General features: G+C 31.8%; 4 protein-coding genes across 5 annotated transcripts in view; 3 read left to right on the top strand and 1 right to left on the bottom strand.

The window, feature by feature from the left end:
* The first annotated feature begins 7,165 nt into the window (after positions 1-7,165).
* LOC11413972 (uncharacterized) lies at positions 7,166-9,572 on the top strand. The gene is made up of 2 exons (XM_003613593.4): positions 7,166-7,857; positions 9,327-9,572. Exon 1 carries the CDS (start codon positions 7,240-7,242, stop codon positions 7,837-7,839), a length of 600 nt encoding a protein of 199 aa, XP_003613641.1. The 5' UTR covers positions 7,166-7,239; the 3' UTR covers positions 7,840-7,857; positions 9,327-9,572.
* A 34,572-nt stretch (positions 9,573-44,144) lies between these two features.
* LOC11427731 (transcription factor MYB88) lies at positions 44,145-50,242 on the top strand. Of its 2 annotated transcripts, none has more exons than XM_024785146.2 (12): positions 44,145-45,000; positions 45,144-45,190; positions 45,483-45,539; positions 45,679-45,751; positions 46,327-46,382; positions 46,481-46,645; positions 46,726-46,892; positions 47,516-47,661; positions 47,773-47,909; positions 47,994-48,196; positions 48,389-48,537; positions 49,492-50,242. In XM_024785146.2, exons 1-12 carry the CDS (start codon positions 44,905-44,907, stop codon positions 49,597-49,599), a joined length of 1,404 nt encoding a protein of 467 aa, XP_024640914.1. In that variant the 5' UTR covers positions 44,145-44,904; the 3' UTR covers positions 49,600-50,242. The 2 variants fall into 2 exon arrangements, with proteins under 2 accessions (XP_024640914.1, XP_003613635.1); XM_003613587.4 differs by having other exon boundaries at positions 44,147-45,000; positions 48,392-48,537.
* A 1,685-nt stretch (positions 50,243-51,927) lies between these two features.
* Positions 51,928-56,839, bottom strand: LOC11417542 (UDP-galactose/UDP-glucose transporter 3). Its single transcript, XM_003613585.4, has 7 exons — positions 56,623-56,839; positions 56,432-56,529; positions 55,750-55,880; positions 54,434-54,464; positions 53,725-53,828; positions 53,423-53,544; positions 51,928-52,670 (listed from the first exon to the last, which is right to left on the bottom strand). The coding sequence occupies exons 1-7, from the start codon at positions 56,724-56,726 to the stop codon at positions 52,262-52,264; spliced, it is 999 nt and encodes a 332-aa protein (XP_003613633.1). The 5' UTR covers positions 56,727-56,839; the 3' UTR covers positions 51,928-52,261.
* Positions 56,840-69,542: 12,703 nt separating this feature from the next.
* Positions 69,543-72,089, top strand: part of LOC11418719 (probable serine/threonine-protein kinase PBL3) — a 3,553-nt gene continuing 1,006 nt past the window's right edge. The window contains exons 1-5 of the mRNA XM_003613582.4: positions 69,543-69,808; positions 70,865-71,184; positions 71,530-71,665; positions 71,796-71,932; positions 72,023-72,089. The exon at positions 72,023-72,089 is cut by the window's right edge and continues 57 nt beyond it. Of these exons, the coding sequence (XP_003613630.1) occupies positions 69,745-69,808; positions 70,865-71,184; positions 71,530-71,665; positions 71,796-71,932; positions 72,023-72,089 (724 nt within the window). The 5' untranslated portion in view covers positions 69,543-69,744. The remainder of the gene's footprint in view (positions 69,809-70,864; positions 71,185-71,529; positions 71,666-71,795; positions 71,933-72,022) is intronic.

The following is a 72,089-nucleotide window of genomic DNA, read 5'->3' as shown; positions in this document are numbered from 1 at the left end:
ATATTAGTGTAAATGCCAAATCCATCTATCCTTAGAAGCCACCTGAAAAGCAAGGGAATTAAGTTGTTCCACACATTCCCCCACCATCTCCGCCTCCCACGAAAATAACCGCCTCCGCCACTTCTAAGCCTCACCATTCACTTCCCACCACAAAGAAAACATCTCCGCTACCATCACCAACTTAAAAGCTTTATTATAAAAATTATTTCAGTTTTCTTTTTTAAGTAGTAAGAGACATATTTGGATTTTTTTTTTTAAACGTACATATTAACCCTTTTATTTTAGTGATGTTGAAATTAACTAATTATAATTTATCTTGTACATCCAATCCTTACGATGATTACTCTTTTAAATTAATTATGTTGTTAAAAGGTGATGTAACTTCGTCATTTGTAGTTGTAGATTTGTTATCGAATTAAAAACTGCATATTAATGGTATGTTTTGAATGAATGTCGAGATAATGATTGAGAACGACGAAGGGTGGCCACTTTTAGTGATGATATGATGATTTTGAAATTTGAATCGAACTTATGTTTAAAGATTTTAGGGTATTTTGTTAATTACCATGATATTGGTGCGAAGTTTCCACCGTCATTTATCAATGATTAAACTTCGTTAGAGAATATGTGGGACACATAAGGCCAGCTCTCTCCTCCAGGCTGAATTTTCTCCTTATGTAGGCGGTGGTGAAGCTAACGATATTTCCATGAGTTGGCCATGTATAACGAAATTTTTTTAAACATCTAACCTGATAGGCAAAAAAAATATTCACAATAACTATTACTTATATAAAATGTTCTTCATAAAATATACACTTGAACCAACAAGAACGAATTATACTAAAAATGCGGCAATAAAATATTGTACTAAAAAATCCACAGTAGAACAGTGGATTGTACCAAAAAAGCTACAACAAAAGAAATAAAAACTAATAGTGGCTATTTATGAAAATTGAACTCGACGGCCCTTCAAAGACTCAAATTCATCCATAATTGCATCTGACCTAAACATTTGCATTGTCCTTTTCGATGTTAATAACCAAGCTATTTGAAAGAAAATCATCACTCATTTTGTTTCTTTATTTTGTCTTGAGATTTTTCATTGATGAGAAAGCTCTCTTTGTTGTCGTTGTGGATACTGGGAGTGTTAAAACATGACGAATCAATCTATTAATTAAATGATAATGCTTTGACTTCCCTGATTCTACTAATTTTTTTCACAACTCAGAGAGTGTTGTTATATTTTGAAAAGACTAAGGTATATCAACAATGTAATGACTTAATTGCAACCTTAAATGAATTCTTTATTGCTCAGGGAAATCATAAGAATAAAAAGTCTCTGGTAACCTACAAATATAATTAACGTTAGCAAATACAAATTTAAGTTTTTTGTAGTCAATGAAGTCAAGACAATAAAAACAACATGCTAACTTGCAAATACTATCAATGTTGAATTCCTTGTGATTGTTGCTAGGATCCAAAATGTACTGAAACGTAAAAGTTCCACAGTTTGTACCCACTTGATCTGCCCCTTTACCTATTTAAAGTTCATCATTAGCAATCATATTTGTGGTGTTAATTTCTTGAGCGGCTTGCAATTGATCATGCCTTTTAGAAGAAGCCCTAACAATATTTATAACAAGTGTGAGTTGCGTAAAAAATTCATGAATGTGAACTACTTCTCTTAATGTCGCAACAAATGCCAAATGCAATATGTGAGCATGACAATGCACATAATAAGCACAAGGACAATCTCTACGCATCAAAGCTTGGAAGCCATTCAATTCACCATGCATATTACTAGCACCATCATATCCTTGACCTCAGGTATTTTCAACTTTAAGGTTCAAAAATGAAAGAACAAATGTTGATTGTCGGATTAGGTAAGTGTACCAAATCTTTTATCAAGTAATAAAGTGATAAGTAGAGCATCGTATCCACATGGATTGTCGTTTCGTCTAAGCAATTCGCGTTAATTATTTTAAAACAAAATAATAAATAAAAGAGTTGAGGGTTAGAGATTGCAATTTTTATCTAGTTGCAACAGAGCAAGTTACCTGCTTTGGTTGCAAAAATGTAAGCATCAGCTAGGATTCGAATCCTCTATATTCATTTGTTGGAATTAATTAACAGTCATGTCGCGTTCAGTTATTCTAAGTAGACTATCTAATTAAGTGATCAGTCCGTCGAACTTTCTAACCTAATCAGTTCGTCAAGTTGCATATGTTGATCCCATGGTGATCCCTACGTCCAGGGCCTTACTCTCTCAATTAATTTCGGTCTATCCCTCAAATGTTGAGTTGCACCTATTGGTCACACTGTGATCCTTACGTGTGGGGTCTTACTCCCTTAAAGGTAACTGAAACATAAACTTATGGTGGAGTTCCTAAATTTCCAAAAGTATGATGGTCAGTGTTCCTAAAGGGTTTTCCCATCTATGAATCTTAGCAGTACATAACACACTCTCCCTCTTGATAGTTCTACAAACAGGCAGCCCTATCAGCGTCTACCTTACCAAGGTTTGAGGAGAATGGAATTACTGGCCTGATTTAAGTCATGAAGTCGCCTATTTCCTTAATTAATAACTAGTTACATCCTAGGTTCAACAGATTTTACTCAAAATTAGTAATGTCACCTCCTAAGTACTTACTACTATGGTCAACTCGCTTTCGGTATCTTTCGTCTAGTTACTAAGTAATTACTTCCTAGATAGATAGATAGATATAAATATCAAGACATAAATATCAATATTAGGCCATGTCACTACCTAAGTGCCTAAACTAGGGTGGCGCTCCAGAGGAGACAAGTCTTACGCACAACAGTAAAATTAAATAGCAAACAGAAAATAACTGAATAAATGACATTGAATTAAATAATTATCTAACAAAATAAATAGAGGTTCATCTTTGAACCCTAGCTAAAAAGATTTAGTTACAGATGGTAACTAAAGACAAATTATAACTAAAGATAAATTACAAAAAGAAATAAACATACCCTAGAAAAACAAGGAAGATAGAGAGAGAGAGAGAGAGAGAGAGAGAGAGAGAGAGAGAGAGAGAGAGAGAGAGAGAGAGAGAGAGAGAGAGAGAGAGAGAGAGAGAGAGAGAGAGAGAGAGAGAGAGAGAGAGAGAGAGAGAGAGAGAGAGAGAGAGAGAGAGAGAGAGAGAGAGAGAGAGAGAGAGAGAGAGAGAGAGAGAGAGAGAGAGAGAGAGAGAGAGAGAGAGAGAGAGAGAAACTCCTCCTGAAAAGCTCCTAGTATTCATTGTAACAACCCGTTTTTCTCTACAATTATTTTAATTATTTATTATGTGTGTTTATATGCGCTTGTATGTGATTAATTGTCTCTGTGTGTATTTTATTCAGGATTAGTGGATTTTTGCTCATTATGGGTATTTTAGTCATTTTTAGACTCAAGGGTATTTTGGTCATTTGGTGAGCAAGAGTAAATTAGTCATTTTATTCATAGGGTTATGTTAGTGTTTTAAGTGGGTGTGATTATTTTTACCCAGTTACTAGTGAGTTGGGATAATTAATTAGAGACGATAATTATTCGTTATTTGACGGGTTAATTGAGTAAGAACTTTGATGAATTAGTTGGTAACAATATTGCGTCCATTAAGAAAATTAGAGACCTAGCCCAATTATGTGGTGACTATATAAACACAACACTTGTGAGAAAATGAGGTCTTTACATTCATTCACTCATTTCACAAATATTTTGAGAGAGAGGTATAGAGAGAAAGTAGATCAAGAGGAGAGAAGAGGAGCTAGACAAAGAGAGTTTGGGGTTTGAAGAGCTAGGAGCTAAAGTGAAGCTTAAGCTAGAAGAATCAAGGGCTAGAGGTAAGGGGATGGTTTCTTTTCCTCAATTAAGTGCTTTTGTCTCAATTGTGACTTTTGTGAATTTTGAATGATGACTTTCATGCTCCTAATTCAAGTGAATTTATGTGTACGATAAACTTCATGTAATTGTTGTGTTAAGATCTTAAACTTCATATTAGTTGTTTTTGATAAGTTGTTTAGAAGATTTTTGATTAATAGTGTAAATCATGAATTGGTGAGTGATTGTTGTTGAAACATGTTTGAATTCACTTCATAAATGTTGGTTTATGTTTGTATGTTGATGGGGTTTAAATTGGTGTAGTTGTTTATGAAGTTTGAATGAAAATTGTGGATTTTGGTGGAAAATGAACTAAGTGATGAATTTGAGGTGAATTGGTGTTATGACTTCAAGTTTGTAGTTGATTTGAATGTCTTTTTATGTTTACAAACTAATGTACAAGTTTGGGGTCGAATTTGAGGTCAAGAGGATCAAAATTAGGTTTTTGGTGTGAAAATTGGAGGGTTTCCTGAGAGGAAAACCCAAGAACAGGGTGACCTGTACTGGTGTAACTCGCTAGGCGAGTTGCACAGAACAGACACCCATGTTTTGGGTGTTCCCGGCATTCAGGGATTGATCCGGGTCGTTCCAAACTGATTCTTTTAATGTATTTAACTGTATTTAAGCCTTCTACATCTTTGGAAACATCAAATGAATTGGATTGAGATTGGTTTTGTGAATCGAATCAACACTTCTTTAAAAATGTTCAAGACCATGACAATTGGATATCAGTTGCAAATTTGTGGCATATTAAACAACAATTGGGGGAAGTAATATGGAATTGAATTGCATTTTTCTTATGAATGTAATGGAAGAGAGTGAAGAAGACTTTTTAATAATGGTCTTGCCTTGTGTCTCGATTTTATATTTTGCTAGTTCTTAAAATTTACTATTGATACAATACAACATAATATCCTTAAATAATCTCCTAAAATCATAAATATGTAAAAAATTATAAGGTAAAATTAAGCGAGTATCAATTGATTTATTTATGGGAAATGCTAAAGAGTGCACTTAAGGCATTGGTTAAGAAGATACAAATAGAAATATTGCATTGAAAAACGGTGAAAAATGATGAATTTGACTTTTTAAAATTTAAAATATTGCTGAATTCCTTGCAAACCTACTACTTTTGGTTCCCTTAACAAGTGCGCTTAGGGCACTTGTTAGCATATATATATATATATATATATAACGAAGTCGAGTTAAACATAGTTCAAGTTCAACTCGTTTATATAACGAAGTTAATTTTTTGAGCTTAAGTTCGGCTCATTTGGTTTGTGAACCAAGTTCAACAAATTAAATATCGAATCTAGTCTCAAACTATTTTCGAGTTACTTCGGTTCATTGTCAGCTGTAATTGAGATCAAACCTGTGTGATTTGAGATCAAATAAATCCAATTAATGTTGCTTGTTGTTAGCCTATTAGTGTTAGGTCACCATAGCAAGACACTTTGTCTCTCTTCTCTTGTATTCTTATGTGTTGCGTAATTGTGTATTGTGTGGTGTTGTGAAAACTGAAAAGTTAAAAAGCGTGTATCCACTTATCCTTGTTTTATTAATTGTGTGGTTGTGTTGTGTAATTGTTTTATTAACTGCCATTAGTATCAACACCAGTCAACTCCCGTTGCAATTGATTCTGCGTGGTTGAGGTTGCACCGATCATTTTTGTGGTCCACAACACATAGAAAATTGTACACATAATCATGTTTGGCTCATTTGTTGTAAAACACAACAAAGAACTATGAACCCTTATCTAATGGATTTGAACACCAAGCGATTGTTTAGAACTTGATTATACTGTCTTGCCAACTGACATATTTTTATCATGATAAAGTTCAAAACATCTTGGAACACATTCCCTTTCATCATCAATCATCTTATAAAGTAACATTTATCATTTTCTATTGTATTACATGCAATGTTTGAATCTAGATCATTTCATGTTATTTGTTGTGGTTAACAACAGATGGATGAAAGTTGGTTTGTTGAGTTTAGAGGAAGAATTTTTGTTTTGTTAAAGAAGTGTGAAATTGTGAGTTTTTGTTCTAGTATAAAGCAAAACTAGAACGCAACAACACTTAAGTGTCATTGGTACAACAACAGTTAACTGCGGTTGAAGTGCGAACAACATTTAACTACTGTTGGTGTGTTTACTAGTATTTTTGGTAAACAATACGGGCTGATTTTGATTATTACAAGCAGGATAAAACCATAAATCCTAGGACATGTTGTGCATTTGTTTTCAAAAAAAAGAGTACACGTTCATAGGTTGCTTAATGAACAAGACGGGACCGTATGGCGTCTTTCGACATAAAAAAGTTTTAAAGTGAAAATAAATATAGTAAATGCAAGATAAAAGTTCTAAAAGTTAAAAGTGTAGAAACTTAAAGAAAAGATAAATTGCATTACATTAAAAATAAAGGTGGTTCGACAAATCCTTTACATACATTTTGTATTACTCTTTTCTCTCGCGCTGGTACTTCTGGTGTTGTAGAATTTCTATAAGTGATTTGGGACCCGTTTTCCCCATGGAAAACTACTATTTATACATAGCAAAATAACTGGAAAAAAAAAAATCTAACTCCACAATCAACACTTCTTCCATGTAGACAACCACTTGTCTCCCACGTTTCCATTGAGCAAAACTGCTTGTCTTTGAATTTCGAAATCGACCCACCTCAACAGGAATTGCTTGGCTTCGACGGTATTGCATCCTTGACTCACGTCCTGTCAAACTCCTCAAGTTTAAAAGAAAAGACTTCGATTCCTATAAAAATAAAAGTCAACTAATATTGACCGTATTAAATGAGTATGGTAAAATTACCAGACAACATGGTGTCAATTTGGTCATTTTAGGATGACTGTGAGAAATTTTAGAGGCCTAAAAAGTAATTTTCTAAAATTTTTAAACACATTAAAACCATTGGGCCTCACTTCACTTACATTAGAATTACAAAGTGGTCCATAATCAAGTCAAATACTCATCACGTGGCTGTTGATTAAAGAAGGGTCTTGTTAACTTGTGCCCTTAAGGGCACATATTAAGGTTTCTATAGAGAGTAAGTATTTATTGAGAAACATTAAATTTTAATTCTATCATAAATAAATTGGTACAATTTACGATGCATAATTTCCATCTTTGGACGCTAAACATGGACCTTAAGGGCACAAGTTACATTTACTTTAAAACAATTGTCATGTGGCTAAATCACAACCACTTAAAAAAGTGGTCCCCACTACATTTTTCAACCAATACCATAACAGAAAAAGAAAAAAACTCATTGAACTTTGAAGTGTTTATCACCATCCACCGAAAATTTCAAGTTTATTTCAATCGGATAACACAAAAAACACAAATGGCTTGCAATTCTACACCTCTCCTATCACCACCAACAACCACCACCATCTCCCCCATCAACCACCACACCCTCCAACCCCTCTTCCTCACAAAACCCACCTCCACCCACAGCCGTAAACTCACCACAAAACTCCAAGTCTCATCCTCACCAACAAACAAGCCCACAACCCCAATCACATCCAGACAACCACCACCTCAAAAGCCCAATGCAGAAACCATCTTCTTCGACGGTGGAGCTCATTACGGAGACCTCATCACCAACCTCCTCCTAGGGTTCACTCTTGTATGGCTCCCCTTAACACTAGCAGCAGTTTCACGTGCACTTTACCTACGTTACAGGTTCACAAACCTAAGAGTGAGTGTTATATCAGGCTTAACGGGTGAGGACAGAAGTGACTTTTCATATAGTGTTATCAAAGATGTTCAGGTTGTTCCAAGGTTTATTGGTGAATGGGGTGATATTGTTATTACATTAAAAGATGGTACTAAGGTTGATCTTAGGAGTGTTCCTAAGTTTAGAGAAATTGCCAAGTATTGTTTGTCTATGAAGGAGAAGAATTCTAAGGGTTTGGATCAATCTGGTCCTAAAGGCTTTTGATTTATTTTTTTGGTACAGGTATTTAATGTTTATGTATACATATGTAAATTTACTTCTTTATACATTTTTTGGATTATTAATTTTATGGTTAGCAATGTTAACATGATGTAATGAATTTTCTTGTATGTCACATTTTTAATTTAATGATAATGGAATTTGAGTAATATACATGGTGGTAAATTATTTTACCAACAATGAGTTTGTTATGGATAGTTTGAGAATTTTTAGAATTAGTTGAATATTGCTTAAAATACTTATTAGTTAGATAGTTATCCTATAGAAAGGAAAAAACATCTTGTGTAATTCATTATTACAAAATCGGTTTGTAAGATGAGAATTGTATTTTTTTTTTTATAAACTCTAGTCAAGCCTCTTTAATCTATGGGTGATTTAGTTTTTCCAATACACCCTCAAACTCAACTTGCTGCATGACCAAAATTGATAGACTCCCGTATCATATTAAGTTTTTATTTTTGGTCTAACTTATTCTTATAAATTCGGCTTATGATAGTTGGTTATATGGGCTATTTTTGAATGGTGACAAGACCAAACATACTGGTTTAGGCACTCAAAAATACATTTTTAAACAAATTTGATATTGTGATCATGAAAGACTTCCTATGCTTATATTTGTTAGGTGGAGTGGAGATATTCATTTTATTTTTTATAGGCAAATTGTTGGTGTTAAGTTAACTTTGTAAGGGGTTAAGAATTTGTTAGTAGCAGGATTAAGTCTTGATCCTCTTTCATAATACCTTTTCGGTGTCTTGTCTATTTGGTAAGGCCAAAGTACGAGCTTATAGTTTATAGCTTATCAGTTATTTGCTATAAGTTATCTGTCATCACTCATTAGGTATAAGCTATCATCTAGTTTATCAGTCATCTGTCGATTTTACCAAACAGTGCCTTACTCCATACCACTAAGTTACTTCTTTGAGACTGTGTTACTCCATTCCGCTAAGTTACTTATTTGTTAGGAGAATTTGTTATGCCATTACATATTGGTGGAAATGAAAATTTTGAAATCACATAGGTTACTACATTATGCTTGAGAACGCGAATTACAACCCCTTGTAAGATGTATTTGACCCTAAACACAGTTACATATTAAAAAAAAATGCGATATGCCAGAATTTCTTAATATATTTACCAACATAGAAGTTGATTTGATAAATTGATATGAAAATATTATAAGATCTTACATAAATTTGTTAATTGTAAACAAACAATAATGAAAGAATTTGGATCACAAACATATTGCTCAACGTAGCCAAAAATCATCACGATCTCGATCATTACGGATGACACAAAAATTAAATGAAAGAATTTCAGCTCCAAGCTCAGTGATGGCCCTTTCTGGTCTCAATGATTCTCTACAAAGGGGACAAGTGTGGTTCTTGAAACCAATCCATTTATCTAAACAATATTTGTGGTACATATGGTCACATCTCAATACACTAATCTCATCTCCTTCTTCTATTTTGCAGAGACACACTGCACATTCAACATCTTCATTTGAGCCATGGTTGTGTTCATAATTGCATATGTCATACATTTCTCCAAATATTGGAAAATTAGAATCATGAAGCTTGTAGAAGGGATAATATGTAAGAATATCTAATACCCATTTTAGATGAGTATATACTATAGTTAAATATTTCATGATCATGATCATGGTGATGGTTAAGTTGGAGGTAGAGAAATAACCAATATGATTGCAGGATTCTTGGCTATACTCTTTTTTGTGCTTGGGAAGAAGTATGAACTTTGAGTGATATTTATAAACTAAAGGATAGATTGGAAATATAGACAAAGATAGAGTAAGGTCAAATAAAGACATCTTATTTTAAAAATAAAAGAACGAGCTTAATTAATTTTTTTGATGATCTAATATTATAATCTTTTAATTTTTTGGACTGCCTGAATAAATCTTTAACTAAGCAATTAATAATATGAACATGTGATATTTGAAAAGGCTATTTTGAGAGTTTCGGACTCGAGATAAACCATGTTTTTCATGTAACAAGACCAATAATATAAGACGTAAGGAAGCACACCAATAATCTATAAATAGAATAACACTTCATTTGACAAAAAAGAACACCATATAAGAACATATGATATTTAGTGGTTGCCACGTTTTTTTTTTTAGATAAATAAATCATGAAACTGATAAACTATTTAGAGAAATTAAATAGACACCTTCCTTGATAGACTCTGTTAAATTCAAGAGATTGAAATTTGAAATTACTCGAGATGTGTGGGATGGTGATCATTCTAGTTAGAGAAAGAGAAATGCAACGAACACACATTTTAAACAAACATTTTTACACATACTTTTCAATCAAACTTAGGCAAATATAAATTGAATTTTAATGAAATTTGATTTTTTTTCTCTCTTTTTTGAAAGACGTACCTATAGTGCTTGACTTCTATTTGACTAATTTTTGTTGGTTTATGTAAAAGTTTTCTTAGCATAATCCATTGAAAAGGTCCTCTTGTACGCAACTCCATTATATATCATGTCTTCTCTCTCATTCCTCAAAATTACTATTGGCTTTGAGAGCAGAGATTGCAGGTTTCGCGTAATTGTCCAGTCTCACTACACTTTTGACTTAGTTTTAGACCTTTGACGACCCCACCTTCTAAGTTATTGGCCTTGAGAAAGAATCAACTTCCTCGCTCGGCTGCTCTTGCATCGCCTATTCTTTAATCAACTGGGGGCCTCCTCGCTTGATTGCTCAATTTTCTATTTGCCGAGTTCGGCTAACATGATAATTATTTTTAGATGTAAACAAGTATCAATAATGCTTTCGATGCTGAGTTGATGAGTAGTTTGTGTTGGAACATTGGAGTGAAGTTAAAGGAAATTTGAAGGTTGGAAGACTAAACACCAAGTTAATTAGATTATGATCTAATGTTGTATGAATTGAAAAAATAGAATGTGGGAGTCCCACATAAAATAGAACACACACATTAGTGGTGTTTAAATTGAGGTATTTAATTTTTAAATACCTGATAATGATAAAAATAATAGTAATGATTTTTTTTATTCAAGGATATCACTTTCCATAGTCTTAACTTACGTTTGTTGTGATAAGATTGAGAGTCCAACTGAGTTTCCTATCTTTTCTTCATTCATATTCAATTCGTTTGTTTCCTCCACTTCCACTTTTTTGGGTTTGTTTATTTTTAATCTTATCCACAAGAGTTGTTGAACTGATTAATGAGTAAGTTTCCTTTTGAACTTTTCCACTAGAGTAATTGTTGCCGCAATTTTAGCTAAATTCAGTTACAAAGTCTCTATATAAATAGAGAACTGTACTCAGTTCTTAAATTACACAAAGTCTCTATGTAAATAAATTTAGTTACAAAGTCTCTACATAAATAGAGAACTATACCCAATTCTTAAATTACACCAAAGAGTTCTATTGAGTTGTCGAGAATTATTTCTCTCTTTCTGCTCAAAGTATTTCAGAACAACTTCTCCCCTTTCTTTTCTATCCCTTCGAAATTAAGAGTGTTATTAAGATAATAGTCTCTTTCGAGATATAATGTCCGTTCGAAATTAAGAATGATAGCATAGACTCTTTGAAATAAAGAGTATTTTTAAGATCATAGTCCATTTTCAAGAATATTCCCTTCGGAATTAAGAATGATCTTCAATTATAGTCTCATTTGATATTCTCTTACATTAGAGAAGTTAGAAGTTAGAATATTGGTAGCATCACATTTAGGTTGTCATAGTAGCATAGCTAGAGAAGTTAAAAGTTAGAATACTTGTAACACCATGTTTGAGTGGTCTCAATACCATAATAAAATGGTCATATAACCATATTAGAGTGGTTTCGATATTAAATTTGAATGGCCTTAATAACAAAATTTGACGGTGTAATTCTCGAACAGTTACCTACAATACAACGTAATCACACAATTGTTGTTGGCCTTGTTTTATCTTAGAGGCGGTGTTGTTGATAGTGCACGAAAAGACTTAAAGGGAGTGCTCTGGTCGTAGCTAGACTCAGTAATAATTTCAGTAGATTGGAATTCTTTTTTCAAAATAGACTATAGAAATCAGTAATATGTTCCTAGGTTTATTACTCAATTAAATGCATTCACTACGATAATTTGATTTGAAAGGCATATATCATGAGATCTTCCATAAATTTGTTAATTGTATACAAACAATAATGAAATCTATATCTCTGTGAGCTTAACTCAGTTAATACAATCATTATATTATATATGCAGATGTCGAGGTTTGAATCCTGACACCAAAAAAAAATAATACGAAATCCATATTACTCAACGCAGCCACCAATCATCACGATCTCGATCACTATGGATGACACAAAAATTAAATGAAAGAATTTCAGCTCCAAGCTCAGTGATGGCCCTTTCTGGTCTCAATGATTCTCTGCAAAGGGGACAAGTGTGGTTCTTGAAACTAATCCATTTATCTAAACAATATTTGTGATACATATGGTCACATCTCAATACACTAATCTCATCTCCTTCTTCTATTTTGCAGAGACACACTGCACATTCAACATCTTCATTTGAGCCATGGTTGTGTTCATAATTGCATATGTCATACATTTCTCCAAATATTGGAAAATTAGAACCATGAAGCTTGTAGAAGGGATAATATGTAAGAATATCTAATACCCATTTTATATGAGTGTAAACTATAGTTAAGTATTTCATGATCATGGTGAAGGTTAAGTTGGGGGTAGAGAAATAGCCAAATAGGATTATAGGATTATTGGCTATACTCTTTTGTGTGCTTGGTATAAGAAGTATGAACTTTAGGTGATATTTATAAACAAAAGGGTGGACTGTAGAAAAATGTATACAAAAATAGAGTAAGGTCAACTATCGACATCTTAATTTAAAAATGAAAGAACGAAATTAATTTTAAATTAGAGTTGTATCTTTTTGATAGTCTAATACTATATTAATGTATTAATTTTTGGGCAAACTGAATAAATTTTTAACTAACCAATTAATATGAACATGTGATATTTGAAATGGATAATTTGAGAGTTTCTGACTCGAGAAAAACCACATGTTCCTCATATAACAAAACCAATAATATAAAACATAAAGAAACACACCAATAATATTCTATAAATAGAATAATGCTATTTTTGACAAAACAGAACACCGTATAAGAACATATGATATAAGTGGTTGCAATTTTTTTGTTTGTTTTTGAGACCGTAAAAATTTATGTCTTGTTTGGAAAGAAGTAATTTGTCAAGGATTTTTCTATGTTATGCAAATTTATATATGATAAAAAGTTTATAATAGTAAAAGTTTGTATTATGACCTATACATTTTGTATATTAAATATTATATAACTTTTTTAAAAATACTTGTGGTTTTTAATAAAAAAGTATGCACTTTTATTTGCTTTAACATGTGTAATACTACAAATGTTAACCAAGCTCATTTCTTATTAAGTAATAAGTTTTGGGAAACAATCTTTTTTTTTTTTGGTCTTTTAAGCTAAAAAAAAATACATGAGCCGGTGACACTAATAAAGAAAAAGTCTATGTTACGTAATTCTAGTAAAATAGGAGTCTCTTTAATTGAGATTAACTAGCAACACCATTGGTAGTAAAATTTTAGTAGCAAATGCTACATTTTCTTGTAGTAATCATGAAACAGATAAACTATTTAGAGAAATAAAATATACATGTTCCATGTAAATTTGAAATTACTCGAGATGTGTGGGATGGCCACCATTCTAATTAGAGAAAGAAAAATGCTATGAACACATATTTTGAACACACATTTTAACGCATATTTTTCAAATAAAGGTAGGCAAATATAAATTGAATTTTAATGAAATCAAAATTTTTTTTCTCTCTCTTTTTTTAACGACGTACCTATAGTGCTTGACTTCTATTTGACTAATTTTTGTTGGTTTATGTAAAAGTTTTCTTAGCATCATTCATTGACAAGGTCCTCTCTTACGAAGCTCCATTGTAGATTATGTCTTCTCCCTCATTCCTCAAAAATTATTATTGGCTTTGAGAGCAGAAATTGCAGGTTTCGCATAATTGTCCAGTCTCACTACACTTTTGACTTAGTATTAGACCTTTGATGACCCCCCTTTTCTAAGTTATTGGCCTTGAGAAAGAATCAACTTCCTCGCTCGGCTGCTCTTACATCGCCTATTCTCTAATCAACCGGGGGCCTCCTCGCTTGATTGCTCTATTTTCTATTTGCCGAGTTCTGCTAACATGATAATTATTTTTAGATGTAAACAAGTATCAATAATGCTTTCAATGCTGAGTTAATGAGTAGTTTGTGATGGAACATTGGAGTGATGTTAAAGGAAATTAGAAAGTTGGAAAAATAAACACCAAGTTAATTAGTTTATGATCTAGTGTTGTATGAATTGAAAAAATAGAATGTGGGTGTCCCACATAAAATAGAAGACACACATTAGTAGTGTTTTAATTGAGGTATTTAATTTTTAAATACCTGATAATGATAAAAATAATAGTAATGATTATTTTTTATTCAAGGATATCAATTTCCATAGTCTTGGCTTACGTTTGTTGTGATAAGATTGAAACTCCAACTAAGTTTCCTATCTTTTCTTCATTCATATTCAATTCGTTTGTTTCCTCTACTTTTTTGGATTTTGTTTCTTTTTTATCTTATCTAGAAGAGTTGTTGAGCTGATTAATGGGTAAGTTTCCTTTTGGTCTTTTCCACTAGAGTAATTGTTGCCGCAATTTTAGTTAAATTTAGTTACAAATTCTCTATATAATATTAGAGAACTGTACCCAGTTCTTAAATTACACCATACAAAGTCTCTATATAAATAAATTCAGTTACAAAGTCTCTATATAAATAGAGAACGGTATCCAGTTCTTAAATTACACCAAAGAATTTTATTGAGTCGTCGAGAATTCTTTCTCCCTTTTCTCTCTTTCTGCTCGATGCATTTTAGAACCACTTCTCCCCTTTCTTTTTTATCCCTTCAAAATTAAGAGCGTTCTTAAGATAATAATCCCTTTCGAGATATAATGTTCGTTCGGAATTAAGAATGATCTTAAGAGCATAGTCTCTTTGAAATAAAGAGTATTTTTAAGATTATAGTCCATTTTCAAGAATATTCCCTTCGGAATTAAGAATGATCTTCAACTATAGTCTCATTTGACATTCTCTTACTTTATAGAAGTTAGAATGTTGGTAGCACCACATTTAAGTGGTCATAGTAGCATAGCTAGAGAAGTAAAAAGTATGCTTGTAACACCATGTTTGAGTGGTCTCAATACCATAATAAAATGGTCATATAACCATGTTAGAGTGGTTTCAATATTAAATTTGAATGGTCTTAATAACCATATTTGAGGGTGTAATTCTCAAATAGTTACCTATAGTACAATTGTTAATCGCAAAAATGTTGTTGGACTTGTTTTATCTTAGAGGTGGTTTAGTTGATAGTGCACGAAAAGACTTAAAGGGAGTGATCTGGTCGTAACTAGACCCAGTAATAAATTCGGTAGATTGGAATTCTTTTTCAAATAGAATATAGAAATCAGCAATAAGTTCTGACGTTTATTACTCAATTAAATGCATTCACTACGATAATTTCATTTGAAAAGAATATAGGAAAATTCTATGGTGAAGTCATAAAAATGATTTTTTTTTTTGTGAAGTTAACACTATAACATAAAAAATGTAATGAGTAACACTCCACCGTTTGTACAATGACATCAAAAGTTCGTCATTATAGTATCATTAATTCATCAGATTAACAAGACTACACTTAGTATAATTGTATCTTACCTTATTATAAGTGTAACACCCCACAAAGTGTAACACTTAAGACCATCACATAATATTATCAACTCTGTTTGCATGATAAAGATTTCAACGATAAAATAGTACTTTTAAGTCCAAGATGTTGCAAGCATTACTAGATGAATTATTATTGATCATTAATCAGTAATCAACAATTTAAAAATGAATCAAACATTAAAATCAAACTTGACTTTTTCAAAAAAGTCAATTTCTTGACTGTACCGTAGAAGCTCCCATGAATATATCATGAGATCTTGCATAAATTTGTTAGTAGTATACAAACAATAATGAAATCTATATCTCCATGAGCTTGACTCAGTTAGTACGATCATTACATTATGTATGCAGATGTTGGGATTCGAACCCCGACACCCAAAAAAAAATACAAAATCCATATTACTCAACGTAGCCACCAATCATCACGATCTCGATCACTATGGATGACACAAAAATTAAATGAAAGAATTTCAGCTCCAAGCTCAGTGATGGCCCTTTCTGGTCTCAATGATTCTCTGCAAAGGGGACAAGTGTGGTTCTTGAAACTAATCCATTTATCTAAACAATATTTGTGATACATATGGTCACATCTCAATACACTAATCTCATCTCCTTCTTCTATTTTGCAGAGACACACAGCACATTCAACATCTTCATTTGAGCCATGGGTGTGTTCATAATTGCATATATCATATATTTCTCCAATTATTGGAAAATTAGAATCATGAAGCTTGTAGAAGGGATAATATGTAAGAATATCTAATACCCATTTTATATGAGTGTAAACTAGAGTTAAGTACTTCATGATCATGGTAATGGTTAAGTTGGATGTAGAGAAATAGCCAAATAGGATTATAGGATTCATGGCTATACTCTTTTTTGTGCTTGGTAAGAAGTATGAACTTTGAGTGATATTTATAAACGAAAGGATGGACTTGTATAAATGTAGACAAAAATAGAGTTAGGTCAACTATCGACATCTTAATTTAAAAATGAAAAAACGAACTTGATTTTAAATTAGAGTTGTATCTTTTTGATAATCTAGTATTATATAAATGTTTTAATTTTTGGACAGCCTGAATAAATCTTTACGTAACCAAGCAATATGAACATGTGTTCTTCATGTGTTCTATAAATAGAATAATACTTTTTTTTGACAAAAAAGAACACCATATAAGAAGATATGATATTAGTGGTTACCACGTTTTTTTTAGATAAATCATGAAACTGATAAACTATTTAGAGAAATAAAATAGACATGTTCCATGGTAGACTATGTTAAATTTATTAGAATATTAATCAATAAATGCCTTGTAACAAGGTTAATTAAGTTTGTTTCAAAAATTTGCTACTTAGTTAGATAGTTTGTTCTACAAGCAAGTGCTATTGTGCCTATAAAAGGCTTTGTATTGTGAAATTTCATGTCTTAATGAGATTACATAATTCATAGCAATCACTCTATTCTTCTTTCTTCCATTTTTTCTGTTCTATTTTTGCTATTTCTCTCATCTTGCTAAAACAGCTTATCTGCATAAGCACTTCTGCTGCGCATATGAACACGGTTTCTGTTCTAACAAAATTCAAGAGATTGAAATTTGAAATTACTCGTGACCATTGATAAACTATTTAGAGAAATAAAATAGACACGTTCGATGGTTGACTATGTTAAACTATAGATAAATCATGAATCAGCTCATTCGCTCTAGCATCGTCTATTCTCTAATCGACTGAAGGGCCTCCTCACCTGATTGCCAATTGTCTATTTGTCTAGTTTGGCTAACAGGATAAATATTTTTAGGAGTAAATTAAAAAGTATCAATAATGCTTTCTAAAACATGTTAATAGTTTCGATTCTGGCCCTAAAACATTCATACATATTATCTTTAGAAGAATACAGTCGTCATACTTTACAGTACTGGTTGATTAGAATAGATAACAAGATAATTATGTACAAGATATTAAAAATAAAACCAGAGCTTAAATTTCAATTTTGTTTATGTAAATCCTCTATAAATTAGAATTTTTGAGTTTGCTTAACTTTTGCTTTGAATCTATTCAACCTCCTTCAAATTTTTTATTTTGAAGAAGTTAAATTAGCCCACTCAAATTGGCAGCACAGAGAATCAAACCTGAGACCTTGAGGAGGAGCACTCTCAGGTCCCAAACCAATACCACTAAACCAACCCAAATGAGTTACCTCCTTTAAATTTTGATCTTCCAAAATCAAGAATTAGTAGTTTTGAATCTGTTCCACAAAACATTCATACTTGGGTTTTTTTTGACAAATCTGTTATTCAAATCTAAGATTTTTTTTAGAAGAATATAGTCTTACTTATTTTGCACACTTAATATACTATCCATACACATATTCATCAATTTCCTCAGAGTTTGCATTCATCATAACCTACAAAGTATAGATACTCCTCGTATTAGATGTGTTTTGATGTCGGATATGTATCATATCTGACACCGATACATTTGATTATATTAAATTATATTATTTTTTTTCAAATTATTATCTATGTCGACGTGTATGTCTCTGTGTAAGTTTCTGCTTCATGAATGACTACTTCATATGTCTTTTGTGTCAACATATAGAATCTTTAGATGTTTCAATAAGAACACCATTACATGAAGTAGAAATGGAGGGTGCACATACTCTTGGAAGACACGAATGTGGACTCTAATTTTAATGCTTGATCTATAGAAAATTTAATATATATTCCCTCCTTACTCAAATTTAGATGAGGTGCAATGCTATTACATAAATCATATGTCCTAAAGACAATTTTTATTTTTACAAAATGACCTAAAGACATATTTAAAAAGTGAGTTGAGGGATCGTATAGATTTTCATACAAAAGGTGTTATAGTTCCATTAATGGTGAACCTATTCCATTATAGACTACATTAATCATATACATTTTCAAACAAAAGGTGTAATAGTTCTGTCAAAAATAAAATGTAATAGTTCCATTATTCGTGAATCTATTCAATTATAGACTAAATTATTGAAGTACATTTTCATGTGACCTTTTATATTGATTAGGAAAATAATATTTCACGAGCAAGTATTGGGCCTTATTGGGTTCCTTCATCAAACAAGTTTGAAAATTGTTATTTACACTTCAAAAAAATGTTTTCCCACGTCTAAAAAGATCAAAATACCCTAAATGTTAAGGAGATAAGGACAGTTAACTGTTGTTGGGGTATTGAAGGTGTGGGAGAGCAATTTTGTTGGTGAGATTAGCAATCATTAACAAGTTTTAGAGTGTAAGGTACAACATTGTGACGGATCCAATTAGGCACAATAACAATCTTTAAGTCCATTTAGACTTGGTAGCCACGTTTTGTTGTCAGCTTACAACTTTCAGCCGATCCTGGGTAAATTGATTTTATGTCAAGAACTAAACAAAGAGAGATGATATTTGTACAATCATTTTTCAACATCTTTTGTGGCAATTTTCTCTCTTACTTGTATTATATTTTTACTCTCTCTCTATTGCTTTAATTTTTATGTTAATACCGCATTTTCTTTATAAATCAATGTTTATCCTTTAAGTTGTCATTGAAATGGTTGTTCAAATAACACAACTCTAAACAAATACTTCCCTTTCATCCGGTGACCCATGCTCAAACAACTATTTGTGGTGTTAACAAAATCTATTTTAAAGAGAATGTAGTGTTAGACTGATTTTAAAGTTTCATATATGAAAATATCCAAAATTATTGTTATTAGTATGGACTATCCATCTAAGAGTAGTGTTAACAACACTCTCATTTCAACACTGTTTCAAACACTCACTTCTTCATTGGTTTAATTCAAGGTAGATCTCACACTTTACATGGAGTTTTTAACAAACGTATTGCAAAGATAATTTATTCCAATTCTCAATATAAAAAGTAGGGTACTAATTTTGCCCAAAAAATAAGTGCTAATTAACCTAGCTTAAGGAAGAGGATACCCAAATTTGACATTAAAATAAGTACTCTTACCATCAAAGATATAAATGAATAAAAACTTTTTAAATTGAAATACTGTTTTTTTATTTATTTGTGTCGGTACATTTATTATGGTTGTATCTATTTATATTAAGATTTTCAGAATGTAGGGCAGGATTATGTTTGAAATGGCCTCATCCTTTGAAAGTGGTCGTACCCCATGACCATGACAATTACAAAACTTTAGTCTGATTTTTGAATTAGAATTTGTCATTTTCTCACAACTAACTTCCCCACTTCAATACTCAACCCAGATATTATTTGTTTTTCCTTGTGATTTCTTTTGTTATAAGTTACTAATGATACCGATTATCCAATAAAATTACCAATGACTTTTTTTGTTAAAATTGTTTGCATGCAATAAGTTATTATAATTGAAAAGAAAAATATTTCATGAACACCCAAATAATACGTTTAAGAGAAAAAGAGAATAGGTTGTGATATGATATGCATCCTCCGGTCACTATTATAAACAAAAATCTATATTTTAAATTCATTCGTTAAATGATGTATGTGATGTATAATAAAGATCATACACATCATTAATTGAATGAATCTAAATTGTACATTTTTGTAATTTATAATCATGATCGAATGGTGTATGCGATACGTTGGAAAACAAAACTTGTGATAAAATGGGATATTGAATTAGTCTTAGAGAATTATGGGAGTTTTGCCGGAAATAGACATGGCAACAAACTCATATTTGTGGGTACTCGCCCGAACCAAACCCACTTTGACGGTTTTCTCTGTTTTAACTGAGTTTGAGTTTTTTCCGATTTTAAAACATGGGTACGGGACGGATAACTATGATATATGTACTCATCCCAAACCCATACCCAAACCCGTCCCGAATGTAGAAAATCAATTTATTACCCCTTCTAGATAAATAGAAATCCAAAACCTAAATAATTTCACTCACACAGTCAGATACTCAGTCTTTCAAATGAGATTCACTTATCATAGTTCTCTATTTTCTTCTTCCATATCTCACACTCTCGCCCTCTCTCTTCTCCTTCACTATAGCCATCAATCGTCATCATCACTTTACTGGATAATGCATTACAACTTCGCACTTGGGGTTGAAAAAATCTTTTATTTTATTTCAAAAAATTGTCCACTACGAGGATACCCGAACACGTCAGGGACGGGTATTAGATTCGATTTCTCATCTCTACTAAGTGTGGATAGGGTAATGGATAAAGTATATGAGAGTAGGATATGGTGATGGAAAGGAAAGAAAAGAAAATATATACAAGTACAAATTAATATCATTGCTCAATTGAATAAAAACCACCAATTCTTTCATCTCAAAATTCAACTAAAAGGTCTTGGTAAAAATAAATAAAATATGCGTGTTTACTAAACAAAGAAACTTCCATTGTCTTGTTTCCATACAAGGTACTGGATCTTGAAAGTGAACAAAATTTAAGTGTACATTTGTAATAGTTTTATGTGCTTTGTTGAAAAAATCACTTGTTTAAAAAAAGAAAAATAATGAAGAAAAAAATCAAATCGTTATCTGAAATTAAGCTAACATATCACGAGTTTAATTTTGCCAAAAAAAAGAAAGTAAAAGTCGTTTTAAATGAGAAGCTATTTTGATTAACTTATCTTAAAATAGATTTTCGACACTTCTGTAAGTACAATATGTATGGTAAATTTGATAGGTTGGAGTGCAGATCGAATTAGAAATTTTTCATTTCTCAACATTTATTGCGTAAATTTCGTCGTTAGGATCATCATAACAAAAAAATAAATTGATAGATTGTTTTTTAAAAATTACTTGCATTAGGTAAACAAACTTAAAATAATTTTTTTTAATAATGACACAAAATAACTTTTATCATTTAAAAAATACATAAAATATAATCTTTAAATTATTAAATATCAAGCAATAAAGCAGAGACATCCAACCAATGGTTCTGCGAGTAAGATATTCATTGAAAGATTGGCGGTTGGCACAGAATTTCTGTATTATCCTGCAATATTTCCCAGCTCCTATTTTTATTGACAGATGGAAGAAATCAAACTAAGTGTCGTTTTAAATGTAACATTGATGCGTCATTTACAAATCAGTTTAATAGAGTTGAAATTAGAATTTGCAGTTCTCGTGAGCTTAGTTCAGTTGCTAGAGACAATGTATAATATATGCAAGGTCTTGGATTCAAACCCCGACCACCACGAAAAAGAGTTATTAGAATTTACATAAAAGATGATAATGGTAACTTTGTTTTCGTCAAAACGAAATGGTTTTCTCCACTTTCGCTAGTGGATTGCTCGTAGTGTTACGAAGGATTCATGATCTTCATAAAGAACCTGTTGATTTTGAGATGGACTCAAAAATTGCACTGCAAATGTTGTTGAGCTCTTTTTACTGAATTTTTTTTTTTTTTTTGAGACTGTGGATTGAGTTTATCAAGAGACAACTTATTCTTATATAGATGCGGTCATATTTTTAGCTTGCGGCCATATTTTTTCTATCGATATTTTCATTAGTTTTCAGTGCATTATTGCTAATGAAATGATATAAGTATCCTTTCGTGATAAAAATATGTAACAAACAGATTAAAATTCAAGTTTTAAATATAGTTTCTATATAGACCGTTAGAAAAATTAGGGTGGTACTTTATTTTGAGGTCCCATGAAAGGATGTGGCATGGAATCATTTATTTGGGCAGACATGAACTTCAGCAAAAATAGGCTTTAAAAAGAACATTCAATCAAGACCACCTACCCAATTCAATCATATAATTCTCTCCATTCCTCCTCTAAGCTCTGACAAATTTTATGAAAGTAACCTGTAAAAGTGGCCAATCATCACATCCAGCTAATACTCTTTGCCCTTAGTTAGTCCTACAAAGGAACATTGATTCTTTGTTTGAGATTGCATGTTGTGTAGCTATTGCACTATAGCAACTTGAATTGTACTTGCACATCCTTTACTTCATCATAATTAAAATCAACTAAAGATGTTACACTTAGGTGTGTACCATTACTATGTAGGGTTGGGAAGGGAAGGTGCATCTTTGAACAAAGGGTTGGATTTTATTTGTACCAATCTATTTGAATATATCTTCCTGGAAATTTCTCAATTTGTTTGAGGGTGGCATGGTGCTTTATGTGGCACATTGGCCCTAGTTCACTTCACCTTCATCAATAAGATATATCTTGCACTAAATTTGTCTCTTATAAAGTAAATATCTAGATCACCATTAACCCTTGTTTATCTTCATTAGGAAAGAGTATAGGACATGTACAATTTTTTTATTATTAGCTCAAGACTAAATTGAAAGAACATGATGGTAAGCAAGACTTTGGACATAAGATTTTTGACACATGAGTTGGATACACATAAAAACACATATCATTTAATTATTTTAAAAATATTTATTATTTAATTATTTTTACTTTCTACATTTTTATGTGTGTATTAGTGTTTCCAAATTGTATCCAAAATTCTTGTGACCACACAAAAGTTTTTGTTTAGACAAAGATACTTAGTATCTTTAACTTGGGGTTGTGTTAGGCTCAACTACGATTTTTAAGATGGTATCAGAGCCTCTTCAAGATCCATTGGGCCACCTACTATCAGGTTTCCGCTATCGGGCCACCCACCATTTATGTCCAGAAACCAATACCAATAGTGTTGTTTGTGAGGGGGTGTGTTAAGAGTTCAACATCGGATAGGAGATGGTCTGAAAATGTGTTTATAAGTGGGGGCAATCCTCACCTCACCAACCAGTTTTGTAAGGATGAATTAGGCCCCAAATTTCAAAAGTTAGTTTTTTTTTTAACCTATTAGGATGTGTTTTCTTGTAATAGACTAGAAATATACATATTAGTGATGCTCATTCCCTATTTTCCCCATTTTTTAGAAAAATATGGTCTAAATGTGTACGGTTTAGTATTAATATGAATCCTTGAAGATGTGTATTTGGTAGGGAAGGGATGGAAATATTTAAATGAGAGAAAATCATTATATGCTTAGTAAATAAAATAAAAAGGAAGGTAAGAAAATTCATTTGGCCACATTAGGAATGACAAGAATTGAAAGTGCAAGATCACAAATCCAAACCAACAAAACCAACCGATGTTCAATTATTTTACTTTCAGCTTTTTCTCTAGCAAGCACTAACAAGTAAAAATCAAAAACATTTTCACCCCTTTTCATTTCCACTCTCAACCGTCCTAGTTCCTAACCTAGTAGCTCCTACCTTCCTTTTTGCATTTCTCACTCTTTAAAGCTATTTTGAACTTTGACCCCCCTAAATCCATCAATAAAAATTATAGTAATCACATGATGTTACATTTTAGATTTCAATACTTGGATTGTGCTTCTTCTCAAGATTTGAGGTTCGATTCTCCCCATTGTCAGTTTGAGTGGGCTAATTTAACTTCTTAAAAAAAAAATCAAAACTCATTTGCTTAAATCTACTAATTGAGGGACCCGGATTCCATGCATTTAGAAAATCACATTTACATACATGAATTAATCTTGGTCATCGACTTGAGATCAACGACACACATGAAATAATTTTTACCATTGATTTCAGATCAGACGGCTAAGATCAATAAATGTGTCGCACATTTTACACAGCATGTAATCCAAATCCCTAATTAGGATATGACATTTTGTTGCAAACAAGTCCTTTAATCACTTTCACCAAAACTAAAAAATTAATACCTATTAATTTTAGGTCCCTCATCTCCAAAACATTGATGATTAAATGGTCAGTACTAAGAATATTTTATACCAATGCTTAGATTAAATAATCAATTTCCTTCAAAATGCTTAGACTGATATCTGAGCCAAGTCCCACATTTGGTCATTCCCATACTTTCTTCATCAATGGCTATCATCTGATACACTCTGTCACTGCAAAAGAAAAGGAACAAAATGGACCAACCTCAAGTTACAAAAAGAACTGAAACTGGGGTTACAAGTTCATTAGAACTTTTGACCATGTTTTAGTATTCTTCATTTCTAGTCTTTTATATACACACATATATAAATATTAAATAGGTAATTTATAGTAATTTCTATTCCTCAAGACAAAAGCAAAATTATGCATAAGTTTAGTTTATGTTGTGAACCTTTATATTTTGGATAAATACGGCTGCGATGCCGCTGCAAAGACCTCGAAATTCTTTATATTGTGTACCAATTTTTTTTTAAGAGTAACAAATGAGATATATTACTACCAGCAAACTATTTTCCCAACACAAGACGTATTAGGGAAGAAAGCGAAAAAATCGGACCGAAATTTAAAACTATATTTGGAATTATAATGAGAAAGAAAGAAAGAAGAGGTGATGTCAAGTCATGTGTTGAAGCAGAGAATTGTTCTGCTAATGTCATATGAGCTGTTTTTATAAGAATTATCTTTATTGAAAGATGATAAAGAGATAGACCCATTTGGAATATGACAGAATGTTATTCATTCTCAGATACACTTTGCAGTTCTGTTTTTTTGTTTTATAAGCACTTTGTTGTTCTCTTATTAGGCCCCTACTATCCCTTTAAAGCTTATGTCAATATCAAATCTAATTCATTAAAATAAATGTAACACAAACATTAGTAATCTTTGTTATCACACTTCATTGACTTATTGATCAATTCATAGCTTATCCAATACCATTAAAATAAATGTAACATTAGTGTTACTATTAATAAATTTAACTCTACTTAGGTGTCTATTTCGTGGCCCCTAAGAAACTTGACTATAGGTTTATTCAAAAGTTTAATGGTGGCGGGAAATTAAGGAAGTAAAAAAATGTCACTTTCTAGTACATTACTTAAAACATACTTTTATGTTATTTTTGGATTCTTGGATTCCCTTAATTTTTCTAGCATTGTCTTTAGGTTTGTAACTTCAATGAATTCAAATGATGTTTGAATTTGAAACAAATTAATAGCTAGCTTAAATTAAGCTAGTGTCACCCATCATCACAAAAACGTTAAAAGGAGGAAATTTCTTAATTGATTGTTGAACAAATAATTTTGTTTAACTTCACATTCAAGATTTTAAATTTGTGTCATGATCCTCGATTTTGCAAAAAATTATGGTCAAATAAAAAACATTGATGCTGTTTTTACCATCTTGGTACTAAAAAACATTCAAGATTTTAAAAATCTTGAATATCTTTAAGTGTATAGAATGAGTGAATCTTTGAAATTTTTATTTCAAAAGGACATTTTGAATATTATTATGATATGATTTGATATATTTGTAAGGATTCGTTGACACCTCCATTTAAATAATAAATAAAAAAATTGTTGCCACTTGGTGTGAAACTTAGCATAATTATACTCTAACAATTTTGCATAGAATTCAATTTTACAAATCCAATTTGTTTATCTTGATGATCATACATATAAATTTTTAGATAATCTAAACATTTTTAGTCATGACATTTAATAGTACAATTTACACATATTTTAAATAGCATATTATACATAAAAATAAAGTAATCCCAAAAAGTATAAAATAAATTTAGACTTTTATGACATTATTTATATTGAATCTATTTAATTAATAAGAAATTTTAACTCAACGGTTGAAATTGTAAAATTTGTATTATACACAAAGTTATTAGAGATGTAAATGTAGATATGACATATGATGACATCTTTTCTTAATTATTTTATTTTAGAGGAATTAATCTTCATTATTATATTATATATCTAATAATGTTACGTACTCTTGATGTGAACATTACATAAAAATAATAAATACTTATACTATTTTGTCAAAAAATAAATAAATATTTATACTATGTTGTTAAAAATTTGTTCACCCATCACAATAAGTAGAAAGTTACAGTGACAAGATGGGGTGCATGATTGCAATATAGTGGAATTCAGTTTTCTGCACAGAAGCTTCTCCCTCTCAAGTTTACGTAAAAACAGTAACATAATTTGAACCACTAATTGAAACCAAAATATATACATGAGGGTGATAATAACAAGGTATGAGATGGGATGGGAATATTATTATCTAAAAAGGGACACAGAAAAAAGTACCAAACTATAGGAATATAAGGGAGAAGAATGGCATAGGATTCCTAAAACTTTTTCTTTTGCAAGAGCGTGCTAAGTAGAAAAGATAGGGTAGAGAAAGTGGGTTATGTAGTGAAAAAATCCACACACAAAGGTGGAGATATATGGTTCCCACAAGGAAGTAGGTATCCCAAGTCCAACATATACATAAAGATAAAAATATAGAAATATAATTGACATGAGCTTCAATTTCTGTTCCACACGTGGGACCTTTGTTCCTTGTTTCATTTTCATATGGGATCAAACAAAGAATATTTTTTAATATAATTTGAAATCTAGATAAAGAAAAGAGGATTTTAGTAGGGACATTTTTTATTTTATTTTTTATGTTTTGTGTTATGTGATTTCATTTTACTTCATGTATCTTATGTTATGTCCATGTATGGTTTCACATTCATTCATCTAATGATTTAAGATATTAGGGTTTTTATTTTAGACCTAGAGTCATTCTTAATAAACAAATTTGTAAGATGAAATATCTTTCTCTTTACAAACTTTTTTATGCATTATTTTTTCTATATTGAGTTCATTTTTTTGGATACACTCCCTCACGCTAAACATTATACAACAATTTTGTCAAAAAAAAAAAAACTTAGTGTGTGAATAAGCTAGTGGGTGGTTCAAAATGGATATATTTTGATAGCATACATGTTTTTTATACTTGACCACGAAAACTAAACAATCCAACAACAATAATATCTTCCTTCAAAAAAAAAAACAATAATATCAACTAAGAATAAGTCTAGAACCTATGTGTTGAACAAAAACAATCAATCCAAAATATAATATAGAGAAATAGAGTAGAGGAACAAACATGTAAAGATTGTTTGTTCTGTTCGGCCAAAATTAACTTACTTATGAGGGAAAGAACAACTATTCAATCCACTATCCATGAATCTTTATAAAAGATACGAAAGAATTACGGTGAATAGCTGCAAGAGTTCTAGAAAAAATAAAACCCTAATTTTTACCATTTCTCTTTCTCTCAACCTCAAAGAAGAATCACTCAAGTATTAAGAGAGAGCTTAAATCATTTTCTCATGAAATATCAATATTCTAGATGTTTAGAATGTGTTTTCCAACCTAGTTACTCGTGAAGAAGCATTCAAACCCTAGGTATTAGGTTTACTAAGAATTCCTTTATTTATAGTTCAAGTGAATAATGAATTAAAATGTTGTTTTATACCCGAGTATTCGAATTGCTATGCATGCTCCATTTCAGAAAACTCATAAACACAATTTTGACAAGAGTATAATTCGAATTACTATATCAAGTAATTCAAGTTACCTATTGCAGAACCATTTTTTTGTTGAGGCACATTCCCTCATATATATCATATTTTAATATTCTATGTAGCATCTGACTGAATTTAAATAGCTTTTGACTACACAATCTTTTGGTCAATAAAGGACAAACTGGACGGTCACAAAAAATTTATAGTAAGATATAAATTGATGTGTGCGTATTTACAATTTCATAATCCATTTTTTTTGGGACAATTTCACAATCCTTGTTCTCGTTCAAATGGAGAACAACCGTTCCCATAAGCTTAACTCAGTTGGTAAAGACAATGTATAATATATGCAAGATCTGAGGTTCGAATCCCGGACACCGCAAAAAAATGGAGAACTACTCTTAGACTGACACGACAAGGTAGTTTTTTTTATCTTTTTTTTTTTACAAATGACATGGTAGTTTATAATTAATATACTTTTTTATATAAAAAAGTTCATACAGTAATACCTTTGGAGAGAGTGGGAGGAAAGATAATAAGCAATTAAATTGGTAATAAGATATCTAAAAAGTTTAGATGCTTCATGCTTGTACCTTTCTTTTGTGGTTATAGAGAAATTTTCATAAAATCAAACTTTATATGTAGGGTAAAATACTCTTTATGTAGGGTAAAATACTCTTTCTTTTTCAGTTTTCTTTTTGGACCTTCTTGTCCTTTTTTTTTTGTTAGGTCTAAATTATGTTAGCTAAAAGAACATGATGAAGGAGCCTAAACAAATCTTATAACGTCTTTATGAAACAAAAGTTAGAGATATATTTGTATTTAATAGCTTATCATTTCAATGTCAAAAGAAAGCTCAAACAACAAGACAAATTAAAATGTACTTAGGCCAAAATTAAGAGAGTTCACATAGTATCCCTATTGGAAAGGCATTTTAATATATAAAGTTCTTTCTTTTTGAGAGGATTTTACTAGATAAAGGTGTCCCATGCACATTGCTTTTCTTAGGCAAGGGTTATAAAGGATCATAAAACATGCTTAATTAAACAAACCAAATAGTGGAGATTATGTATAAATTATGTACGTGATGCATGCATATATTTACTTGGTCACTAATGACGTGTGGTTTATCCGAGTGGTAAGGCACATTTATATATATTTTTTTTTTTATGTTGTCCAGGTTCGAATCTCAGACCTTGCATATATTATGCATTGTTCTTAACAGCTGAGTTAAGTTCACGGGGACGCACATTCAAACATTCTAACGTTTGTGTATGAAAAAACTCAGTTAAGATGGATGAATCTATCTTATGTGCATAATAAATTATTCGACAAAAATTAATCACTACTAAAGGACTTTGGATCATTCATATCTATAATCTATAATATGATTAAAAGAAAAATAATGCTCGGTCACTTGGACCATCTATCTTGTGAATTAAAGTTTTTTTTTTTTGGAAAGGGTCTTGTGAATTAAAGTTGTTTTTGAAACTATATACTATTTGATTTTGTTGATATTTCATTCCCTTTGCTGGCTTTATTTTTTGTTTTTCTCTCTTTTCCACATGCTTTTTTGATTTTGTTGTTTTCTCTTTATTTTTCATATAATTGAAGAAATGGAATGATTGCTTACCCATTTGTGTGAAGAAAATAGCGTTATGTTCATCAATTAAATGAAACTTTTCCAATTGTAATACGGCTATAAAGAAAATATAGGGGGCCTGTATTTGGACTTATATAGTAAAAACAAATAAAGGAAAGTAAAAGCAAACTTCACACTACCATAAACAATATTACAATTTCTGTATATGCTATGATCGGAAATTCAAATATAGTGTGTTCACTTTAGATTCATTTTTTTTTTTTGAAGGACACTTTAGATTCTTTTATATTGTACTATTTCTGATTGATGACAATACACATATGCCATTTATTAAGTGGTGAAACCAAGTGATAGTGAAAACTAAAGTTACAATTGAGATTAACCAAATATATCCCAAATAAAAGCAATCTAAATTGTGTGCGGTCATAACCCTGTGACTCATGTAATCAATCACATTTGTATTCTCAAATCAAAATCGAACGATTTAGATATCAAGTTCAATATGTAGGTTAAAAAACAAAACCTATATTAATATTTGGATCGTCTGATCAAAATCAGAGGTTTTGGATGTTACTGGTTGTGTGATGTCACAATACACACAATCAAAAGTGATCCCTTGATATGGGACATGTTGGCACATAAGTGTAAAGTGAAGGAATTGAATTATCTCCAGTCATATAGTATGAATGAGCTTTTAAAAATGAAGGGTAGACAACTCATGTTTTGAGTTGTATTTTACCCTCAATTTGATGAAAATAAATCCAATTGAGCTTGAATATTTTGACTGCATAACTAAGAGATTCTACTATTGGACTTAGTTCGTGGACATAAATGGTGGGTGGTTCAATAGCGGAAACTTGATAGCAAGTAGCTCAAAGGATCTTGGAGGAGACTGATACCGTCTTAAAAATCGTGTTGAGCCTAACTTATCCTTACAAAACTGATTTATGAGGTGAAGATTATCTTCACTTATAAACACATGTTCAAACTATATATCGTTCGATGTATGATGTAGGACTCTATAACATCATAATAAGCTCATTGAATATTTAGTGGTTAATGTTTCCTATTTCTTCCTTTTGTTAGGAACACCATTTGAAGAGAGCCTATTCTAAAAGTGCTCACGTTTTTGGCTCAATGTCTTACTTTCTCTAATTTTAATTTGCTTCCCTAAGTTTGGGCAAAAGAAAGGACCAAAGTGTGGGACACTTGGCGCACCGTAAGGATAGATGGACGCACTTGGCTTTACATGATGAAAGGTTTATAAAAAGATGCTATAAGACCCTTCCTATCTAATCAAATACTATCAATCTCTTTCAAAAAAAAATAAAAATACTATCAATCTCTTTTGGAACTTGGGCCTCTCCACTAAGCTCCTACTTACTCTTTGCCATCATAACATTGATTTTATTTTTGATTCATTAGGCTCAATAACACGAGTTGTTAATCTGTTTGTTATGATGATATATCATGATTAAACTTGACCAATTTCTTGTTTATTTTACTAAACTTAATGGCATTTTCTGATCCTAAATATTTCTGACCAAATTAAGTTCTTGTGGTCCAATAGAATTTAAAGGTTGTCCTATTTAGATGCAGTTTTCGTTGTTCTATTTTGGCAAAACCACAACTTTGATTTCACATTTTTAATTGTGTAATTTTGATCTTCAATTTGATGATGGGGACCATAAATTGTTCACTCACAACTTCTTCTAACATTCAATTGATGCTTTTTTGGTTTTGTGTGGTTGGTCACGACTCATTTTAACATCATATTGTTTAAAACTCTCCACAATTAGACTATTCACTTAAAATTGTCCAGTCATAAAATTGGATGATCAAAATCATTCGTCAAATAAAAAAAAGATTAAAATTGGACAATTAGAAATATGGGGACCAACATTGTGATTTTACCAAATTGAGAGAAGAAATCTATATTCAATCCTACAAAAAAAAAAAAAAACACTTCTATGTGTCACAATAATCAACTTTTTACAACTTCACACAAATTAAAAAATATATAAAAAAATATTTTGTAATAAATATAATAAAATTTTATTTAATATTTTATCAAATTTTGAATTGACAATATTTAGTGACTAATATTCATTGTACAACATGTGAAACACAACGTGGGTTCTCTCTCTCAATCGAGTTTTCTCCATTTTCATTGGTCAGTGACCGAATCCATAATCACTTACTTAAGAGGTACAAACTTCTTGCCATTTAGATTAATCCATTCTTGATTATAGTTTTTATTTATTAGAATGCCTAGTTATTACATTTTTAATTAACAAGTCAATAATTATTAATACTATAATAAAGAAGACAAATTAATTATAGTATTAATACTTTATTGAAGGAAGTATTAATACTTGTTTATTTGTTAATTGAGTTTTATGAATAACAAATTTATGTACACAATTTGTCATTTTTTATTAATAAAAAATTATTCTTAATGAGTTTTACCTCATGAATACATAAATGATTACGATAAAGATTGACTCAGTTGGTAAGGAGTAGATTCACCCGAAAGGTTATGGGTTCAACTCTCGCCATCAGTGTGAAAACCACTTTGGGGGGTGGTCTATAAGTAGCTTTGGAAGCGCTCTTTTAGTCTCGAGACCTTCCATGATTCTAATGAGTCCCCGAAGTCCAACTCACCTAAATTTTTTGTAATATATATATAGACACACACCTCTCTTGTGAGTATAAATTTTGTTTGTAACATCTCATGGGTCCTCACATGGTATCACAATGATACGGTATGAGCTAAAGAAAAGAAAATAGATCTTGTTGGTATGGGTAATACCAAACAATCTTATAAGTTTTCCTTTAACTATGTCTCATACCTGCATGGTCTCAAGATCTCTCTCAATCTGATGTGGTTTCGTTTCGCCTAGAAGCTGCCAAGAGCCACTCATTGTCATAACTTATGCACCCACGACCACTTTCCACCTTCTTTAGCCTCGGGCATTACAAACCCAATCTAATATAATTTGATTGGGTCGGGTAACGAGTTTCTCCAAATCCAACCTATGAGCATCCTTGATTAATAAGCATTATTTTGATTCGTTTGAGCTGAAATTATCTTAAAATTTAGTCTAGTTTAGTTTGATATCAGTTTGTATTGTATTTTCCTTTAGGATTACATTGTTAACATGTTTTAGAATAAGTATTGTTCAAATCACTTAGATTGATTGATCTACAATATTAAGTTTGAGTGGTTGTTACAAGATATCAGTCATATTAGATTTTTTTTCAACAGAAAAATATAACTTTATTAGAATAAATGAGAGGAGTACAAATGGTACTAGACCCATCAGGAAGGGAGAAGTATGAGGGGTGCTCTATCTAACAATTAACTAGCAAAAACCCCTAAAAGAATACAAATGAGAGGGTTCGAAAACCACTCATAGTACAAACAAGGACACCTTTTTACCTTGCAAGACGCCAACTCCAAGAGGTCACTTCAATGTCATTCACCACTGCTTCTATACTAGGGGACATACCGGAAAAAATAATACCATTTTTCGCAACCCAGATCTTCCAAACCATTTTGTGCCAAATTAGCGTGAAGGCCGCATGATGGTTATGATTCAGATATGATGAGTAGAAGTAGTCAAGAAGGGATCTAATAGACCTAGGTAAGATCACTCTCGTTCCCACCCACCTGAAAATATGGTACCGCACCAAGCCAACAAATACGCACCTACAAAACAAATGATTCTCCACTTATTGGGACCTCGAACACCACACACAACCTAGTTTTGAATTGTTACAAAGAACTTATATTTTAAAGATTGTCAAGAATTGGAAGCCGCCCACAAATTAATTACCAAGAAAACGTTTGGACATTTTTCTGAGCTATACTTGCACAATCTTCTTTCATCCCCCTTCGCATGGTCACGGTCAATAGATTTCTTTTGAAGCAATTTACTTTCAAGCACAGAAAAAAGAGACTTGACAAAGAAAATATCGGACTTTTCAAGAGTCAAAGTCCAATTGTCAACACCATTAATTTCAATACCTTCTCAAATTTTATCCTAAAAATGTTTTCTTTTTTTTAAGAAATCCTAAAAATGTTGAAATATGGTTTTTCTCATTTGAAAAAATTACGCCGCCACTTCAAGTCTCAATGCATCTCATGTCAACAATTGATCCCATCTTACTAATAGTACTATACTTTTGGAGAGACATAGTGAATAATCTTGGAGAGACATAGCAAAATCTAATATGATTTGATTAGGAATTTCATCCCACCAAAAATGTGTTTATAAAGATAAATCAGCACCAGCCATAGTATCAGCACAATGATTCACCTCCCTATAGATATCAGTTGCAAAGAAGGACATGGAGGAACAGATAATCAAACAATTTTCCCATCTATTTCTTAATTGTCAAGCAACTATTTTATAATTGATATAGATAACCATTGATAAAATACAAGAAACTAATACATCAAAATAATATCATTAATGGGTCCTTAATAATCGTTTGATTAAAGATTTAGAAATAAAAAAAAATGAATGAAACTATATCATTTTCCCCACTTTTTTTTGTTGACAAAATCATTTTCCCCACTTGTTTTATTATTATCCAATTTTATATTTCAATGTGGAAGAGAGGGTAGGAAATGACCATATAAATAGACTAGTGGCAAAATTCAGTCTAAAGTCTATTAAACTATGGCCATAGTATTGAAAATTGAGATGTTATAATCAGTCTCAATTTTTTTCAAGGGACCCTTAATTGTTAATACATATAGGATATGCAAATTTGCCTAACTTTCTTTACTTTTTCATGGCCATAACTATTATGACTTCTCACATAACAATGTAAGGTGGGAATTCAGATACTCAGACAGTGCCATTCTCCGCTCCTAAGTATTCATTACAATTCAACAATGACCCAAAACCTTCACCTCATCACTCCCTTTCTTTTTGGAATTGCATGTCACATAATTAAAAAAAATATAATTGTACAAAATGTGAATTGCTAGGACCATATGTTAATTAAACACTATATATATTTTGGCCCCTTGATTAAACGTTTTGTAATTATTCTATTAAAAAAATGGGGTTTAATTTGTCTATACATGCTTAAAACATATTATATTGTATGATATAAAATTTAAATGCAAAGCAATGGGTCCAATTAATCTAATGGTGTGCTATTTGTCAAAAGATTAAATCAACATCAACGCGTTTTAATATCGACTTTATCGTCCCTCTATAGCCCCATTAAATTAACACAAGAATAACAATTTGAATACCAAAAAAGAGGAGGCTAGCTAGGGTACGGTTTATAATAGGGTCAAGCTTAACGAAGACAAAGAGAGATGACCAAAGACTAAATGCAATTACAAGCCGAAAAATGACAAATTCATGGCATGATGGGAGGGGAGAGAAGGAAATTTCCTCCTTTTTTGAAAACATAATCTAGATTCATATATAATGCATGTGTTTCATTTGGGTGTCACTCATTTTTTATATCATTGATGTCTTAGTGTATTTTAGATTAGAGAGAATGACCGATAAATGATTGAAATAAATTATTTATATGAGAAAGAATGTTTGATCATTAGAGAGAGATATGAACAACGACGTCAAAACTCAACGATACCCAAGTAAAACCCCCTACATTTTGTGCACACACATATACATCACTTTTTTTTTTTTTTTTTTTTTTAAGAGGACATACCTCATATATTCGATTTGGTCAAAACATTAGTAAAATTCAGCGAAGCCCCGATACTTCAAAATAGATGACGTATGTATCCCCTGCGTATCCTGCACCGATAATTGCCTGATACTTCCCGATACGTATCAGGAGAATATCCGAAGATTAAATTTTATTTTTTTAAAAAGTAATTATCTGATACTTCCCGATACGTATCAGGAGAGTATCCGATAATTATCCTGCACTGATATCTGCCCTGATATTTCCCAATTAATGTTAACTAAAATAACTTAACTCTTGAGTATTGATGTGTTCTTTTTTGGATATAGTGCTTCTTTTTTGGATTGATATAATATAGCACTAACAATGTTCCTTTTGCATATAATATAGCATTGATGGTGCTCTTTTGGGATATATTGTGTATATATTTGACTAATCATCACTCTCTTAATCGTCAATATTATTTATATTATGTTGATGTGCTACGACTACGAGCATGCATTATTATATGCAGGGATCGGGGTTCGAACCCCCGACACTCCACTTATTCACCTTGAAAAACGTGAATTCTAACCACTAGGCTACCTAACAAATATATATATATATATATATATATATAAAGTTTTTTATTAACGTATCTCACTCGTATTGTATCTTGATTTTTGAAATTTTTCCGTATCGACGTATCGGTGCAGTATCATATCTATATCGTATCTCGTATCCGGACTTCACAGGTAAAATCTAATCAATAATTGTTTTATAAAAAATTCAAATTCGAGTTCTCCCCAACTATTCATCTTTTAATATATATATAGTTTGTTAACAACATGTAAGTTTATCTTCGATGTCAATTTAGGTAAGTTAATTTAACTTCTTAAAAAAACATGTAAATTCACTAACCATATGTAAGTTCAGTAACTTAGTTATACATGAGTGCATATCTGAATTTTTTTTGGGAGAACTGTATAGTAAAAAGATTAAAATGGAAAACATAGAGGGTCATGTATGTAGCAAGACTTTTTCATAGGGTTCCACATTATAGGGTCGGTCTTTTATGTGTCATTTTTCTCTTTGATGACTGCTTCACCGACTCTATATTTTGTGTTACATTTCCAGTCTAATCACTTTCCCATTTTACATGCATTTTTCAATCTCCTTTCATGATTTTACTTAATTTAATTGCTTGAGCTTCATATTCCTTCTCCTAAAAGTATCTATATGCACTCTTGGCTATTCTTTATTCTCTTTTTAGAAGATCATGAAGAATAAATAGACCTATTTAATTAACTATATATATTAAAAATATTTCTTGCATATACATGGATTTTTGGTAATCAAAAAAGAAAAAATAGGTCACTTTTTTGTGGGAGATTTGGGTGTCAAGAAAGGGAACAATGAGGTGGCAATTGTAATGTAAAAAAGGGTGGCCATTTTGTATATTTATTATATGATCCTTAATTTAGGGCTCCACCATTTCAAGATTCAAAAAGCTAGATAAGGTGGCTCTCACTTATGCTGTTTTTATGCAGCCTCCTTTTATTTTTAACTCTCCACGTGCCATACAAACATCTTGTCCACGTAGGAAATAGTGATTCTGATCATGGTAGGTAAAACCGTTTGTTTATGAGCAAACATGGGAAAATTAATTAAGATCGTAAAGGTTAGTACCATATAAACTATATATGGTTAAATTAAACACTTTTTTTTTTTTTTTTAAAAAAACATTTTTGGATGCTCATCTTTTCATTTAAGGACTTTGAGTGAGTCCCTTTTTTTCTTCTACCAAATATAAATATAAATTGTGTACCCTTATATACTACAAATAAGATGAGTATTTTTATTTTTTTTGTACCATAAAAATACTACCAGCATTCCATCGACAAATCACTAAAGATAGAAACATGTAAATTAATAATAAATTATTTTCTCCTTTTTAAATGTTATTTAAAATTAAATTTAGAATTTCTCAATTAAAAATTACCCATAGGATATTTAAGGTCCCCACATAGTGTGATTCAAACTTGATTAATGAAAGTATGAATTTATCCTAAATTCCACCGTTTTTAGGTTTTGGTCACATCACTGTGGGCTCATATGGATACACCACTCTATCTGTCATGCTGTTTTTCCTTGATCTAATTAAAAGCATCAAGGGTTTCATTCAATTCTAGGGTATTGTTTAATTGACCTTAAGCTTTATTAGTAGTATAATTTATTGCAATGAAACTTAAATAAATCATGTCATGTGTACTATTTTTTTATTTATACACGTATGTTAGACACATTGGACTCGATCTTGCAATAGAACAGTGGAATTTGAATTTCCATCATGAATTGGACCTTTTTGACGAAGACTTCACACTAATTAAATTAGCCGTTGGAAGGCAAATTCATTTAATATTATCACAAGAGAGAGATCATTTAACCCTTCTACAAAACCAACAAGCCAATAAATGGCAGCCAGCAACTAAACAATTCAAGTAAATCATATTCAACTAAAAACAAAATCTAACAACCTAAATGTATAACAAATTCATAGTCAAAGTGAAAAATAAAGACAGGGAGTAAAGAAACAAACACACTAAAATTATTTATTCAGTTCGGCTTAAATAAGAAATTGTCTTCAAGAGTTCTCAAAGAACAAACCTCAATTTCTATCATTTCCCAGTCTTTCAACAACAAGAGAGTTACAAAAGTGACCAAGAAATTATCCTCAATTGCTCACAAAGAGCAATCCCTATTTCTCTATTTTCTTCTCTAAATGCATTCAATGACAATCATTACCCAATGTATTTCCATTTCCTATAATCTTACCTCATAAGCTCTCAACTCTTACAAAACAGGTGAGGAGTGTCTCCTCTTTATAAACTCTTATCAAGAGTCTTATTTATCCGATGTGGGACTTGAGTTTTCTCCAACCCCCCTCCCACACCACCACCACGCCTATCACTATCGAGCTTGGTGTGTCTATATAAATACTATTACTTTTCCCACTCTTGTTGTTTCTCGTACGCCCAATTTTTCTCTCCCAAAATACCATATGTTTAGATTCTATAACCCAAACAACATTATAGGATGTTCGAATATTATAATATGAATCCATGTACTCCCCATAATTTTAGAACAACCGCGACACATATTATTTAGATGATATAATTGAAAATGGCAAAAAAAATAAATAAATGTAAATATTCAGAAAAATAAAGAGATAAACATGATACAAATTCTCATTTTATTAATATATAAATACGTTTCACAATACATTTACATTAAAATTTGTTATAAGACCAAAAAAAAAAATTGAAATTTGTTACACAAAATTGTTAAACACCTATTGCTAAACTGTGGTATAGGAAGATGGGGAGAGGGTGGGAGATGGAGGGGGGAGGAGGTTGGGATAAGGTTGTTTCCTGTCTAGGGAGAATGAGACTTTGATGATCAACCTTACACACAGACAGGTCAACCTTACACCTAAACACATGGTGCCAACGTACATAGTTGCACCATATCCTTTGACTAATCATACAATCCCTGAAATACTAGAGTAACCTTTTGTATGAAAGAGCAACAGTGGAAACACATTGTAGAAGAAAAGAGGAGAGATTTGAGATGATGGAACGAGAATTTGTGAAGGATTTTTGGGTATTTATATGGGAGATTTTGTGAAGGATGGTGCATAGAGTGTAACAATACATTTATTAGGGTAAAAAAAAGTGTTAAAACTGGTTTGACCAGTCAACGAAACTGGTACGACCAAAGAAAAACTTGTTTAACGAGTTAGTCTTGCTGACCAAGGCACCATCCAGTTTCTCTAGTGGGTTGTATTTCACAAACCGAATTATCCCTAGAATTGTTTCAATTGTATAATTCGAACTTCCCCTATACTGTGTTAAAGTGCGTACTTTGTAGGGTGAGAGACGTAAATTTCTGGTGTACAATACACAGACAATTTCTTTGGTCTACAACACACATAAATTTGTATAAATAAATGTGTTTTGTTCATTTGTTGTAAAAAACACAACAAATAATCATGAACCCTTCAGTCATTGATCTCAACACCAAACTAGTTGTAGTTTACTACAACAGAGGAAACCCAAAATTTTTTATGGTCCAAGTTGATGTAACGTTGTCTGGCTTCAAGGATCAGCTGGGTCAACTCAACCACAAAAATACAAGGAGGGTGGATGGTGGACGGTGTTGAGTAACGACATTCATCAACCGTCTCAAATGGAAGTGTCAAGTTTACTCAAGTGGAGCTCAGAAACAACGACGTCAGAACCATGTTCCCGATATTTAGTCGGTATTGTACTAAAGGATCACCGAGTTGGACGCTTCGTTGGTTATATCTTTCGAAGATATTAAAAAAAATTGATTCTGCCCATAACATAAGAAGAAAGCAGGGCTCTCATCGAGGAACCAAATAAAGAAGTTAGTTTAACTGATATGTGGTCTGTTATGTTTTGTATTATTATGTGTTTTATGGTCTTGTATTATGTCGTTTAATTTTTTAATGTACTTGAAATTGTTATATTTAATGTATGTCGCTTAAATTAAAATGCATGTGTTATATCGTGGTCTTTGTAGGGTGAGGTATAGTTCGAATTTTATAATCTGAACATGTCAAGTGCAAGATTTTTTTGTAGTCCATATTGCTCCGACAGTTTCTATGGTCCACGATGCACATAAACTAGTATAGATATACGTGTTTGATTCACTTTCTGTAAAACACAACAAATAACTATGAAAAATTATCCGATGGATCTTAACAAAAAGAAGTTATTGTGAACTTGATCCAATTGTCATGCCAATAGAAATATGTTAATTGATAAGTTAGCTGGATCAAGTTCAAAAACACCTCTTGAACGGTTTACACTTTATAGACGTTTCCTTCAAAAAAAAAAAAACTATTCATTCTTCACTTCTCACCCATTCTAAATTTTTCTTTCTTATGTATAGTTGTTAGTGTTTCATGATATCATGGTCACTGCTAACCATTTACATTATTTCTGAAACTGCTTTGCAGATTTTTTTTTTAGGGATCATATGGTGATGAACAAAGACTTTTGATATCAATTCATACACAATTCCTGGGTTTCATCAAGTTTCCGATTTTAAAATATGAAAATTCCTACAATGTTGTTTGGGTTTTAGAATCTGAGAAAAGGGTATAATGGGAAAAAAGTTAGGGCGTGTGAGAAACGCACAGGGTGAGAGAAGTAACAGTCGTATATAAATGGTGGGTATCCTGATCAATAGACTCTGATACCATGTTGAAATTGTCTTGTTCGTCTTCTTGGTGTGTCATTTTTATTTTCTATCTTATTGTAGTGTTTGTTTCATTCAGACTGACATATCTTCTTCGTTTGATGTTCATTACAAATTCAAGCAATGATTTTGGCGTACAAATCTGAAGGCAATGATATTCTATACACCTTTTTATCGTCACATTATATTGGTTTACTTTTTTTTAGGGAATATATCATTTTAGCTATATACCTAGGTGTTGTGAGTTTGTTCAAAGTTTCAATCTTTTTTTGTTTGAAGAGTGAGATTTGTATTGTTCTCAATTGATGTAATTTCTACCATTTAAATAAATGAATATTGTTTTTAGTAAAAAAAAATGATTAAATCTGATAGTTAAGAACTATGATTTCCTCTCTCGTTGTTAAATATAAACTTAATGAGTAAGGCTGACAAATGTCCTACAACATTGTTTAAAGTTTCCAAAGAAGGTAATTATTGATTGAAAAGCTAAGTATATATCTTTTCAGGCGAGTTCTAGCGTGAGCATAGAAAATAGGTCGCTCACCGTGAAAACTGAAAATCTACCGCTTATAACAGGTGAAGCCGGTTTTACCATTTTTTTTATTAATTACATTTAATATGTTTTTTCCATTTCTGCATCTTCAATAAACTTAATACTTTTACGGATCAATTTTAAGCTTTAATAAAAAAATATTACTCATTATATAAAAATACATCAATAGACAATTCTATGTATGTATCTTATTTTTAGTAGGTTAATGATCTCGTTAACAAGTGGAATTTTTTTTTTCCTTAAAAAAAAAAAGTGGATTTTTTTTTTCTAATCCGATATTATCAACCCATTTGGTTTTAACCGTATCTTATTTTTTAAATTAATCTCCTTCCATTTGGTTTTACTAATTCGCGTCGTTAACTCCCGCATAAAATGCCAAACGAATGGGTATTTGTGGTGCGGTGCGGTTCGATTTTGAGGCTAAATTTTATCTGAACCGTAAGCTGAAAAAGTATGCGGTTTGATTTGGTTCGGTTGACTTTTAAAATAAAATCCGAACCAAACCAAACCAAATCAAACAAATGCAATTTGGATTGGATCGGTTGCTGTAATTTTGCTTATACCATAATTTTTTTTGCTTTCAACATTAAAATAAAATTTCAAAGATAAAACACAATATATTTTCAGCAATGTTTTAAATTTCATCCAACATTACGATTTTATTTTCATCAAACAATGTACCCAACTACATACACCAAAGTTTAAACGTGGACAAAAAGTAATTAAATTTTGTAAAAATTACAAAAGACTAAATTTTTTATCATTCTTTAAGAGTTCAAATACCACAAAAATATGTTTTTTAAAGGAAAAAAAGAGAGAGGAAACTTAACAAGAGAAAAAAAAATGTCATTTTCTTAAAATTTCCATTTAGTTTTTTTTTTTTTTGATGTTGCTGTTTGGTTTGGTTCGATTGGTAAAATCAAAACCGCAAACCAAACAAAATCATGCTATTGAGTAAAAAAATTGTCTGAATACATCCGAACCAAGTGCCATTTTTTGCGGTTTCAATTTTGATTGGTTCGGTTTGCGGTTTTTCTATTTTATTAGTTCGGTTTTAAACACGCTTAGTCAAACGTGATTTAAGGATAATGAATACATCGAAATACATAATTTAGTTTAAAAAGAAATTTTACTAATTGTGATATTGGAATTTTAAATCATCTTAATAATGTAACCGTGCTTTTATTTTTTGTCAAAAATAAAAGAAACTGTACAATTTTGAAGGGAATAACTCACTACAAGAAATCTGGTTTTTACTGGCGGAATAATCCCTCAGTAATGCTTTGTCAAAACTACCTCTGCATTACTGAGGGAATATTCCGCCAGTAATGTTTATATTGATCTGCATTACCGACGGAAATTTCAGTCAATAATGTACTTCTCACTTTTTTTTTTTATTCCTTTCCACTTTTTAATTTTAATTAAAGAAATAAAATTTATTAAACACAAATAAATTAATGAAAGAAATGGATTTCACGAACACGACCACGGGAGCCTGAAATTTGGACGCGAACGGTGGTGGGGAAACCCTTGCAAATTGGTCGATCTACAGGATCCTCCGAAGAACAGCAAAGCCTTCCCTGTAACATTTATTGATTTCGGATACTGTTGAAAAAAAAATTAAAAACAAATGGACACTGTTTCACACCCGGTGGAAGACAGGTTTCCAGTAAACCATCCTAACCACTACATAATATATTTATATATCTGATGGACAAAATTAAATTTTCACCGTGAGAGACCTATTTTCTATGCTCACGCTAGCCCGGGCCATCTTTTCAATCTAATGAAAATACAACTTTTCATACGAACTTACTACTTTTTTTTAACAAACATACAAGTTTACTACTTCATACTTGCTAACAAGGCTTATAGGTACACATTAGCATTTTTCTTGTTGTCTTAGAGATGTAAGATAATTATCTTTAAACATGCATAAAAAAGAGAGCATTTAAATTTTCACGCACTATTAGTTGAGATAGGTAAATATGAGCGCTTGTGAAACAAAAGAAACTCACATGAAAAGAGAACCAAAAAAATTCAGTCCATTGAGATGAAATTCAAAAACACATTGCTACTTCACTCAAATTCAAATACAAATTTTCCCCCTTGTATAACTCATTAACTATACAAGAAAAAAAACAAAAACAAAAATGGTAAAAATCCAAATGGTGCATTTAGCATGACACAAAATAAAACAAAAATGAAGCACATGTAGTCACGAACCATTTAATTTCAACACATTGCTCCTTCACTCACATTCAAATACAAATTTCCCCCCTTGTATAACTAACTCATTAACAATATATTGGAAAAAAAAACTTAAGTTTCACGTCGGATAGTTGAGAATCTTATGAGAGTATATAAAGAGGGGTCACTCCTCACGTCATAAGTCAGTTTTGTGGAGTTGTGTTAAGCCTAGTCACAATTTTTAAGATGGTATCAACCTTTGTCGTATTCAAGGGTCGCCCACCTATTTGCGCAACAAGCCCATAGAGTGTTGGATGTGAGGGGTGTATTGGGAAAAACCCAAGTCCCACATCGGATAGACTCTTGATGAGAGTTTATAAATAGGAGTCATTCCTCACTTCACAAGTCGGTTTCGTGATGATGAGTTAGGTCACTCCTCACTTCGCAAGTCGATTTCATAATGATGAGTTAGACCCAAAATTTCAACACAATACATGAAAAAATAAAAAACAAAAATAGTAAAAATCAAAATGGTACCTTCCCATGACACAAAAAATAAAACACAAATGTAGCACATGAAGTCACGAACCATTTAATTTCAACACAAATGTTGTGTTGTGACGCCTAGTTGTTTAGGTCACGTACCTTCACATGTTTCCTTAATAATCCAAAAATTTCAAACCATATACTTTCATCTCTTCTCTACACAAAAACTTTAGTATATAAACACATGAATTTGTATATGTTGATAAATATCAAGTGTTATAGTAGTATTTTTGCAGAAAAAGACACTATCTTATTAATATTAATATTTATCATCATTATATCTCTATAGTGGTATGATATTGATATTTGATAGGAGTAGTGGACAACACTGCACGTAGCTCATAAAATTCAGTGTTATATTCAAACTTCTCTTCATACCCGCGCACTAACATAATCATATACTATTCATTTTTTATATTCATTCATTTTTCTTGTCCCTACACTACATATTTTTTATACACATTTTGTGACCGTTTTGAATAAAGTTAGAGAGAGATAGAGAGAGAGAGAAAAACCAAACATATCAGTTTTTTTTCTTCCTTCACACAGGTACAAGAATCTTAAACATAGTATGAAGTATTTTTCTACTTGAGAACTTTGAAACACACCACTTTTTAGATCTACCACTTCATCAAAATATGTATTTTTGAATACCCTTTTTCTATTTTTCACCTTTCATATGAGGCATATTGTTACCTTAATTAGAACACTAAACATTGTTCTGTTTTTTGTTCTGTTTTGGTAATATAGTGTAAGATAGTGAGAGTGTTTTTTCTGAAAAGTTAAGAATCCAAAGCCATTGAATAATAGCTTTTTTGTTAAGGTAGCTTTTGAGAATGGAATTTATGCTATTACGGTTCACGTTTTGAAACAAAACACAATACAGTGAGTGAGAGGTTTTAAAAGGTGAATGAAAGAGAAAGAAGAAGGGTTTGTTCCTTTTTTGTTTGTTTTTTAATTTCTTTAAAAAAAAAAAGTTATTTATCATATTATTATAAAGGAAGAGTGTTTGGCTTTAGCATGCAACTTGGCTCCTTGGAGCGTTTAAGAAAGAGAAGAAGAATAACATTACCAAACAAACCATATAGAATAAACATAAATCATGCAACAAGATCATATGAAGAAGCAGAAGCAGAAGCAGCTTCTCAATGAAGAATCTAAGAAGAAGGAGCGTCACATTGTCACGTGGACTCAAGAGGTTTTTTTCTTCTATTATCTTATCTTATCATATATCATATAATATAATTAATTTTCTTTTTCTTATATATATTCTTTTAGAGTTTATAATATTCTTTGAAGTAATGTTTTATTCTCATGTTTGTTATGTTCTGTGAGTTGCAGGAGGATGATATATTGAGGGATCAAATTGGAATCCATGGAACTGAAAAGTACTAATAAACCCTTTTTGATATTGTTACTACTAGTTTTTATGATTATCATTTTGTATGGATTGACTTATTTTTGAGCTTATGAAAAAATAGTTTATGTAAAGAAATAAGTTAATTTATAAGTTTTTCAGTAACGAAAATTGTATTTTCATAAACTACTTTGATAAGTTTATGAATAATACATAAAAGCTTATTTATTTGCATAAGCTGTTTTGCATAAGCTCAAAAATAAGTCAATCAAATGAGGTGTATGTAAGACTAAAGGGATTTTGATTTCAATAACTCAATGCAGTTGGGCAATAATTGCTTCTAAATTCAAGGACAAGACTACAAGACAGTGTAGAAGAAGGTGAAGTTTTTGACTTTTGATGATTATTGTATTATACTTTGTTATCAGTTTTTTGTATTATACTTTAGATCATGAAGACTTTCATATGGCTTCTTTTTTATTGTTATTTCTTAATCTGATTTTAAGTGACTTATATCAGATGGTACACTTATTTGAATTCTGATTTCAAAAAAGGAGGATGGTCACCAGAGGAAGACATGCTCTTATGTGAGGTAAACTTCATTCCCTATGTATCAAAGATTCTCTTTCATACCATGTGATTGCCATTGGAGTTTTATTTTGGCGGTCCGGAATTTGATCAGAAGATGAGTAAAGTCTAGTTTCGGGCACCGAAGCTCATTAACCACTTGATGTTGGAGCTTAACCACTTGATATTGGAACTCGGTTACTCGATTGATTTGACACTAAAGTTCATTAACCACTTGATGTTGGAGTTAAACAAGCTTATTTTATAATAGTGGCCTAAATAAAATTTAAATATGAACTTCATCTTTTGTTTTTTGTTTTTTGTTTTTCTCTCTGTCTTTTCCCTCAGTGAGGGTAGGTTTCAATCCATTTATGTATTTAGTGTGTGGGGTTCTCCGGTGACAAAACATGTCATAATCAATTATACACGTCTCAATCAACCATGTCTCGTGAAAAGTGAAACTAAACATACACTTAAGAGTACCAATTAAAAGTCTTTTCTTTTTTTTTGCATCAAAATCTATCCTATAGTAAGATTTGGTTACAACCAAAACTAACTTAATGTGATTTGTGAGCTAATTTCTTGCTATTATCTCTTTAGGCTCAAAAAATATTTGGAAATAGGTGGACAGAAATAGCAAAGGTGGTTTCAGGCAGGTAACAAAAAAATCATTCTTTTCTTCATAAAATACTAAATAGACACTTTCTTTTCAACAGTTATTCTAATTGAAATGCTTTATTTGCTCTATATGCAGAACGGATAACGCCGTGAAAAACCGTTTCTCCACATTGTGCAAAAAGAGAGCTAAATATGAAGCCTTAGCAAAAGAGAACAACATTTCATACACGAATTCAAATAACAAAAGGATTATTTTCCGAGATGAAGCGTCAGATTCTGCAGTAGATTATAAGAAGATGAGGTATGTTAAGCTATAACAGATCAAAATATATAAATAAATTCTATGAAGAAGTGTTAACATGTCGTCGACTTGCAATATAGGAGGTCACATATCCCTGATGGTGCAGAAAAGGTCGGCTTCGCAGACAAATCACATAAACAAAATGAAACTTCAAGAGCACCATTGGCAGTTTTAGCACAAAACACTCATAATGCCAATAACTTGCCAGACCACAATCATGTCTGCAATGTGAAGTTTAGTGGTTATGGTAAATCTCTATTGAAAGTTTTTAATAATGAAACATGATCCTTGCAGTTTTGAAACTCGTATTAAGCGAGTGTTTCGTTTGTTTTCTATTTTAAACTTCAGTTGATATGCGTTTCTTCACTGATTATTATGCAAAATACATTCTGCAGTCGTTTAAGTTGTTTAATTGTACCAAATTTGGCCTTTAATTTTCTTTTGGTCCCGCATAGGTCTTTTAAGTTTCATTACGTCAGTAACATAACAGATACATGTGTATTTTTGTAGCAGAATGTGTAGAAAAGAATAACGGTGTACACGTTATAGAACTTAAAGGACCTGTGTGGGACCAAAAACAATTAAAGGACTCATATGGTACAATTATAAAACTTAAAGGACCTCAATGATGTATTTTGTCTAAATATTACAAAATGCAACAATATTTTCATTCTGTTAAGTATATTATGAATCTAAAAACAGCTTAATGAAAGTAAGCTGCTGAATGAAAGCAAGATGGTAATTTTTGTAACTGTTTTGGAAACACATCAACTGAAAATGAACCAAACATCCTCTAATATATTAAGCTAGAAATAACTTTGGACATTCTATTATTTATAATGTAACTCTTGATTTTTCTTGCCTTTGCAGCTCAAAACAACAAGATTCAAGGAACATTCCTTAAAAAGGATGATCCGAAGATAAACGCGTTGATGCAACAAGCCGAGCTACTAACTTCACTAGCACTAAAAGTTGATGCAGAGAACATGGACCAAAGTCTTGAAAATGCATGGAAGGTGAGATTTGATTGAAATACAAAAACCAAAGTATAGAATACATGTCAAGAAGTTCAACATCTGAAAAACTAAACCAACTTTTAATGTGCCAAACCTATGTATTTATGCCAGATTCTTCAAGAGTTTATGAACCGAAACAAAGAATCAGATGTTTCTGGATATAAGATTCCAGATTTACAACTTGTAGATCTTAAAGATTTATTGCAAGACTTGAAGAATAATAGTGAAGAAATTGAGCCATGTTGGAGGTACTTTATGTTCATTGAATTTGAAAATAGAATAACTTCCACGATGGATACGGAATAATCTAATAGCTTCTGAATGTATAATAGGTATATGGAATTTTATGAAGACTCTCCAGAAAGTTCTGAACACAGTACAGGATCAACTACTCTGCCTCATTGTACTGGTGAGAATTTAGAACACTCACTGCATCAAGATAGTGGAACTGAACTGAAGTCTATACAAATTGAACATCAAAAGGAAATTGGAGGATGTGATCATGTGATTCTTTCTAGTGCAACTTTGGATCAAGGTAACATTCTGATTGAACCGGATTGAACTTCTTAAATCGCGGTTGGTTCAACTGTTTTCATTTTTTACTTTTTAATACTTAGACCAAAAAATTTCAACTTCCTCAAAAGATAAAATCTTTTATATGCTAATTTGCTAACGTCTCAAATCTCAACGAATCAGAATTGCTAATTAGATATTTATCTTTTTGTAGCAGATATATTCTCATCTTGTGAAGAACAGATAAACAATGATGGCATTGTTTGTTCCTTGTCAAGTGCAGAGTTCAGTTCCCCTCTTCAAGTTACCCCTATGTTCAGATCCTTAGCTGCAGGAATTCCAAGTCCACAATTTTCAGAAAGTGTAAGTTACATAAGCACCTTGGAGATCAAATAACTAAAATTCAATGGTGAAATTATAGCAGTAATAGTGATAAATATTCTGATTATGATAGTAATAATATGACAAATTGGGGATATGACCAAAGCTATCTAGCATAAAAGTTGCAACAGCGGCAGTACTTTTAGTAGTTCTCAACATTTATATGACATCAACCAACATTGTCAAGTAGTAGCGTTATAGAACAGCAGATGTTTAAAAGATCACTATTATTCCGTGATGCGCTATTTAGGACAAAGTATTGTTAAATAGTGGTGCTACAACACTGTAGCATAGTGGAATTTGAACAAACTGCTCTTTTCCGCAATTGACAACATTGACATTAACCTTAATCCAGCATTCAGCAGCAAAACTTTCAAAATGTTTTGTTATTAGATCAACTTCAGTAGTTGTCGTGGGGATACTTCAGCAGTAGTTAGTGGTGAAAATAGTAATAATTTGGTAAATACCTGGAGCCTATGCATTGAGCTTAAGATTTCATCATAAAAATTACCGTGATTAACATAATTGCCACGTTGGATTAGATTAAGGGAATCAAGTTGATGCAGGTAAAATCTTGGTAGAAGTTTATTCATAATTATATCATCATAAACATGAGCTGGGACAGACAACACATAAATGGTGTGAAGGGGAAGATAGTTATGTAACTGCATAGGTTTTATGATAAGAACTAACTTGTTAACAATACAACACATATATAGTATATCATGTAACTAAACAGGAACCAATTGAAAACAAGATAACAATTTTGTAATTAAAAGCGAAAACATAAAACATTGAAACCAAACAGACCCTTAAATTTTATAAGGAAAATATACTGATTACTTCCAACACTCATGCAATGCAAATTTAGGTCTTTTAAACAAGGGTAACTATATTTTCTTCTTTCCCTGACATTTCTTATTTTTATTTTTTCAGGAAAGGAACTTCCTTATGAAAACACTTGGAATGGATTCTCCATCCCTCAACCCAATCGCCAACCCCTCACAACCGCCACTCTGCAAAAGAGCCCTGCTACAAAGTTAATATGAATATTTCATTCATCTGAAGAAAAAAAAGTTATTTATATCTCCTCACTGCGACCATCTCGCATGTTAGTTCTTCTCATCCTGGTTTGAGAAAGATTGCAATTTTGTTCCGCCTAAAATTTTAATAGGCCTACCCCTCCTTTAGAATGTTAGGTACATTCTAAGGACCTTCAACATATTTAACAGTGTCTTTTTCCTCCCCTAGGAATATTACCTTTCATGATACTTGCACCGAAGGTTAGCGTGCTTAGAGTGTCATTCTTTGGTTTGTTTTCTTTGATATCGTTCTGGGTTTGTTTTTCTCCGATCCAGCATTTGGTATTGGTTTGTTTGTTTTTTTGTACAGAGCCTGCTGCGTGATACTAGTAGTCATCATCTTGAGTGTGTATACATCGGCATATCGCCAATCGTACTACATATAATGAACAGAGAGACAATAGATAGAAGAGAGAAGAAAAAGAGTGTAAAAAGATTAGCCAGTGGCAAATATGATGCCTATTTGTTTGTTTTTGGTGTGCATAGGTTATAGAATAAATAATTCTTTTCCTTTTTTGGTTCTTATGTATTGAAACATAATTATAATTGGAGTGGAAATGCATTTTGGCTTTGGTGTCCAGAATGCAGGTGTTGTTTCTCTTCTATCTAACCTGGATTTAACACATAACCATTTATCTATATTCTGTATAATTCTTCCAACAAAGCAGGGTTAAATATGTTTTTATTCCGTATAAAATACCCTCTTATCAAGTTTAGTCCATACAAAAAAATTCCATTGATGTTTTAGCTTTCAAATCAGTTATTTTAATGAAAATATTCAGACTTGTCTCTGAAATCACAAAATTTGAGACTGAATTTGGATACAGTTTGTTTATGAACTAAACTTGATCATAGAGTACTTTATATTGCAGAAACTATGAAGCACGGACACTCCTCGGATTAGGCGTGTCCCGTGTCGGACATGTTTCGTGTCCAACACCGACATATATAATTGTACTTGATTATGTGATTTTCTCAAATTATTAGCGGTGTTGGCGTGTCAGTGTCCATGTTATGTCCGATGTCCGTGTCCTATCTGTGCTTCATAGCAGAAAATATATTTAACCCAACAAAAGAAAAGAAAAGTATGAGCAAGGTGTTCTCAGCAGGGAAATGAACAGGCATGAACACATACTTCTCAGAATATGAAAGTAAAGTTTCAAGAGAAATGTAAAAGAGAAAATTTCTAAATAACATCACTCACAACTACAGAAAGAAAAAAAAAAAACACCAATCAATTTTGTTGCAAGTATGGAACTCATTCAAAATTACAAAAGACACATCTTTCAACAATATGAGCTTCATTTTCATATCAGAAAGCAAAAAAAGCTGACAAGAAATATGAAGAATGTAGAAATTGTGTATAACAAACCTCATAATCCTGATCTGACAGAAAGCATGCATGAAAACATTCCTCACTCTTTTACTTCCCTCTGCTCTTAGTTACAGTGTTATTTTGTACTGTGCTTTGCAGAAGAAGAATTGTGAAGGATCTGCATTGTTTAGCAGGATGATTAGTTCATAGATGGTGGTTGTGGTGGAAGACAGGAGACACAGATAATAATGACTATGGCAAAAGCAATTAGTAAAAAGAGGGAGGGAACTTCCTACAAAATAAAGCACATTAGTTAGCTGTTAACTTTCTTAATGGAATGTGCATATTGACTAATTTGACCTCCCTTTCCACTCATTTGAGTAGTAAGTTTTACCTAAATAAAATAAGCTGGTCAAACCTCAATAGGGTTATTTGGAAGTAATTAAAACTAAATTTAAAATGATTAATGCTATATACAGTGAAAGTAACTTAAAAATTTGCATAAGGACCATTCTTCCCAACAATAGACATGTCCCCCACCCTTATAAAGTTAGTTTGTTCATGGAGATCCAACCACTCGGATTTCATCCAACCATAAAATCTTTTTTTTTTCCCCTTGCTTTCTTTTCCTAAACTTACTGTCAAACAAACTATATCTTCAGACATCAAAGTTGTTCAAATTGCAAATCTCAAACAAAAACTATAGGTTTACAAAATTTAAAATAATTTATTAGTTTTTCTATTGTTTTAGAAAAGAAAAAAATAAACAAAGTTTTTCACCTTAACTTGTAAGCTTTATTGAGAGCAAAATAAACAGAACAAAGTATCAATTTGAAAGGACAAAACAAAATCTGATAGCAAACAAGTGCAAACAATTTCATAAATCTACTTTTTGTGCTTAGCTCACTGCTTAGGCTACCTTTGGAACTCATACAATATTCCTTTTTTTGGAACTCATACGATATTCCTATAATCTAAATAAACGACAGAAGATGATATAGTCTGAAAATCATGTTTACATAGAGTATAGCTTTGTCTTAGTATGCTTATGCTATAAGATTACAACTAGCTGTTATTACAAAGCACATGCAACTAAAAATTAGCACAATGAATAAGATATTGGGGTTTAACCATTTCACTTTTCACTTCTCAAGAAGGATCTATCCAATTACAATTACTAATATTCCTTGGTATATAAACCTAAATTTGGTTCATTGAACCTTCAAGGTTTAAGTGATAGAACAAGGGTTGAAGGGCAAACTAGCTAAAATAGAATTGATGTTGGACTTCAAAATTGCTACAGGGCTTTTCAGGTGGCTTTTTTCTTCTTCTGCAGTCTCTGCAACTTCTGCCACTTGAGGTAGATCTGGTATGATAATCCAGAGAATACCATAGTAACACACCCCCATTGCTTTGTTGAAAGGGGATTCCCACTCAATAGTGAAGATACCACGATGCTTACAAATTTGCGAGTGGTCGTGATGGTAGTGTTAGCTAAAGAGCCAAACCGGCTTATGGTCAAGAAGATAAAGTTCTGTCCCACGGCACCACAGCAGCAATACAGTAAAATATCCCATGCTGCTTCTGGATGCTGTTTGCAAAAGTTAACTGCCTCATATCCACTACCACTTGGCCATGCAAACATGTAAATCATATTGTATATGGTTCCCCATAAATTCATGCCCAACATAATACCCCAAGCACTTGTTTTTGGGTACCTGAGAAAGACAGAGCAATAGTTTGAAAAGAGTGAACATTAAGATCAATGAATCTTTATTTAGGCTATTCAAGGAACCATTTGTCACAAAGATAACAATATTGAGATTTGAGAAAGCTACATTCAAACACCCATGAAACGGAAACTCAAACAAGTGACATGTGATTGTAACAACAGGGCAAAGCGATTTTTTCTACAAGCAAAAATTCACAAGGGAGAGGGAAACGTGATAAATCATATTTAGTATTGTTTGTGACTTAGTGATCAAATTATCCATCAAAATTTTACTGTCCGTTTGTAAAATTATAATAAACATTTGTAAAGGGCCAATATCAACAGCCAGTAACCTTACTGAGAAAGCCTGAAATTGTAAGCATGTAGATTTGGGTTTTGCAATTTTAGCTACCAATGTTTAACTCATCACCGAAAAATGCATCTAACAACTATAGAATAACTAATAACAACAGCAGTACATTTTACATAGCTGGATTAAAAGACAACACCTTAAACAAAAACAAAATTCCCAAATATTGTCCGTTCAGAAATTATTCAGATTAGGTGTTCTTCATTTCTATTGCACATAGATTAGAACTTCCATGAAATTATAGTTTCTTATCTGTCATGCCATAACGAAGAAAGGAGTAAAAAGCAAGGAAATCAAGTAAGCACATCAGCCTAGGTTTTGTAGTTTACTTGCAAACTAGAAATGATATATGCCAAAATCAAAAGGGAGAAGAGCTTCTATTGCATTACCTTGCTTTTAGGGAATCCTGGGTTGCGTTAGTAAATCCATCAAAAGCAAGGTTCAAGAAACATAGCCCATATCCAAGGGGAGCATTTGGATGTGCCAGCTTGCTGATAGTCTTTGAGCTAGTCTGTAATGCATAAATAAATAAAATAAACATGAGCAGCATTCGAAGACCGTGAAAATTTAGACAGGAGTACAAGACAGATGCATAAATAAATAAAATAAACATGAGCAGCATTCGAAGACCGTGAAAATTTAGACAAGAGTACAAGACAGGTGAGGTCTGTTATCCTGAGAAATTCCTAACCTTTAGAAGTGCAAATGACGAAACACCTCCAGCAACAAGGAAGGTACAAAGGTATTCTGGAATGGTGTATCTTATACCATATACAAGTGAACCCATCAGCATAACTGCATTGAAGTGAATCATTTGTTAGACATTTAAGATTTGTTCACATAGTCTGATGATGAGTTTAAATATTTAATACAACTTTTCTATTATCATTTTCTACCAAATGTTTATACATAATAACCGGCCATAAGCTCCTCCATTTAAGACACCCAAAAACCTAAATAACTAATTCAATTATATTCAACCCACCCGAATGTGGAGAGAAAGGAAAGGGTGCATCCCAACTAAGTAAGAAAAATAAGACACATATCAAGATGTGTTGTCAAGTCAAAAGGAATATAACATTCACCCAAAAGTGCAAGAACTACAGAAGTCTCAAAGAACACAGCCATAAAACTAGCCAGTTTTGTTTAAATTCTAAAGTTCTACTTCCGTTGGATTATTAAAATCAAGAAAATGAAATTCATCTACAAGTTTAACCCAAATCCCCCTTAACTCAAAGTATAGGAATAACAATATTGAATTGTTGAAGCATAGAAAATAACTATTAATTCAATGATAAATGCAAGACAACTACGTAAATTAAATGAAACCTCAGCAAATTGTCAATTGTATCAAATTATTATAAGATGCAAGCTTTTTTTGAGCATCAAGCACAATGTACCTGGAATCATTTTTGAGGACTTTGCCAGCACCTGCATGTAGTAAAAAGAACACCCTTTTAGAAAACCTCATAGTCCTATGCTAAAGACATTTGAACAATAAGACACATAAAAATGCTATAGCATGCGAGATGAACAAGTTGCTTCATCCTGCACACATTGTGTGGCAGACTAGAGAATGTATTTAGAGAGTTCTCTAATGATGCGACCATGATAGACTTGCTTAACTCATTATCAGTGGGACTTAGTAGGCCACATTCTCATATCAACTTTAAGCACTTTAGCATTTTCCAACTCCAATAGTGAAACCATTTATAGACTCAAAGACTCCCACATTTTACCTTAAATTTTTATACTTTTTATTCATTTGTGTTTTAACTTGAGCATTTATAACGAAGGAACCATTCCTTATACAGGAACAGGCCTTCCCAGCATGGTAGCCAAGATCCCGATCTAGCACCTACAATTTTACAAATTTACGATCATGCAAGGTATCACCGTATTCATCCTAGAGGAGAATCCCAATTTGCCATTCACAGGTGAGATCGCTGGAATCACAGGTGAGATCTACGATCCTGATAGGATTCCACTGGTTTAAAAAATTTAGGGTTTTGGTCAGGCCGGGTCACGCAGCTCGATTACTGAAAAAACTAAAAAAAACACGTTTCAGAACCCAATTTTCTGCGATTTAATTGCAATAAATGCCTTTCTGTTCCCACTAATCATGATTAACTGTTGATCCTTCCCAATACAATGATTCACGATGCAAATTCATTGAACGACTCCTCCACTAATCACGATTGAAGTATGTTGTTTTACATACATATATATATATATATATATATATATATATATATATATATGTAGTCCCAAGTTTGGTAGGATCTCACGATCCGTGTTACAATCTCACGATTTACAATCTTGTGAACCTTCCCTAATCCTGCTGCTTAGGATGTAGACTCTGACTACCTTGAAGCAACCATGGTATGGAACTGCAAGAAAACTGTTTATGTTACCTAAACCACAAGCGACTGCGATTGACATTGCATCGCCCACATTTGACCTTGATTCTACGTAATATATCAAGGATCACGACAAGACCTATATAAAATCCGGGTCCTTACATGTGACAGCATCAACATCAATGTTAAAACCAAGCAATGGCCAATTTTTTAGCTCTAATGACTCGATAAGGCACTCCTACTAGAGATGCATTTCTTTATCTATTTTGTTTTCCATTTTTATTATAATCCCATAACATAGTTTTCGACAATACTTTACTTTTCAACACAATACAATTCAAGTTATAACATTTTACCTGAGCAGGGTAACTAATATACTTCAAAGCTTCAATTCCCATAGCAGGACCAATAGTATTAGTAATTCCAGCACTCCAATAAGACCACCATGGAGCACCACCAGTATTTCCACCACCCCATATCTTTATCACTACACAGAAACAATAAAATTCCCAAAAAAAATAAAAATTACACAAACTTTACACATTAATTAACTATGAATCACGGACACGACACTAACATGTCAACACCAGTAATAATTTGATAAAGTGACATTAATCACATGTGTTAAACATTGACACGTGCTGGACACCGGACACATCTTTGATCAGAAGTTACAACGATAATTAATAATAAGTGCAAAGATAGAGAAAACATAAAAGGAACAATCGGTGCACCGTAATGATACACTGATACATCGATAACTACATTCTGCACACGCGCGTGACACGTGGTTACTTAAGTTAAAAAATATCTAACTAAATTGAATTAACTATCTACTCAACTGAATTAATAATTTTCCAGATAATTAACCAGGTGCAACACCCGGTTAATCCCATTTAAAAATGTGACGGTGAATTGAATTAACTATCTACTCAACTGAATTAGCCATATTACAGCGCATGATTAACCACGTGCCGCGGATATAAAAAGTGAGTGTCCATTAAACATTTTAATAGGTATATAGAATAAGAATCTTACTTATATATGACCAGATTAAACAAACCACGTTCTGCGCTAAGTTCAAAAACGCAAGATGCTCAAATCTCTCAGCATCTTTACCAAATCGCTTCGTTGACCTGAAAACCAAATCACAAAAGAATTCAATAACCACTTACATTTCAAAATTCACAACAATTTTTCAATTCAATCGAAAGAAATGAAAATCTTACAGTGTTTCCTGAAGAATGCCTTGGTAAATATACGCCGACCAGATTCCGGCAACGCAGAAGGCGAGAACAAGGATGCGGCGGAGACCTCCGCCATGAGCTTCCATTAGAGCGAGGAAATGAACCGGTTCGGTTTTTTTAGGTGGTTGGGGTTTTTTTATGTGAACCGGAACGGTGTGAAGATCGGAGAGGTGAAGGTGTAAAGTGGGGAAGTGTAGAGAAGGCGCCAAGTTGTTAAGTAATGTGGTGTTGTGACACGTGGAGTGTTTTGATTGGTTGTGATACGCAATTGTGTTTTTTCATTGGATGTGGAAACGCATGCCTTGTTTTCACGTTTTTGGTCAGTGGTCCCACTTTCTAAATCTGTTACTCTTTCAAATCCATCTAATATCAACATTTTATTTTCTTCTTACTTGCTTAAAAAAAGAAACATTTTTTTTCTTACACAAATAAAACATTTTTTTATAATAAGAGGGATAAATTAAGGTAAAATTGCATTGACCTCCACTAAAGTTTATTAAAATGTTACTAACATCCCTTCTAGTTTTAAAACTAACACTAACCTCCTTTAAGCTTTCATCAAATACACAAACACCTCCTTTACTTATTAACAGTGTTAGTTTTCAATTAATTATTTCTCTTTCACAAGTCAGTTTGACCTCTCAGTCATCTTCAAACAAAAAAACTACCACTATTTGATGGTGGTGGGATTACAAACCTCGATCGCTTCTTTTTACTGCTTCATCCCCGTATCACCATCAATATCTATTCGTACATCATCATCTTTCTCCTCAATCATTATTCTCCCTTATGAGAACTCCCCAACAATAGTTGTTGATTGGAAACATCAACCCAAAGCTCCATTGGCTCTTCATCTTCACAAATACAAAGAATTAGAAATTTTACCAATCCACACATATATCGTTGAAGGAACATGAACAATAAAAACAATACGAGAATCAAGAGCTAGCAGCCTAGCAATATAGCCTCCATTAGGTACCAAATGATGAGGGTCATAAGTTAAATGAGAAGCCACTAAACATCCTACGAACATACTGAAATTATGACTCGAAGGTATTAGCATATGTGTTTATTGATGGAAAGAACGAAGTCGTGAAAGCAACAACTAAGGTTTGTTTTCGCCGCCATCAGCTGTGTGTTTTCTGTTTGACGGTCACTGGGAGGTTCACGAAACGGATATTGAAAGGACAAAATTAACGGAAAATTAACATTGTTAATATGGAAGGGAGATGTTTGTATATTTGATGAGAACTTAAGGGAGGTTGGTGTAAGTTTTAAAACTAGAGTTGGTGTTAGTGTCATTTCAACGTAACTCAGAGGAGGTGAGAGTAATTTTCCCATAAATTAATGAAGGCTTAAATGCTCTTTTGGTCCCTTACGTATTTATTTAGTATCGTTTTGGTCCCATAAGTAATAAAAGGTTCGTTTTGGTCCCTTAACTTGATTGAAAGTATCAGTTTGGTCCTTTCTGTTAATTTAATTCAAACAAACGTTAAATTTTGATCCCTTATCTTATTTAATTAGTATTAGTTTGGTCCCTTAACTTATTTATTAGACGAGGGGTGGAAACACCCTTACAATCCAACACCAAAGGTGCGTGCAGAAAATGACAGCTAGAATTATCTAAAATCGGGGAGAATGGAGCATCAAATCCTTTCTTGGCTAACAAATTTGCACAAGAGTTAGCTTCTCTAAAAAAAAATTGAAGGTGGCAGACCAATCCTGAAGATGGAGTAAATTAAGAACCTATTTCAAAAGAGGTTTCAGGTAAGAGATGGTGGTTGAACGGTTGACAAGAACATAACATGCAACAAGATTAGAATCTGTTTAAAATGTGACACAATCAATGTGAAGATGGCGAGCAATACGTAAAGCATGCACTAAACTCCACATCTCACCGCCTTGAGTGTAGCTAACTGAGTTCTCCTTGGTGGCATTCACAGGTTCTTCGATCGAAATCTGGTAGGTCGGACCAAATTGTTGTGAACCAATTTTTAGAAACAAAAGAAAGAACAGAATATTCAAGAGAAAATTAATGTAAGAGGACTTTATTGATGATTATATGGAGAATTACAGAAAAAGGAGGAATGTATGAATCCCTAGATCTGACTAGAGCTAAGATCCTGATAGGCCAGCTCACAGCTGCCTATACATCCTAACAATTCACAAATGTTCAAGGTACATACTCTCAACCCCGACTGACTCCTTATATAATGAAAATGATTATCAGTCATCTCCTATCACTCCACGTCACCATAATATCCAACTAACTCTTAGCAGCTTTCTTACACCTTCTAGAATAAACTTGTCAATCTTGGGCCCCACCGTTTCATTATTATCTAATAACTCAGCAGACTCTGTCTGAAGTATGTTAGTCCTAAAAGATTTAGGGTGTCACATTAACACCTTAAACTATAACCCCCCTGTCTACATCAATCCTTTTAACATAATTTACACAGTAAGAAAATATTAAACTCCTTCATCCTCCTAACCATAATCTTCATCCTCCTTATTCAAACTAATAGAACCCTAATTCATCCACAAAATTTTCCTACTATCCTCACCATCACTCCAAAAAAAGCATTTTAAAATAGATTTTATACATGATCTAAAATAGGGACCTAAAAATTCAACCACTGAGCATCACCCCCAACGGGGGGACCAAGATACGAAAAATAGAATCTTCCTAGTTTTACAATTTAAAACATATTAAAGTGCTAACAAGTGTTAAAATTAATATTTTTTCACTCAATTGCTCGAATAACACATCCGATCTTGTTTGTTTCATCATCGGTTTAGATCACGGTCAACCATTCCATTGTATTTTTCTCATACTGTGATTGTGTTTGGCTTTCTTCAATGTGTCTAACGTAAAGCGCATTATTATGTATGTATATTTTGTTCTATTAAGTTGCTTACTTCTACCATTTTGAAATTGTAGCTGTAGGGTTAAGTCAATAGTTGTAGTGGTCAAATGATTAATTTTTTGTTGTTATTTTTTAATGGTTAAGGTGATCTTCGTTTACTTAGTTTAATGTTAACTAAAACCACTTTTGACTTAGATTAGTAGTTAGTTCCTTCAAGAATTGATTCCTTTACTTTGTTGTTGGTTTCTATAGGACATTAAAGACACGAGAAAAATAAAGACTAGAACTCATAATAGGAATAAGCATGTCATGCCATTGAATCTTGATTGTGTTATTTGAATTTGCTTAGAATAAATCCAAATAACACAGTCAAAACATAATGTAGTGATGAATGCTATGTATGGTTCCCAACCTTATCTTTTGTATCAATAATGTCATCTACAAATCAACATTAAATTAAAGTAAGTTGACTCAAACCTTGAACAAACTATAAATCTAAGTCATAAGCAGTCCAAGAAAAGTATTAAATTAATAGCAACAGAAGGTTAATGAGAAACAACCATAATTATTAAAAAAATAACAAACAAAAAAAAACTACCATGAGACCACTACAACCATTGACTTAACCCTACAACTACAATTTCAAAATGGTTGAAATAAGAAACTCAACCGAAGATATCTTCCATATATTTACTTAGATCTTCTATATATTATGATAAAAAAAAATCTTCCATATATAGCTAGAGTTACCAAATGAATTTGACAAATGAAGAATAAAGAATAAAATGCATGCATAACACCAAAGAAGATTTTAGTGAATAGTTTGGAACTAGAAATATCAATCTTTTATATTGGGATCCCCCAAAAAGTAATAAGCAAAAACTCTCGTAAAGAAACTTTTGGTGTATGTTCCGATTTAAACCAACATTGCATTAAAACAGTAAAATATATAAAACGGTAAGGATTCTAATTAGTTAATTGGTTTATTCGGTTAAGGATAATGAAAGTGAATGATGATGCTGGAGATAGGATATATTGAAAAAAAATTGAAGTCCCTCATAAAAAAACTTTTTTATTAGTAAAGTAATATAAAAAATTAATATGATAACAAAATTTATAGATAAGAGTCCAATATAAAAATCTTATAGGATATAAGAATGAGTTCCCTATTCCCCATTTGCTTTTGCGTATTCAATCCTCCCTCCTATATTTTTTTGGCTACTCCTAACTTCTTACATTGTTGCCTCTTTTATAGTCATAACCTCAAAGCATGTTTTAGTATAAAAATTTAACAACTTGCAACAATTCCTCTTACATGTCTAAAATATTGCTTTCATTTTTTACATCCTAAAGTGAGTAAGTTACATTCTCTTTGGGGGATATTGTGATAGTAGTGTAGTGCAATCACTAGGTGATTGCAAAATAAGGAAGAAAACAGAAACCATGAAAAAGATAAATTGGTATTATACTCAAAATTATGGTTGTTTTGTTCTATGCAATGGAGTAGTAACATGGTGTAGATAATCAAGATAAAGGCAATATGACTTTTTCATAGAAATAACAATACATGTCTTTTGTGTTACTACTTTTCTTAATTTATAATATTTGTTTCAATTTTGTATTAATATTCTCTTTTGCTTTTTAAGATTGTCAATTTGGTTTCTAAGTTTTAATTTTTGTGTGAATTAAAAGAAATGAAATTTTTTAAGATTTTATGAGGAAGTTAAGAATCATGGCTATTTTCTTTCAAAAAAAAAAAAGAATCATGGCTATTATAATAACAATCAAATTTTTTCCGGGGGTTTAACTCATTTGATATGGGACATTGAGTAAATATATACAAGAGACGGACTCGAACCCTAAACATTACACTTATTTATTTTAAAGATAAATATTTAACTATTAAGTTACCTGACAAAAAAAACCTAGCAATCAAATTATTATCACTTTTCTTTTTATTTGGCAAGATAAAATTAGAGTACTAACCACAAACTAAAGCACAATGTTTAAACTTTAGGTATAGTCACTACTTGTTGACCTCAAAAAAGATACAAGAATAATGAATTGCTACTAAACGGGGCTTAGCCCCTTTTACTCACAAAAAAATGAATAAAATGAATTGCTACTGAATATATTTTTATGAGGAATGTTTATTGGTTTATTAACGTCCCCAAGTCAAACGTCATCTTCTCCAAAAAAAAAGTCAAATCTTATCTGATAGAGTTATATGGACTGAGAGCAACAGTACAAAAACCTTGTAAAATATGCTTGTTTATCGACTGGATTGCGTGCCCTTGCATTATAATCCATCAAGTGTGTGCTCAAATATAGTCATTTTTAGTGTAGGTTAAGGGTACAGTCAAATTTGTATATACATAGGTATTCAAATGAAAGAACTTTTTAAACGAGAGGGAAACAACGATCATTGGATTAGTTAGATGATTGTGATTAAAAGAGAAGTTTAATGAGACATTGATTCTATTCTCACCCTTTTTATTAGATATTATTGTTGGATTATGAGTGTTGTTAATTGTTGAAAATATGAGTGGTTGTTGAATAATGTGTTTGATATTGTAAAATACTTCTCTATTTGATGCAGGAAAAGATAAAATCCTAACTTTTGATCCGTTTGAGGTCGAAACTACCGATCAAAGCTTAAATGAACCTTAGGATATATCATATCCTAATTCCCTAACAACTGCGATCAGATGTTAGGACCTGAAACATGCCTTTTTGAAAATTCGAGAGATTTATGAGTATTTAGAGGGACTTATTGAACACCTTTCGATAAACTTTGGACTTCAGTAATGTTGAACACAACAAAGTTTTCAAACATTCAATTCATAGATGTGAGATATTCCTTATATAGGTTAGTTATTTAATTTATAACAATGATAAAAATGTAAATTACTTAATTTAAATTAAATATAAATCAAAAGAAAAAACTACACTAAAATAGATAATCCCTTTATATAGAGTAATATATTATAGATTATTTACTATTTAAAAAAAAAAATAGATTATAGATTATAGTATGCAATTATATATTGATTGCTTGGTTGTAAGTGTAACACGCATATCTCTTGTAGGTACCATCAATCGAACCTACCACCAAATAATGCATGCTTCCCCGGTTCCCCTGAAAAAACCTTAGGAATATACATCTTATAATAACATTTTTACGTGTATTTATCAAGAATCATAATCTTAATTTAGACCCTCCGTCACGGTAATGGCACTTTGCATTATTGCTTAGCACTTCCTATCTCGAGTCCCATCAACTAAAATTTGAACCCAAATCCCACAAATCCTGAGACAATGCACAGAGGATAAGTATAGGTTGACATTTGTTTTTTCATACCACTCATATACATTTTTTATTTTTTATTTCTCTTTCATTTTATCATTCTTTCTCTCTCTTTCACCAAACATGTCACGTAGAGATGTAGAATGCAAAGTTTGTCATATTAGGTGGTCAATGTATCACTACTATAAGTAAAAAAATAAATGAAGTTTTTTTTTTTATAAACCAAGAGCAAAATGACATCAAAAAGAATAGTGTCCAACTAAATTGAAACCCTATTATAGTCTGTTGTCAATTGCTCATATATATTATTAGAAAAGGAAAAAATTACAAGAAAAATTGGGGGGACATAAAACCTGACCCAGTCAACAACCCTAACGGACAAAACCAAAAACTAAAAAAATAAAAATTCAAAAAGTGGATTCAACCCTAAACATTTGTAACAATTAAGCTCAGGTCTAATTTTTTGCGAATGAATCGATCGTCAACACGAAATCGGATCACGTACCATCAACTTCCTGCAACAAAGACATCAAGCATTGACGACTCTTTCGAGTCCCTACAGTACCACGAACAAATGCTTGAAAATGGGGGTGAATTCGACCGCCAACACGGTAATCAATGAATTCAGGCGCACCAACTCATCTTAATTAGCCATTTCTGACCCACATCAAGCGAACATTCAAACCCAGCCGAGGCACGTTAAGGATGGCATATGAATTCGACCGCCACCACGGTAACGAATATCACACATCCACAATTTACTGTGACAAACGACGCAAATTCACGGCCATTTCTAGCCACACAATCCAAAATTGATCATGAGACCGAGTAAGATTTTTTGAAAATAGCAACAACCAAAGCAGGCCAATCCTTGCAAAACTGAAACGTGAAGCAAGCGAACCTGCAAAGAAACCAGATATGCAAAAACCATCCAAAGAAACCACCATCGACACCCCACCATAACCCTTGCAGATGGTGAATCAACGAAAGCCGGAGGAGGGTTGATCGTGTTGGAGCAGAGGTGGCCGCCAAAAAGAATGGTAGATCTCATCTTGATTGTTGAAACAAGACGACCCAAACCACCAGCGGTGGTTGTTGAAAACAGACGGCCCCAACCACTAGCGATGTGGAGGACGTCGGCGAACAAGAACAACCTCCCCAAAACGATCAATATAAAATCGTCGAGGGATAAGGGAGAGGGGTGGTGCGGAGGGTAAAAGCCGCTCATCGCACCACCATTTATAACAGCTACATCAGAGAAAAGAGTGGAAAGCGGTGATAGATTGGTGCGGCGACTAGGTTTGGTGAGGTGAGGTGCGGCTAGGTCGAGAGAGAGAAAGTTGTTTCACGAACAATCAACAAATGAAGTTATTCATTCAAACAAGTAAAAAACAAATGTCACCTATACAGAGGCAGACCTATTAAGGTCCTGGTGTGGCAAGTGCCACACCAAACATATCCTTTTTTTTTTTTGTTTAGTCCAAAACACAAGCATAGCCAAAAACTTTAAACTAATGTAGTACATTTGATGTACAACGTGAATGACCCACATGCATTTGATGCAGCACAAAGAGGATTGTTCTACCTTTGCCTCATGTTGTTCACTTATTTATATTATAGTTTGGCTTTGTAAGTTTGCAATGTAGTCGATGTGAGACTTAGTATCTATCTATGTTTTACAGAGGACATACAAAATATGTATAGAGTCAACTAAGTAACAAATGACTGATCAATAGTTAAATGATTGTATTGTAATGTACATAGAACAATTAGTAATGATGCAATTTTAGCTCATTTTCAACAAATGAAAAATAGAGTATTTTTTTTTGTAATTTTGGTTGCTACAACTATTTTTAATATAATTTCTTATTAAATTAAATTAAATTTAATTATTTGACAAAAATAATGTGCCTCATCAGCATTGTAAGTTGAGGTCCGCCCCTGCACCTATAGCTTTGTATAAAAAAACGGCATATATATTTATTTATTTAGGCTGGACTAGTGATTAATTGAAAATATGAGGGTTATCAAAATCCATGTGACTAGAGCTTTTCAGAAATGACTTGATTTGTCAAATTAATCTAAGTATCTAACTAATATCGATCTTGTTAGCACTAAGATAGTAGTGTCTTCAGACTTCAATTGATTTGAAGAGTTATTTTGATAGCATTCACTGTTCTAGATGCTAAGAGAATTCAGGTAATGTTTGCTTAGCTTATTGTCTATGGTTTAGTCAATTTATGTGTGAAAGAAATAGCCTCAATCTTTAATTTAACTTGTTGATTGTTAGTTTATGTACCTTGTACGGTTGAACTTTTGAGTATGCAAGTGGGAGTGACTGGCCATCAGCCTGACCAAATGGGGCAAACACCTTTCTCACAACAAGTCAACCCAACTACCTCAAAAGTCATTATCCACAGTGAAAATTGCCGAGTAATAGAGCACTAGACTTTTCAAAACTAATTCTTTTTCTATATGCATGATGTTAATTGGGATGTAATTAGTTTGTGTTTGCCATCACATTTGCAACTTTAATTGCGCTTCCCCGTGCAGTTCCACCGTAAAAATAGTGAAGTTTTAAATTGGAGAGTTTGGCAAAACGTGGTTTTGGTGGGTATCGACCGTGATGGTAAACGGACCCTTAATTGTTCTAAATTTCAATTAGGATATGTTTGGTTGTGAGAACAGAAAAGAAGTTACAAATAAAGTATATTTGATATATATTTTGGTATAAAGTCAATTTGATTTGAGCTATTACTTGACGTGAAAGAATATAATTTGTCTATTAAGTTGAGGATTGTGTTGTTTGCTGGATTTAAGCTAGGATCTGTTTGAATAAACAATTTATTTACGGTTTATAGCACAAAAGTTTATTATGATAAGCACTAATGTATAATTTTTTATAAAATACTTTTATAGCAAAAGATAAAATAATATCAAATTACTTTTATATACATTATTAGTCATTGTTATAAATTATTTTCACAAATTCTTTCAAACAATTTTACAAGACCAATATCACTAGATAAATTCAAAAAATGTCCCTTCAAATAAATTACTTGATCAGGTGATTAATGTTTTAGACTTTTTAGTTGTGTTTTGCTGTTAGGGACTTTCCCCATTCACATCATAAAATCATCAAGATGGCAAGATAGCGTTTTTATGGCCAGCATTGTAGCTTTAATATTATATTTAGGTCACCATATTTTAGATATGAAATTCCACATGAAGAATTAATAGGACATAGTTTGTGTGTTTTTTCGTAGAGGTTTCTTGATTTTTGTTTGGAGGTTTAGTCCCTTTTTATTCACAACACATAAAAACTTGACTTTATCTAAACTCAAGTGTTAATGATTAAACTCCTTATACTTCAATTTAATATTTGCTTTAATTAATTTGCTGTCAAATCTATTTTCTATTTAGAATTCATTATTCATGGATTTGTTACTATTTAAAAAAATAGAAAAAGAAATTTTTTGTATTAAAAAAATACAAAAAGAAAAATTTTGTATAAAAAAAATAGATTAGAATTTTTTATTAATTAAAGTAACACCTATGACTATTTTTAATCATCCTTACGAAAATTTGAGCTCTATTTATTGAGCTATACAAGTGTTATTGTTATATTACTTATCCTTTTCTGAAAGATACTTATGCTAGTATGTAAAAAGTCAATTTTTTTTAATAATCAAAAAGTCAATTTATATATTTTACAAATACAATATGAAGAAAGATTTACTTTTGATATTCTTCTTCTTCAAAAAAAAAAGATTTACTTTTGATAGTACAAAAAGTCAATTTATATACTTCATAAATAAAACATGAATAAAGAGTGATATCCCTTTTCCCCTAAAGAAGTTACCCTTTATTAATTTGAATTTGGGATTGCAACCTTGGAACACGAATTATTATTTTTTTGGATTAAATTATTTTTTTTAAGAAATTAAAATGAATTATATTAACACTGAAACCGTAACTGTCACAACATAAGAGTGCCAAAACAATTACGGGAAGAATACATCCAAGTCAATCTTACACAAACAGTCAATCGATGTCCATACATAAGAGCGGGTTCGACCACCAACTATGAATATCGAAGCTAAACACAACATTACTATCTTTCAACCACCACAACAAATAGGATTTAACTTTATCTAACAGTTGTGGTAGAGAACTTTGTTTATTTCTAAATAACCTGTCATTGCGATTATTCCAAATAATCCAAACACAAGGAGCTAAATAAGGTGAAAAAATGATCTCCGCGATTGCAAACCACCAGCATAATGAATAAATTGTCAGAACTAAATTATTATGATTTGTTCTTCAAAGAAAGGTATACTATGAGATTGCTATCACGTTATAAAATTCAATTAGTTCACATCACGTGCATTATTAAATACTACTAGATAACAAAAAAATGCAATTATTCTATTTTCAACAAATAAAAAAAACCAATTCTTATGTGGGTACATTCATACGAATGTTCTGTTGCTTAACAAGGACATATTTAAATATTTCTTAATAAATGTGATGTAATGTGATGTGCTTTATTGAGTGTGAACATATATTACATTATTGTATTATTTTAAACTATTCATATGGATTAAAGTATAAATAACATTCTAAGATAGTTACTCCATTGAAAATGGTGGACCGTGTGAACTGGATATATGGATTGTTAAGAATCGTCAATGGCCTCAAATGCATACCACTTTCTAAGCTTTTTATACTTTAATTTAATAAAATTTTAATGATAAACTTTATAATTGAGGTGGGAGATGATGCCCTATTATAGAGGCATGTGTTGACGCCTATGCTTAGCTAAAAATGACGTATATTATCAACTCTATCAAGAATCTCAATAATACCCCTTTGTATTTTTCTTATTATTTTTCAAGTTCCTTTGAAATATTTATGCAATATATAAAATAACCGACGTTCATTAGTAAGATAAGAATCTCAATAATACATACCTTTTGGATCATCTTACGGTGGAAAATACCTCAGGAAATACAAATAATACTCCAGCCGTGAATCCAAACACAAACTTAGTTTACTTTTCAAGAACTTTAATATAATGAGATAACCAACATTTGTCTGTGATAATGAATATGGGTGAAAATGGCATGAATGAAATATCGAATAATGATTTGCAATTAAATTCAAAATTTTGTTAATAAGTGAGCTAAGGATATTTCTAAAAAAAAGTGACTTGATTACATTGTTTAAAAAGCTCGTAAAAATTATTTTGTTTTAAAAATAAAAATTGTAACTACTCAATTTTCTATATAAATTTATTACTTTCAAATACTTAACAATGCGCTAAAAATTCAATCATGTAAAAAAAATCAAGTCCAAAATTCTGTCTCATTCCACTAAAGCCTGCTAATAAATTTAAGATGGTAATTCATATGAATCTCTTGCTTAAAGATTAATTCAATGGTTAGGATTTAACCCTCTCATCTTTCATTTTAAGAGTCCTCTCATTTGATATTCCCTCACATATATATATATATATATATATATATATATATATATATATATATATATATATATATATATATAAGTAATTTGACATATTTTTGAATTTACTGTCGAATTAATAGATAAATAAGATTTTTTTTTTGAAATAAGGTGAAACTTTATTTAAATAAGCTATTTTAGAGAATTTGTCTATATGATGTCATATTTTAAGTAAATGCCATTTAACCAAGAATTTGTCTATAAGTTTCCAAAGAATAAATAGGAAAAAAATATATTCCCAAATGAACTTTCCCCCTTTGCAAAAGTAATTACTGACTTTTTTAGTTTAGGCAACAAAATCGATTTGTGTAGCAGAGACAGCAACATTTTTGGCATCCATTTAAAGAAGCATAACATTTGTGACTTTAAAGGGTTAAATAAACACGTCCGGTACAAGTAAATTGCCTAAGCGGGTACGTACGTATACAACACCTTGTTAGTGTGAATGCATGATTAGTCTCATTAGACAATACAGTGTCTCTATCCAAACTGAATAGTGTGTTTGATTTGTTAAAATATAAGGTATAAGATATGCCTTATTTAGTTACACACGTGTAAAACTGTTTTAAAGATAAAATAATTCGAGGTAAGGAACATGACATGAACTGAAATTTTATCTCTCATGAGACCACAACATAACTTTATCACGTATAAGTTATTTAAAATATCAAAATAACATTTTAAGAGATAATTTAACACCGCTGCATTTATAAAGGTAAATTTGAATGCATCACTTCTAATTAAGCTACATGAAATTGCTTGTCATTTCATCAAAACTTTATGGCTTTGCATGCATCACATTTATTAATCTAAAGAGATTAATTAATTAATACAAATGAAGGATGACTTCGTTGATAAAGAATTAACTCATCTAAAAATGATTGGTTCAACTTTTACTGCAAGTTGAAGACCTCTTTAATATCTGATGTATAAACGTTCACTAAACTTTGAGGTTGTTATAATCTATATGAACATCAGAGTTCAATTCACCTAAACTTTTTGTTTAAATAAAAACTAATTAATTAAAAAAAATCTTTAAAACACAAGAAGTCATTGAAGGACATTTTGGAGAATTCATGTGGGTATCCACCAAGGTTGACGAAGCAGTCATAACGACAAGACAGGGTTTCCACGTGTACACGCGCTACGCGCTTAGTACGTTGTCTTTTGTTACAATCTTGATTACCATAGGCGAATCTAAAAACATGTGTTCCTTTCACATGACATGTTCATTTCTTCTTATGTTTCTTTCTTAACACAAAATTTTGTTCCTTTTTTCTTCCACCACACAAAATTCCCTTTGGAAAAGTCACTGCTTTTTCTTGTTTACCTCTTTTTCTGTTGTGTACTTATAACAGTTGAAGTGGTTCAGAAGAGAGTTGTTGTTAAGAATTGTGTCAGAGACTGATGGGTAATTGTCTTGATTCTTCTGCTAAGGTTGATGCTGCTCAAAGCTCTAGATCCACTTCTGGTAAAGTGCTAACTAACTATTATCTCACCGTGGAATTGGTCTTTTAAATTAGTCGGTTTTTGGGTCGGATATTGAATATTAGAAAGATTTTTTTTTTTCAATCATCTTGTTTTCTTAATATTAAGTTCATGATTTTTTTTTACCTTCATGTAATTGAGTTTTAGAATTATGATTTCATAGTGTTTTTGAATTCATTATTAGTTATGTAATTGTGTTTTGAATTCATTATTGTGATTTTTTTTTTTCCTATTGATTTTATTGTCCTCTTTTTTATTCCAATTTTGTTTTGGTTTTTTATTTTTTTGTTTGGTTTGGTTTGGTTTGATTTGTGTAAGCTAGAATTGAATCTTAAAGCACATTGTTTAGTGTTTTTTGGCCTTTCCTTTTTTAGGATTTGTATTAATTTGGGTATAAGAGTTCAATTTCATTGCATACTTCTTTTCATAATATGGTGTTTGTTTTGGTGCTTTTTTAAAAAAAGTTGATTATGGGTTTTATCTATGTTTTGTTCTTGAATTTTCATAACCTCTTCTATTAAGTACTTATCAATCAATATAATGTATTCCTAGTGTTTTAGGAGTGAATTATTTTGAGAATTGAAGTTTGGTTTCCTTTTATCTTCCTAAATATTGAGTTAGATTGTCTCTGAAGGTGTAGTAGCCTTGGAATAGGATACCGAAGGAGTATTAAGAAAGAGGTCGATAGTTTGATCCGTGCTGCCAACAAATTAACCACTAGCATTTGCCGGTGCCGGAGTTGAATTATTTCAAAGTTTTCTTTCCATTTTGAGAATTGAATAATTTTTGATTAATTGATATTCAAGTTGAAGTATTTCAACACATCAAAATGGCTGGCTAAGCAAACTTTCAAATAATAAATTATAATGAATTCCATAGATATGAAGTGGAGATTTCAGCAATTAAACTAAGCGAAAAAAATTGGAAAATTGTATTTTTTGATGGTTGAATGTGAAAGGTTATTTGAAGCAACTTGCTTTTGTGCATGCAATGTTATACTAAATGGACTAACAATTATTTTATTCTTTTTTGGCATCAGGAACCTCAAAAACTACTCCTTCTAGTTTAACAATTCCATCATACAGTGACAAAAGCAATTCCTCAAGTCTTCTTCCAACACCAAGATCTGAGGGTGAAATCTTATCTTCTCCCAATCTTAAAGCATTCTCATTCAATGAGCTGAAAAATGCCACGAGGAATTTTCGTCCCGATAGTCTTCTTGGTGAAGGCGGATTTGGTCATGTTTATAAGGGATGGATTGATGAACACACATTTACAGCTGCAAAACCCGGATCAGGAATGGTTGTTGCTGTAAAAAGACTTAAGCCTGAAGGTTATCAAGGACATAAGGAGTGGTTGGTAAGTGTTTTCTTTTTAGGCCTATCTGTGGGATTCGTCACAAGTTTGAATTCTCTTCAACAATAGATTCCACACATTTACGCAGTCAAACAGTTTATAGGAAACATCAATGTCGGACGGATCAAATAGTTCTGATTTTGAGTTTGCTGTTAAAGACCATTTGCCCTGCTTAAAATCAGAGTCGTATAATCTTGATCTCATGGCTCATACTGATTGCTTGAATGTGTGGAATCTTTGATTGTAGTGAATCTGAATTCATACCTCCACGCTATTTGTTTTGCCCCAAAAGACAATTTTGTTTATGATTTTGAATTAATGATTAATGAAACTTTTATCTATTTGCAGACTGAGGTTAACTACCTTGGACAACTTCACCATCCTAATCTAGTAAAATTAATCGGTTACTGCTTGGAAGGAGAGAACAGGCTTTTGGTATATGAATTTATGCCTAAAGGGAGCTTAGAGAATCATCTTTTTAGACGTAAGTTGCCAAAATCAATAAAAAGCTGCTTCCTTTCTTAACTAAGATGTTTGAAAATCGAGATTTTGATTTGTTAATGGCCAAAACAATTGATGTCTAAGTTTGGTTTGTGTTCATTGTAATTTTACAGGAGGACCACAACCACTGTCTTGGTCAATAAGGATGAAAGTAGCTATCGGTGCTGCTAGAGGACTTTCTTTTCTTCACAATGCAAAATCTCAAGTCATATACCGTGATTTCAAAGCTTCAAACATCCTTTTAGACGCGGTAAGATCACTGAGCATATGTAATCATACTTATAACTTAATTTTTTGTTATTTGTGTAAACTTCTTACTTATCATGCGTTCGGATTGCAGGAGTTTAATTCTAAACTCTCTGATTTTGGCTTGGCTAAAGCGGGTCCTACCGGCGATAGAACTCATG

Source organism: Medicago truncatula, chromosome 5, assembly GCF_003473485.1.
Source record: "Medicago truncatula cultivar Jemalong A17 chromosome 5, MtrunA17r5.0-ANR, whole genome shotgun sequence".
Lineage (NCBI taxonomy): Eukaryota > Viridiplantae > Streptophyta > Magnoliopsida > Fabales > Fabaceae > Medicago > Medicago truncatula.
The sequence above is the reverse complement of the archived record's forward strand: the minus strand, read 5'-3'. Positions and strand labels throughout refer to the sequence as shown.

Bases quoted from the DNA above. Each gene is read 5' to 3' on its own strand.
- LOC11413972 (XM_003613593.4), top strand. From the start codon at position 7,240: ATGGCTTGCAATTCTACACCTCTCCTATCACCACCAACAACCACCACC.
- LOC11427731 (XM_024785146.2), top strand. From the start codon at position 44,905: ATGCAACAAGATCATATGAAGAAGCAGAAGCAGAAGCAGCTTCTCAAT. The intron at 45,001-45,143 runs GTTTTTTTCTTC...TGTGAGTTGCAG, and splicing joins TTGTCACGTGGACTCAAGAG to GAGGATGATATATTGAGGGA. The intron at 45,752-46,326 runs GTAAACTTCATT...TTATCTCTTTAG, and splicing joins AAGACATGCTCTTATGTGAG to GCTCAAAAAATATTTGGAAA.
- LOC11417542 (XM_003613585.4), bottom strand. From the start codon at position 56,726: ATGGAAGCTCATGGCGGAGGTCTCCGCCGCATCCTTGTTCTCGCCTTC. The intron at 55,881-56,431 runs GTAAGATTCTTA...GTTTCTGTGTAG, and splicing joins TTTAATCTGGTCATATATAA to TGATAAAGATATGGGGTGGT. The intron at 53,829-54,433 runs GTACATTGTGCT...ACTTCAATGCAG, and splicing joins GTCCTCAAAAATGATTCCAG to TTATGCTGATGGGTTCACTT.